The sequence below is a fragment of the Lygodium microphyllum genome, chromosome 13 (assembly GCF_053477565.2).
Source record: "Lygodium microphyllum isolate KBCC chromosome 13, Lygodium_microphyllum_v1.1.10, whole genome shotgun sequence".
NCBI lineage: Eukaryota > Viridiplantae > Streptophyta > Polypodiopsida > Schizaeales > Lygodiaceae > Lygodium > Lygodium microphyllum.
Genome location: NC_141147.1, coordinates 49,954,840 through 50,026,928, shown reverse-complemented (window position 1 = coordinate 50,026,928; position 72,089 = coordinate 49,954,840).

Genomic DNA, 72,089 nt, shown 5'->3' with positions numbered 1-72,089 from the left:
ATCTTCGTACTCTATTATTCCTTTTCGGATAATACCTTATGGGGTTAACCTTGCCTCATGAAATCATTACGAGAAGGATGTTGCCTAACATGCGGCACACGCTTATTTCTACCATGTCTAGGACGAAAGATAATGTACTTATAAATCCCATTTCCTTGCCTAGGATTAGACTCGTTACTTTGATAATGTACCAAAACTACATGCAACTAGCCTTCTACTCGTTCAAATTCATGACATAATTCAACCTTGCCTAATGTTTCAAGAGATGCTTTATCACATGTATTTCTTTCCAATTTCCGTATGCATTAAAATTAAGCGTAAAAATGCAATTCCTTTTATGAGCTAAGCGCGTCTAATCATGCGAGAATAACTCGAAAGAACCTGGACTTGTGGGCTCGGGGAGATGTCCACTTGTACATTCGGAGATGAGCCTTCCGCGGTCGCACCTTGTGATATTTTTGGGGCCATCGTAGTCGTAAATTCGACTTCCGATTTTCCTTTGTGGTCTACGGAGTGACGGCCCTCGGAATGCGGCCTTCCGACCTCTGCCTTTATCCTTGTATGCGGGAGATTTCCTTTTCGGGATGGTGCTTGCGGCAAAGGCTTTAGGAGTCTTTCAAGAAAAATCGAATTGGCACGGAATTTAATCTCGGACGGCTTGCGGCTTTAAAATCTTCTTGCGAAAGCCTTTTCGATGGGTCTTGCGGGGGTCTTTATGGCTTCACCGTCCCCTCTTCAAAGTCCCGGGAAGGGTATGAAGAGGTCTTCTTAGTAATGTGGTGGGAAGGGACCTTAACGAGGCCCACTCCTTAGAAGCTTCTAAAGAAGCTTCTAAGAAGCTTCTGTAGCTTCAACAAAAACACGTGGGGGGGGGGGTCGTGATCCACGTGGCGGGGCAGCCTGAGCTGGCCGGCGGACAGGGCGGCAGCGACTGGCGGACTGGACTGGCGGTGGCTATGGCAGCTGGCGGCAGCGCGACGGCTCCTGAACGATGGCGGCCCTTCCTCCCTTCACGTCGGCACGGCGACCTCTTCCTCCTCTAGCTCTCTCCCTCCCACAGCTTCTCCCTCCAGCACACCCCCTTGATGGGGGTGTTTATATAGGCATGGGGGTGGGGAAGAGGGCCTCCACACACATGGAGGACTCCCCTCATGCAGTCCCCACTTCACTCCATCTTGGCCATCCCCCCTCCACACTCCCTCTCCTCTAGCCATGCATCGGCTGGGGGAAGGGATAATAGTAAAAAAATTTGCCTTAATTTATCCTATTGCCCTTCCCATGCGGTCGTTCCCTTGCGGTTATACGGTCTTCAACCCCGGCTTTTAATTATCGACGTGGAGACCTCGTGAATGGTATGGTTTAAGTTACTAATAACTTGCGAAGTAGGGAATACCTTTGCACAGGGTTTACACCGCGTGCGGACAGTTAATATTTACGGTACGGAGTGTGCGGAAATATTACATTCTCTCCCCCTTAGAAGAATCGAGATGTCCTCATCTCGAGATAAACTGGGAATATTGAAGATTGAGAGAGCTTTCGTCCATCCAGGTAGCATCCTCTTCGGGGTAATCTTTCCACTGGACGAGGCATTCTCTCAAGGTTCTAGATCTCAACTGTCTCTCCCTAACATCTAAAATCTTTTCCGGCCGTAGTTCAAGGATTCCTTGACTAGGCATTACAACTTGTTGGTCATCAAGTACATGATTTGGGTTGGGTACATACTTTTTCAAGAGACTATTATGGAATACATTGTGAACTTTTAGGTTATCAGGAAGTTGCAATTTATAAGCATTGGGTCCTAGGCATTTGAGGATTTTATATGGTCCACAATACCTTGGACTTAGCTTCTTGCATTTACCTAGAGATAAAGAACTCTTTTTCGGCCGTACACGAATGAAGACCATGTCTCCTTCTCCGAAGATCCGCTCTTGGCGCTTCAAATCTGCATATGCCTTTTGTCTATCTTTGGCTGCTTGTATGTCTTGTCTTATTGACCTTATTTGGTCATCCATGTCCTCCAACATTTGTCTTGAAGCTTCCACTCTTAGGGTAGGATCTGAAAAATTTAGAGGACTTTGACAATCATGACCATACAATGCCTGAAAAGGAGTCATTTGAATGCTCTGCTGATAAGAAGCATTGTAAGCAAATTCTACTAACGACAAATATTGAATCCATCTCTTTGGCTCTCGACAGCAGTAAGCCCTAAGCATATCCTCAATGATTTGATTTACTCGCTCTGTTTGTCCATCTGTTTGGGGATGGTAGGCAGTGCTAAAACAGAGTTGAGTCCCAATAGCTTCAAAGATAGCTCTCCAGAAGAAGTGAAAAGAGAATCTCGATCACTAATGATCCTTCTAGGTAACCCATGTAGCTTGAATATTTCTTTGATAAACACTCTTGCAATATCGGAAGCTTTATAGTTTGTCTTTACTGGAATCAGGTGTGCAACCTTAGTAAGCATGTCAACTACAACCATAATGGAGTTGTATCCTCCTTGGACTTGGGGTAAGCCCGCCACAAAATCCATACTGATGAATTCCCATTTCATTTGGGGAATGTCAAGGGGTTGTAATTTCCCTGGCATCATGACATGTTCAGCCTTGATACGTTGGCAAGACAAACATTCGGTGACATATTTGAGGACGTCACCTTTGAGCCTCTCCCAATAATAGCTCTTCTTGACTGCATTAAGAGTTTTTGCATAGCTAGGATGTCCGGCGAAAGGGGAATCATGAGCTTCCCACAATATCTTCTGCTTAAGTGACTGGCTTGCTGGTATACATAGCCTTGTTCTATAGTAAATAAGTCCATTGTCAATAGAAAATTCATGATACTTTGCTTGCAACTTCGGATTCTGGTCCTTGGCAGATATTTCTTTTATCATTGCTTGGTAAGCTAAGTCATGGCATGCTTCCTCTCTAGCTAATTCGAGTATAGGGTTGCTTGGCATAGATACCTTTGTAGCCAGAGATCTGGCCGTTGATGGATTCTGCAAGATTAGGGAGTTTAGGAATGCCTTGCAACTGAGTGCATCGGCAACCACATTCTCTTTCCCTGGTCGATACTTGATTTCAAAATCATATTCCTCCAATACTTCAATCCATCGACGTTGCCTCATGTTGAGCTCGTTCTGGGTAAAAAATCCATTTGAGACTCTTATGATCGGTTACTAGAGTGAACTTGTTACCCAACAGATAGTATCTCCAAAGCTTTAGAGCATGGATGACAGCTAATAACTCCAGATCATGAGTGGCATAATTCTTTTCGTGACTTTTCAATTTCCTTGAAGAATACGCTACTGGATGACCTTCCTGCATAAGAACACACCCCAAGGCAAGAATGCTGGCATCGGTTACTACCTCAAATTCCTTATTGAGATCAGGAAGTTTCAGAATAGGTGCTGATACCAAACATTGCTTCAATTGGTCGAAGTTATTTTGCTCGGGAGTTGACCATGTAATAGAAGTCTGCTTCTTTAGTAAGTCGGTAAGAGGTGCTGCAATCAAAGCATAGTTTTTGATAAAGATCCTATACCATCCTGTCAAGCCAAGAAAACTACGTATCTCTTTGACCGATACTGGTATTGGCCATTCAAGCACATCTCTGACTTTGGCCGGATCCACTGATATTCCTTTTGATGATACTATGAATCCTAGATATTCAATCTAACGTTTGAAGAATGCACACTTCTTCATTTTTGCATACAGCTTATGAGACCTCATTGTCTCCAAAACAATCCGTAGTTGAGGTTCATGATCTTTTTCCTGTTTAGAATAGACTAAAATGTCGTCGAAGAAGACAAGCACGAAATCATCAAGATATGGCCTAAAAATATCCTGCATTAACCTATTGAAAGTGGCAGGTGCATTTGTAAGTCCGAATGACATAACCAAGAATTCAAAGTGCCCATATCTTGTATTGAAGGCCGTTTTTGGAATATCCTCATCCTTGATCCTGATTTGATAGTAGCCTGATCTGAGATCAATTTTTGGAGAAGATCTTTGCACCTTGAAGGCGATCAAGAAGCTCATCTATTCTAGGAATAGGGTACTTGTTCTTGACTGTTGATTGATTCAACCCACGGTAATCAATACATAGTCGAAGTGTCCCATCTTTCTTTTTCTGAAATAGGACTGGAGCTCCCCATGGTGAATTGCTAGGCCGGATGTAGCCTTGGTTTAATAATTGTTTGAGTTGTTCCTTCAACTCGATAGCTTCCGGAATGGACATTCTATAAGGTCTCTTTGCAATTGGCGCAGCTCCTATTACTAGCTTGATCTCATGATCTACTTCTCTTTGAAGTGGGCGTTTTTGTTAACTCTTCAGAAACTACGTCCACGTATTCCTTCAGCCAAGTGACCAATTCACTTTACTTCTTTATCAATATTCATAGTCAAGACAATCGGGAAAAAGTTTTATTCCATTCATATCAGCATAGCCCTTTCGGGGCACAATTATTTCTTGGGCCGATGGAACAAGTTAATACATTAATTCGAGGAGAATAAGATATTATTGCATTCAGCTACAGGAACTGAGTAGTAGTACGGATTGGGGTCATCGATTTTCAGGAGTCGATAGATCATCGGAAGATTAGGGTATCTTTTCCTTTGATATCCATTCTTCTCATGACGTCCCAAAACCTTGATTCGGTCGGCAGGGATTCTTTGAATCACTTCTCCGTATACATACTTATTCTGGTTAACCCTTCGACCTCCGACCTGTAGGGTCGCGTTTGCGTGAGCCTCAATAAAGACGAACAGCTTTACGATCTTCAAATCCTCCATCCACTTGATTCTCTTCAAGTTAATTTGAAGGTACGCAGGTTGATAGGCAGTTATGTAATAGATCCCTATAACACCCATCCATCTCCATTCCACGTACACAGGTGATGGATTGTAAATGCGGTCTAGGATGTTCATCATCTCAATTCTCTGCCTATAATGCGGAGAATGCATTGCAGACATAAACATGATCCGGAACACCAAAAACTTGTTCCACGCCTCATAATTTTGCAAGACAGTATTGAAGATGAGAAAATGTTTGGACAGGAACAATTTCTTTACTTCATTTTTAATGAATTTTTTATGAAAACAATTCCATTGTAAGTCGGCTCTGATACCAACTGTAACGTGTCCGCTAGAATCATTCCGGACACGTCTTAGCAGTCCATCGGGAACGATGTCTAGAAAGCTCCGCCCGGCACTCCCATGGAATGTTACGGGTTTAGCAATCTAGGTCTTCCCGAGTCTGCCACGTAGCGGAAGTATCCTGGCCGTTCCCACTTAGGATCGACCTGAATTTGGGTTTCCCTGTTTGGTCATTAGCTATCAACAACTAGCGTCGGACCCGAGCGAACTACTTTACGCAGAAGCGCCTGGACCAAAGCGGATTCGCGCTGCACTTGGTTCAAGGAGAATGGGAAACGAGAGGGATGCAAGGCTCGACCTCTCTGCCATAAGGCATAGTCCCATTCCGTTCCCCTAAAACAGCGTGAATCGGGTAATGGTTAATTCTAAGTCATCGTTCTCGTTACTTGTTTCGGTGATGACGGTCATCCTCTGTTCGTTGAAGACTTTGAGAAAAGTTCCCGACTAACCGGGACCACCCATCCATAGGACGGACCCATGGTCCATCCTCCGCACTTTCCTCGGTTTGTTTTAGTTATGTAATTACCTACCACATTAGTTTGACATATACAAACAGCTTCTTTGATTAACCCTGTTATGCACCGGTTCCTTCACGTAATCTTATCACAGAACATAAAGAAAACAATGCCAAACAACTTCTTTATTATCATTTTATCCTTTTATCTTTGAAATACAAGGAGTTCCCGCCCGTAGGCATATTCATAATCCGCCCGAAGGCTATCCAGTAATCCACCAGGGATCACTAATCCAAGTTTCCGCCGGTAGACTAGTATGCGGGCCTCGAGATCCAATCCCGAGTCACGTTAGTCTCTTGTGCAGGGCCTGGAAGGCGAGGGATTTAAAGCCAGAGCCCCCCCTGGCACCCAAGCGTCCTCGTGCTCCAAGCAGAACTCAACGAAGAGACCTCTCACGGCGGGTTCGGTCCACGTTCCCGGCGCGGTTAACAACCCCCTTGGTTAGGGTCAGGCAGGCAGTCAGGGGTAACTGAAGCTGCCTCTCCCTTCAGGCTTCAACTTGAAGTATTTAGATATCTTTTCATCCTTTAGTTCATTGAGCAAACAATGCAAACAGTCCTTTCTAAACTGTTACAAGCACAATCAATTTCAATGGTCGTTTAGCTGGCAAACTGTTAAGGAGTGACTCCTTTTCTCCGAATGCAACCCGCATTCGATCCGGAATCAATTGCAACTTGGCAAGATTCCTATCATTCTTGGGTTAGGGTCATACCCTACCAATGCTTAAGGTTTTGTTGTGGCAGGATCCAGCGACCATGTCGCTTTAGTTTATTGTCTGGTCCTTTGCAAATACCTAACTTTCCTTTCCCTGGGCAATTATTCCCCAAGGAAAGTGAGTAACAGGATGATTACTCATCCTCTTGTAAGTTAAATTCCTTCAATAACTTGCCAACCTCATTTCGAGAGATGACAAAACTCTCTTGTGGACAAATCTCAAGTCTATACAATGTTGCAGCTTTTTGCACATGTATTGCATCTAATTTCACGGGATCATTCCACCCATTGCTTAGCGTTTTCCGGTCACGGAATTTACCTCCAGCCGAGTAACAGGGTTTTAGGGTATCCTCCAAACCATTCCTAGTTATGTTGGCCCATGGTACTAAAGATAAGCAACTCCGTCGGCGTTTCATCACTTTGAACGAATGATCCTTAGGATAAAACCTTAGATCATTTCATGTATGAAAATCCAATTGATTCGACATTTCATGAACGTGGGTAAGATCTTTAGATTCGTGGGTTTTGTCTTGGCAACCAGTGTAATGCTAGGTCGAATTATTATTGCACTAACCCTAGTTAACACTTGGGATACTTATCATATCGACTCAATCATGCCCATATGAATCCTTGTGGTTTAGTCAATTCAATTATGCTTGTCTTGCGACAAGGATGATCCTTCTAAAGTAATAACTAAATCTAACGGAGGACAATAGTTATAACTCCACCAATTCGCTTAAACATGCGGTTTATTGTATTTACGCAACACATGGTCCATGATAACTTTATCCTTCTCTGGTGCACGATAATCTGGGTACTAACTTTTCCTAGGACTACTAGGTCTTACATCAATAGTCATACCTACAACCTTGTTGTCTACACTTTGGCATCTTATGCTTTGACTCCTAAATGCAGCTCTTAATGAATGTCATTTTTCGCATGACGATTACGCAATACACAACATTCTCCTAGCTACGAAGTAGTCAATGAAACTCATCCAAAGCTAGTGTTAACTTATTCCATCTTACATGCTATTTACAAGTTCATAAGATCATCTTCGTACTCTATTATTCCTTTTCGGATAATACCTTATGGGGTTAACCTTGCCTCATGAAATCATTACGAGAAGGATGTTTCCTAACATGCGGCACACGCTTATTTGTACCATGTCTAGGACGAAAGATAATGTACTTATAAATCCCATTTCCTTGCCTAGGATTAGACTCGTTACTTTGATAATGTACCAAAACTACATGCAACTAGCCTTCTACTCGTTCAAATTCATGACATAATTCAACCTTGCCTAATGTTTCAAGAGATGCTTTATCACATGTATTTCTTTCCAATTTCCGTATGCATTAAAATTAAGCGTAAAAATGCAATTCCTTTTATGAGCTAAGCGCGTCTAATCATGCGAGAATAACTCGAAAGAACCTGGACTTGTGGGCTCGGGGAGATGTCCACTTGTACATTCGGAGATGAGCCTTCCGCGGTCGCACCTTGTGATATTTTTGGGGCCATCGTAGTCGTAAATTCGACTTCCGATTTGCCTTTGTGGTCTACGGAGTGACGGCCCTCGGAATGCGGCCTTCCGACCTCTGCCTTTATCCTTGTATGCAGGAGATTTCCTTTTCGGGATGGTGCTTGCAGCAAAGGCTTTAGGAGTCTTTCAAGAAAACTCGAATCGGCACGGAATTTAATCTCGGACCGCTTGCGGCTTTAAAATCTTCTTGCGAAAGCCTTTTCGATGGGTCTTGCGGGGGTCTTTATGGCTTCACCGTCCCCTCTTCAAAGTCCTGGGAAGGGTATGAAGAGGTCTTCTTAGTAATGTGGTGGGAAGGGACCTTAAGGAGGCCCCCTCCTTAGAAGCTTCTAAAGAAGCTTCTAAGAAGCTTCTGTAGCTTCAACAGAAACACGTGGGGGGGGGGGGGTCGTGATCCACGTGGCGGGGCAGCCTGAGCTGGCCGGCAGACAAGGCAGCACCGACTGGCGGACTGGACTGGCGGTGGCTATGGCAGCTGGCGGCAGCGCGACGGCTCCTGAACGATGGCGGCCCTTCCTCCCTTCACGTCGGCACGGCGACCTCTTCCTCCTCTAGCTCTCTCCCTCCCACAGCTTCTCCCTCTCTCTCCCTCCAGCACACCCCCTTGATGGGGGTGTTTATATAGGCATGGGGGTGGGGAAGAGGGCCTCCACACACGTGGAGGACTCCCTTCATGCAGTCCCCACTTCACTCCATCTTGGCCATCCCCCCTCCACACTCCCTCTCCTCCAGCCATGCATCGGCTGGGGGAAGGGATAATAGTAAAAAAATTTGCCTTAATTTATCCTATTGCCCTTCCCATGCGGTCGTTCCCTTGCGGTTATACGGTCTTCAACCCCGGCTTTTAATTATCGACGTGGAGACCTCGTGAATGGTATGGTTTAAGTTACTAATAACTTGCGAAGTAGGGAATACCTTTGCACAGGGTTTACACCGCGTGCGGACAGTTAATATTTACGGTACGGAGTGTGCGGAAATATTACAAAGAGAAGAAGAAGAAGGCTCTTGTTAGCCACACACCAAAGAATGAGCTTCTATTCACTTTTTGAACTTTATATACAAACCCTAAAATCCCATGGGCACCCATCTCCTGTTTTACATGACCGGCCATTGTGGCAAGGTCTTTTTTCCATTTCCCTCTTCTAGCCTTATGCCTCTAGCCTATGCCCGTCTAATATTTTACAATTGGCACATGAGGGAGCCTGGCACTCTTTTACAAGATTTTTCCAAGTTTCTTGAGGTGCCTTTCATTTAAAATTGCGCCTTTGGTCTCGGATTAGCTTCTAGAGGTCACCTGTGTGTCTTTGCTCTTCTTCCATGCTTTTTCCACTTTTTCCTTCATTTCCTGCCATTTTCCGCCATTTTGACTTGGGGTTAATATTACCCCCCTCCGAGACGGGTGCCAGTCCCATGGCACTTCTGTGTTGTTGTAGGGTGGTAAGCACTTGGGCAATGATGGTGTAAAGGGAAGGGCCATACCACATGTAGATTTAGGTGCATGTGGAAGCTGACATTTGTCGGGGAAGCTGGATGGATAGCGAGTGGTTGACAGGGGCCTCCGAAGTTGGTGGGTTGCCGCTTGTGTGATGCCTGAAAGGAGAAGGTGCGGTGCTCTTCCTAAGGGGAGTGTCTACCTTACTGTTGTAGTGCAATGTGCTCATGCTAGTGGAATGGGGAGGTGGGTCTAACCACAAGTGAGCCTAGGTGATGTCCCACACTTGAGGACCCCATTTGTGTTAAGGGAGGTGCGGTGCAAGTGACTTAGGGTGACAGGTCTAACCATAGGTGAGTGTTAGCTCCCTAGGTATGTCCTGCCCTTGATGTGCCCTAAGCATGAAGTGGGGAAGCAAAAAGGGCTATGGGGTTAGGAGCAAAGCTAGCCGACCGAAGCCACCGAGCACACCTAACTTGAGAACCCCTAGGTGCAGTGATAGTGCTCTATGTGGTGTTTGAGTGCTTCTGCTCAAGTGAGTACTTGTGTGCTTTTCCTTTCATGTTATTCTTTTATTTGCTTTGACCCTTTTTTTTTTTGGAATGATAGCTAGGCCTAATTGTCTTCGTTTAAATGAGGAGGGGAAGGGGGCCGGATGGATTTGCTCAAAAACTAGTGGCTTTGCATGTAAACTTTCAGATTCATGCGAACATGAAGAGAAGTGGTGGAGAGAAAAGGGTGATTGCACCTAGTGAATTGGCTATCATTCATATCTTCTAGGAGGGCTAGGCAAAAAGAGGGGAGAAGACTAGCCCTCATCATAAGACGAGCCATGGCGCAGCTGTCAATAGCATTAGGGTCAAAGAAGAGGGGAGGTAGGCTGCGCTCTTGTGGAGTCGGGTCCTGCTTAAGGAGTAGCTTAAGTAACCTAAGATAATTACAGGTTGTTACAAAGGCAGGGTCAGGGCATGAGGAGAAATCCGCAAGAAAGTGTATCATAGAATCATCTAGGCTTTCGGAGGTAAAGAGAAGGGCATGCTTGAAGGACTCTACATTAGAGTTATAAATAATAGGGAAGTCGTACCGCCCGTGGAGAGTGGCATCAAAATCCACCCCTACCCTTCGAGGGTATGCCATGTAGGTAGGGTTGTTCCACTAGAATGCCACGGTGTTACAAAACGCCATCCAGGCGAGTATACTGATGTCGCATACTCGCCTCCTCCACAGGGGTTGGCTTTTGTAGCCCTATACAGTGTGTGGGACTTCAAAAAATTTGTTCTGCCAGTAATGAGCCGCTTCTATGCCCTAGGAGGTCGGGGTTTTTTCTCGCTCTTCCGTCCATCTTTGTCCCAACCGACCACCGATCGCGATCACCTCATCCATCACCTTGAGCGGCAAGACCCTCCGCAGACTATTGGGTAGGAGAAAACTAAAGGTGAATGGATCCTTTCCTTGTTCTTGTATCTCCCACAGCACCAGTTTTGCGTGGAATCCCGCGGGGATGTCATCAGGGCAAGGTGGGAGGGGTGCGAACGGCAGCATGGTTGGTTTGGCTCTTAGCTGTTTCCTGGCTTTCTCTACAAGCTTTCTGCGTCTTTCCCTAGATGCGGCTTGTCTTTCAGCACATGGGTCCTCCTGTGGGGGCTTTTGAGACTGTGGCGAGGGGGGTTGTGGGACTATATCCTCCTTGAATCGATTCATTCGATCTCAAGTTCTGCTTCCTCCCCCTGCTATTCTCCCTGTGGTGCTTCTTCTTTGAATCCAAGGGCGTCGATTTCCTGGGGGGTTAGGCCGGCCAGCAATAGGTATTTTTGTTGCTCGTCCAAGCTTAGCCTAACCTCCGCAGGTTCGGGTGGCATCTGCAATCCAGCATGTAAGGCTCTGCGTGCGATGCTGAGCTTTCTTTGTGCCACCTCCAATGACTCTCCTTGCTTTAGGATTAGTATCAAAAGTTTTTGCTCTTGGTCCTGCAATTATGTCTTGTTTTCTCTCCTCATCTCTGGCATTCATCTCAGCCACAAGCGCATCAACCTGAGCAGATTTCGTGATGAGCTCCTGGTACTGCACTATTAGGAGTTTGTGCTCTCTTTGCATCTTCACTAGCTCTTGTGTTTCGTTCTCAAGCTGTTGTCTCTAGTGCTCCTCCCTGTCATCCTTGGCCTTGACTACTTGTTTGAGATCTGTGATCTCCCTTTGCTGCATGGCTATCATCCTTGTTTTATCCAGCTGGAAGGTGGTTACTGATTCCTTCTCAATTGCCAACTCAGCTATGGCTATCCTGTGTTCCTCCTTAGCTTTCTCCAATGGGGAGAGAAGCTCGGCTACGTACTCGTTGTAGTTAGCCGATGGCGTCATCGTTGTGTGGATGGGTGAGGTTGAGGCTTCTACCTTCTGCCATTTAGGATCTTGTCTGGATTCCGCATCAGTAGCTGGCCTCTTTTGTCATGTGGCTGTGGTTTCTGTGCTTTGTTCCTGGCCCATCTCTTTGTTGATGAAGTATTGCATCCACGCCATGAAGTCTGACACGTCGGCACTGATCAGGATGCTAGGGGTGATGGTGGTGGGTTCAGTGGAAGGCATCAGGAGGGTAGGAATTGGATGAATCGGGGCCTTGCCCTTGCCCTCAATAATTGGAGGTGGCACGAACTTTGGTACCTATGTGCTAGACCCTGGCCCTTCTTCTCTATGCGGGCTCAAGTTCCCCAATTCATGTGCTGCGCTTTGTTGCTTGATGAACCGGCGTGTGGCTTCTACCACGTCCTCTTCCTCCTTCCTTCTTAGTTCTTCCTCTTCCTCATCCGCCTTTCTTCTCCTTTTCTCCTCCGCTTTTCTCTGCTCTTCCTTCTTTTTCTCTTTTTCTTCTTTTTCCTTTCTTTTCTTCTCCTCTACTTCCTGTTTTGATGCCTTCTTTGCTTTCTATAATTCTTCTTTTTCCTTCTCTTTGTCCTACCTCTTCTTCCTCTCTCTCTCCTTGGCCTCTTTTAGGGACTCTTTCCTTGCCCTTTCCAAGTCTTCTCTCTCCTTCTTTCTGCCTTTGTCATCCTTCTTCTTTCACTGCGTTGTCTTCTTCTTGCGCTTCTTGGTTTTCTTTTTGCTTGTCTGTCCTTCCCCTTCTTCCTCTGTCTCAGCTCCATCGGTGGACCTATCCTTGTCCTAGTGAGGAGGCAAGCTTTCTGGCGTTTCTCCTTCTCCTTCTTCTGCATCCTGTGCTTCCTTCACTGCCTTCTGGATGAGCGCAGTCAAGACACCTCCATACTCGATAAAAGAGGCTTTGGAGGAGGCTTTCTTTCTGTCTGTAGCTTTAGAGGCTAGAGATTCTCCTCCTGCTGGCACACTTCCCAAGGCCAATGCTTTGGCTGCCTGGTCGATCTTTTTTCGCACATACTCATTCTAGTCCACTTCATCTAGGGTATGGGCTGCTACATTCTCCAGCAGAGGTATGCTAATTCGATGTATCAATGAGTTGTAGCGCTGGCTGGAGAAGAGCACATGTATCGGCTTTGCCTGCATCCTGGCTTCTGCATCGGGGATATCCTGGATGCTTATGCCGTCATTTGTGAGCACATCTTCCCTCTTCATTTTAAGCATGGCATAAACATCTCTTTTCTGTTTCCTCTCCGTCTTTGGTTCCAACCCCAAAGCCTTCTTCACCAAGGCTGGGTCTAAGCGGACCTGTACCTGCTTTGCATTTTCTCCTCTGCCCACCGTCACAGTGCTACATTCTTGATCTAGGTTGTACGTTCTGAGGAACTCCATGCACTTTAGGTGGTCCGGCTCCTGCGAGAACTTTTCAAGATACTTTGTGAGGTTGCATTGTTCAACCTCCCTCCTAGCTGTTTCCTCCTTGGCCACCACAACTTCTATGTTGTGGATGGTTCAAAACTTCAGCTGGCTGAAGGTGCGGTTCTCTAGGTAGATGTGGTATTGCTCTCTTTCCTCGTCCATGAACGGGAGTCGGTGGGCACGGTCTTGCTACGACATTTTATGTTCCTACCATAAATCGTAACTTTCATTAGTGCTTTCCACATATTAATTCGTTGATTGTTGGAAAAGAAAAACTCTATGCTTTTTGAATGAATTCATTAAGAAGCAATGTAGATTTTCCTTTTTAGACTTGGACTTTTTGCCCTTTACTTCAAAGTTTTCATGCCCATTTTCCTACCCTATCCATTTTTTCATAATACATGTTTATGTTTTTCACTGATTTTACTTTGATTTATCCCCTTTGATTCATTTCTCATCTGATTCATTTCACTTTACCCCCTCCCCTTCCATCTTGAGAAGAATCCTTCCTATTATTGAGGGTCAAAAGGTCAAGGACTTTCGACATGTGGGTGTGGGAGTTACTTGTAAAGGAGCCAAGTATAGAAATTTGGATTGTATTCTAATTGAGCTGCGCTGTCCAAATCAAAGGGTCAAATTTCCACTTGCGTGATGTATGTGAGAACATGCGTGAGGAAGTCACCCAAGTTGACACGGCTATCAATGTGTAGCTCTTCCTCGGTCAACAAGCGATCGAGGTAGGGGTATCCTTTGAGGTGTTCTTCCATGGGTTGGCCCCAAAGAGTAGCTAACACTCTATATGAGGTGGGCGCGACATAAGTGGGATCATACTCTATTGTTTTGATGGCGTGGTGTTGCTTAGCATTGGTCATTATGCGACATCCATCAACTTCTCATTGCAACCTAAGAGCGTACCACTGCCTCAAGAAGGGTGATCCAGTATCAGCGAGTTGTGATAACTCTGTTATTTTTTGGTCAGTGATAGCATAAGTGGTTCGTAGATAGTATGACGTGATAAGGCGCTGTTTGATGGCTTGCTCCTTGGAGATTTCGCTGTTAATCAACTCAGCAGCGGAGCGAGAAGCTTTTGTGAACGCAGATTCAAAGGTTTCCCAAGAGCAAGGCATATTTTACACTTCAGTTGCAAAGGGTTCTTCTAATAGACCTAAGTCCAAGAGGTCGTGGCTTAGCGCGAGTGACACAAAAGTGTCATCTAGTCTTTTAATATAATCCACCATGTCATCCTCGGTGTCCTCAGCGAGGTCAGCAACTAGCATTAAAAAGAATTTTCATTCATAGGAGGGCGTAAGGCCGACAAGTGGTTGAGGTTTGACAGAACAAGAGCTTTTGACAACGAAGATGGGCGGTTGGGAGGGTTCGTGAGTTTGTGGTTGGGCCGCTTGGAGGTTGAGTGGATTAGGAGCAGCCACAATGGATGGGTTGCTGCATTTAGTTTGGAGTTGGGGATGCAGATTGACTTTAGCGGGTGATGACTCTTGTGACGGAGCCTGCGGTTTGGGCCGGTAGGTTTGTGGGACTCTCTTGGACCTAGGCGTGGATGAGGTGGATGGTTGTGGTTCAGGAAAGCACTACGACTTGTGGTTTTGAGGGTTGATGGAACACGGTTTGATCAAGCTTGAGAGCGGTGTATGAATGGTGCCCTTAGCCCTGTCTTCCTTAGGGATCCACAGCCAGGTATTTCCATCGTAGTAGCCTTGCACACGTAAGAGGGCTTTCGGGACCTATCTTTGCTTGATCATGCGACGCTTTCTGTGACTGCATCTTGGCCCCTTAGGTTTAGAGTTTTTGGTCATATGAGGATAGGGGCGTCGACTCCTAGGCGACGGTTGCGGCTACTTAGGCTTCCATTGAGATCTAGGCTGTTGAGCTTTATGTTTTGCTACTGTGGGCTGTGAGTCTTGAATTCTGGGAGGTGGCGGCCATGCACTACGCCCCTCCTTAGATTTGGTTATGGAGAATCCTATCGGGGGCTTTGCGGATGGTGATGAAGTCGCGCAGCCCTTGTTGCTGAAAGCTGTGACAATGCGAATGTTGCCTATTGCGAGGTAGATGCACTACGACTCATAATCAACATTGCAGTGAGTCTATTTTTTGAAAGTGCACCCTAGCAGCGACTCCGTGCCTGCATCTTTAGCATTTGGCAATACGTAAAAAATCATTGCGAGAGTCTCAGACTCGATAGAAACGGCTACTTTGCACTTGCCGAGGAGTGCGTAGGATAGGACATTGAAGTCTGCTTCCTCATCGATCAAAGCGTTGAAAGCGCAGGTTTGCTTTGCAGTGACCATTATATGGAGGTATGCGGGATCTACGGCTTCTTCATCCTCGGCATCCATCTCAATGATTGTGGCCACTCGTACTTTGACAGGCGGTTCTAACATCGGGGGCTCATGCCAAGGATGGGTTGGAGGGTAGTACTTCTTGACACGACAGCCATTGAAGAAGCCTATTCCCTCACCGTCTAAGGTTTCGAGTTCGATATTGCCTGTGCGGCTGATCGCACGAAATTTGAAGGGGCCAAGACCTTGAAATTTCATTTTCTGTTTATGTCCCTTAACGGAGTAGAGCACCACTAAGTCGCCCTATTCAAAGTCGCGCTGCTTGACATGCTTGTCAAACCAACTCTTGCGATGGGCCTTCTCACATATAAGTGCATGGGTGGCTAGAAGACGGATCTCTAATAGGCGTTCGAGCTCCACCACGCGTTGTGTCCATGCCTCCTTCCCTTCCCATTGTTTTTGAAGGGCTATTCTCAGGCTAGGAATAAAGAATTCTAAGGGTAGGATTGCTTCTGTTCCATAGGTCAGCCTGAACAGGGTTTGACAAACAGCCGTTTTATAATCCGTACGGTAAGCCCACAAAGCTTCCATAAGCTTGTTGTCCCAGTCACTACGTGAGGCTGAGACTACTTTGGTCAGGACATTGACGAGAATCTTATTTGTGGATTCTGCCTGACCGTTTGCCTAAGGGTAGTATGGCGATGATTTGCGATGGGAAATGAGAAAGGTGGACAGGAGATGCGCTATCACTTCATTGATGAAGTGCGTGCCTTGATCACTAACCAGTTCGATGGGGTAGCTGAATTGCGAGATCACTTACTCCCATAGGAACTTGGCAGTCATATTAGTGTCGTTTTTACGTGTGGCTCTTGCCTTTGCCCATTTCGTGAGGTAATCCATGGTCACAATGATGTACTTGGCTTGTGAGTACTACGCCGCAGGACTGATGGGTCCTATGAAGTCAATTCCCCATTTTTCGAAGGGTTGTCGAGCAATAATTGGGGTCAACTCCATCTAATCCTTGCGAATTGGAACTTTTGTCTGCTGGCACTCATCACAATGCTTGACGAATCGCATGGCATCGCGGAAATGCGTGGGCCACCATAGTTGAGACTGCAGCACCTTCCGTGCTGTCATGTCTTTGCTAAAGTGTCCTCCCACAATGTCGTTGTGCGCCTCCGAGAGCAGATCGTGCATCTCATGCTCACATATGTATCTAGGCAGCAATCCGTCTTGCCCCAGCCTATAGAGTTGGCTTGCAATGAGCTGATAGGGCTAGATCTTAAGGATCAAGTGCCTAAGTCGGGCTTTTTCTATTAGTCGCTCAGGTAGTCGGTGGTCAAGTACTTGGACTATGTCATCCACCCAATATGGCGTTAGATCAGCCTAAAATAAATCTCTCTCACTGGACAGGTGGAATAGATGGGCGTCGGGTAATTCATCAACGATGCCTTATCCAGCGGCTTCTCCTGTGGAAACGCATGACATATGGTCAGTCATGTAGTGCTGTTTTCCTTTTCGCACAACCACGGGGAAATCGAATTCCAAGAGCAGAAGGAGCCATTGAGCTATACGTCTTGTACCACAAGGTTTTTTTATTAGGTAGAGCAGGGCTTGATGGTCCACAAAAAAGATGAAGGGTGTGGCCAATAGATAATGCCAGAATTTCTTCACAGTGAACACCATGGCTAATCCCTCTCTTTCTGTTGTCGAGTAGTTCATTTCAATCTCAATGAGTTGTCTGCTAGCAAAGCTCACTAGATAATCTAAGTTGTGCTCACCAGATTGGCACAACACTGCCCCCATGGCAAACTTAGAAGCATCGATGTGCACGTGGAAGGTAATGGTCCAATCTGGGGCTTGTAGAATTGGTGTTGTGGTTAGAGCCTTTTTCAATTCTTCGTACACTCGTTGGCATGCCTTGGTCCACTCGAAGACAATCAGCAGCTTGTACAATGGTCTGGCGATCAACGCATAGTTCATTACAAACCACCGATAGTACCCCATATGGCCTAAGAAGCATTGAACTCCCTTGTAATTAATTGGGGGTGGAAGGTCAACAATAACCCTGACTTTCAAGAAGTCAATGGCAATGCCATTCTTCGACACCACGTGCCCTAAGATGCATCCGTGCTTTACCCAAAACTGGAACTTTAAGGGGTTCAAGGAGAGATGATATAAGCGACACTATTCAAATATTGCACGGAGTTTGTCTAAGTGTTTGATCCAGGTCGAATGGACACACAGGTCATCGACAAAGACTTCTAACTCCTTACGAAGCATGTCCTTAAAGATGGTACACATGAGGCATTGAAAAATGGTAGGGGCGTTAGTGAACCCCAAGGGCATGACTATGTAAGCAAAGATGCCCCACTCAGTGGCAAAGGCGGTCTTGTGCATGTCTGCAGGATGCACTTGCACCTAGTTGTACCCTAAGAAGCCGTCCAGAAAACTGTAGGCTTCCTTGCCTGCCACCCTCTCAAGCATGTGCTCGATGTACAGCAATGGATAGTTGTCCCTCTTGGTAGCAGCGTTCACCTTCTTATAATTGACACACACTCGGATTTTTACATTCTTTTTCATCATGATGACTATGGGTGATACCGAGTCTATGTGTTCAATTTCGTAAATGAATCCTCCTCTCATCAGCTTGTCAATTTTCTCCTTGACAGCATGACCGTGTTTTGGATTCATAGGGTACGATCGCTGCTTGACCGGCGTTGCGTCTGGCGTCATGGGTATGTTGTGAGTCACGATACTTGGATCTACCCCCTTAAGCTCTTCCAAGGACCAGGCAAATACATCTATGTACTCTCGCAAGAGAGCGACAAGACTAGTTTATTCTTCCTCACTCGAGTTGTCGGCAATGAAGACTGGTCAGTTGTTTTCCCTTCCTAGGCCAAATTCACCTCCTTCACTTTGGCTAGTCCCTCGATCGGTTCGTTAGTTTGTCCTTGATATTTGACTCCCTAACAGAACCACTACCCTATCCCCTTTTTTGAATTTCCTGAAGCGCTTAGGGAAGTCCTGCAGTTTTCGTTGTTCTTCTATTCGAGTATCCTTGGGTTGTTCCACCTTTTCCTGCCTTAACCGTCTGTGCCTCAGGTGGATGGGTAGGTCCCCCTTCGTGTGTCTACTCGTGGGCGGCCTAGGGATTTTTGGATCACTGTCCGAACTAGCCTCTGACTCAGAGTTGAACTCCCCGTCTTCGCTAGAAGAGGTAGCCTCCCTTGGTGGACGTAGTTCAGATGGTGATTCTATCCTAAGGACTAGTGTTGCCCCTGGCTAGGCTAAGCCTGCTTATTCAAGGTCTATGGCTCCTACATGTTCCAACCAGGTGCAGTCACATTCCATGCGCATGACCCCTCACTCTATCCTAAAGATATTTCTTTTCTGCGGCTTGGAGTCCGCTCGTATTTGCTCTATTTCTTGTCCTTCCGTGTTGTATTCTACGGTATCTACTTTACCCTCAGTTCCATCACTGAAGGATTGGTAGTCTTTGTATTCGTCATTAGAATCCCCTTCATCAAACTGCTCATCATCTCCTATAGCTTGGTACATCTCTTGTCGTTGGTCAAGGAGTAGGGCCCAGTTATACATGAGGTTTAGGTCATGCACTGTGGTCCACTGCCACTTGGATTCACCTAAGAGATCCTGGAGTGGTTTGAAGTTTGCAACTGCATTGCTAGCTAGCTTGTCTATCAAGCATTCTAGCATCTCCTAGAGTTCCCTTTTGTTGGTTGGGACTTGGAAGTTGACAATCTTAAGCTTTCCCTAAAGGGTTCCTACCATCATGCAGACTGGTATGGAGAGTGCGTGGCTAGGCTTGCCGATCGTTTTGATGGCTTGCTCATACGTCTCCTGATCTGAGAATGGCAGGTCGATTGTAGCAAGAACGTGCATCCAATACTGCTCATCCTCTAGGCATGGGATATACTTGGTCAAGGGCCCATAGGACTCCTTGACCCGAGTGTTACCCTTGAGCATAGCAGAGATGGCGTCTAGGTCGACTGGTGAGGTCTTCCAAGTATCCATCTCTATCCTTACGGCATCCGTTCTATTGCCAAGGAAGATCAAGCCGTTACCCCAATCTTCGATGACTCTAGCATTGCGCATCTAGGGTCGGCCTAATAGAATATCGTAGTCCACTCCCTTCATGACTATAAAGTCAACAGAGAACTAGACGCCTGCAATCTTCAGTGGCCAATTCGAATTAATGTATCAACTTGCTCTACTGTCCCAAAATATATTATACTTTGAAAGGCCTATGCCCATATGAATGGAATAAGACTTCTTTTTATCAATGATTGTCTTGATTATAAGTATTGGTAAAAAGTTAAGTTATTGGGTCTCTTGGCTGAAAGCTGAATTGGGCATGAAATGTAATGTAATAGTAACGATTAGCGAGTTGTTAACGCTAAGAATCCTCTACTCAGGCGCAACCCAGGTATAGGTTCCCAATCTGACCCCTACATCAAGTACGACTGTGATTGAAGAGAAGAAGTTTCTTCTCAAGCAGATCAAGCCACTAGAATTTGACGGGAAAGGAAGGACTATCCAAGCTAATGCTGAGATTTAGATAGAGACCATGGAAGATTACTTTGAAGCGGCCGGTACCGCATATGCCAACCAGGAAAACTGCTAAGGTGGAATTCTTTCTGGGAGGAAAGTTGACTTCCATTAGATTCAGAGTCATGAACCCAGGTATCTGAGAGCGGAATTTTGGTTTCGAGAAGTGCTTAAAAATAGCTAAAAATTATGAATATCAAGGGAAAAATATTCAACGTCACAGGCGGCGGCTCGATCTAGGATGATTTTAAGTGCCAAAGTGCATTAAAGGCGCCCGAGCGACACTTGTTGATTCTTCATAATTTTTCAGATAGTCGTGCGGGTTGGCACGAGCTACTCGCCAATGTGGGATGCCGAGCTGGACGCCCAGGATTTTTCAAAGCTCAATTCTGAGTCCGGACGAGAAAATGGCTAAGAATTGGTCAAGATTTGAAGAGGTGGACATGAGTTGGGCCAAATGGTAAGTGACCCTTGGGGTCTTGGGAGGAATTTTATGCCACACAAAATCGTGGAATGAAGAAGGAGGCAAAAAAAAACATGAAGAAGAAGAAGAGAAGATGCGCCCGAAAAATGCGCCATGTGGGAGGATGAGGGAGATGGGGGGCTGCAAGCAACCCACCCAACTGATCATTGGCCTTGTCTTCCTTCTCCCTGCAAGTCATATCACCGCCTCTCACCCGTCAAATGGTGGCCTGAATGCTGAGATAGAAATCTAGTCTTTCTCTCCCCTCCCTCTCTCTCCCCTAAAGGCAGATTCATGTGGTGAAGAGGAAGAAGAAGAATGGATGATGGATGCTTGTCCAATGAAAACCGGATTGCTCCATGGTGTAAGAAGATTGAAGATTGCTGATTGTGGACTATCATGAGCATTAATGGTGGCTGGAAATCAGTCCCGAGATATGGCAAATAAAAACCCGCAAACCGCAAAGAACGGTAATCTCATTTTTACAAAGGAAAATGGTGTTTTTATGCAATTTGCTTCATGAATTCTTGTTCCCATGAGATGATTATGCATTATAATGTGGTCTTCAATGTCTTTCAATTGTTTATGCTTAGAAAATCAGAAAATCATAAGTGTTGTGGATGAAATTAGTAGTGAAAAAACCCGTAAATATGTAAAATATGGGGAAATTGGGTGTTTTTGAGATATCAATGGAAAATATCATAAGACACACCAACTAAACTTGTCTTTTTGCTGCAAATGAACCTAAGGGCCACAGCCCATAACTCATTTTGAGTTTTCAGTCATTAATTATTGCAAAAAATACAAGGAAAATAGGAAAAATAAGAAAAAAATAGGGGAAAAATGGATTTTGAGTGCCAAAAATTAAGGAAAAATAAGATTCATGTTTGTGGATGTATGGGGGATCTGAAGTATGAGTTTTAGCCTTAGATCAGCCCTACCTTTATGTTCTAGTGAGTTTTTATGGCTTTTATGCAAAAAAAATGGAGAAAATGAACCCTAAACCTATGCACCATGCACAACTTAAATGGGTGAGAGGGGTTGGAGTGTATAAAAAGCGTGTAAATGTTAAATGAAATGAGGAAAAGCTTGCTGTTTTTTATGCATATCATATAGATCAGTTGATAAATAAAAAATAAGGACCTAGTAGCACGAGGGTTTCTCGGTGCTAGGTTCATGCAACGCTGCATACGAGTAATAGTCAAATTCATTGAAATAATACTTTTGCACTAAGAACCAATGTTGATTTTCTTAATTGTTTGAGCATGTAGACATTCACAATTTGCATGAAGCATGAAATTTAAAATGTATCAAATAATACCCCCTGGATGCATAGCAATTGTTTTTTAGAGGAATATGACCAACGTTGAGTGAGTAAGGTTGTCCAAGTTGTAGGCTAGGCATTGGGTCTAGGGGAAAGAAAGTGAGGAAGCATGGTATATCTCTTGGAAATACGTGGATCATAAAAGAGAGAAGTTTGTGTTCGCATGTGTTATATATGTTTAGCGACGCATCGAGGGGCCAATCCCCAAGGTGTAGGAGAGTCGCAGTGAGGTAGCGGCATTCAGCCGTTGGAGGACCTCCTATGTTTGCGCTTCGTGCTATTCGGCAATGTGCTGGGACTCCCTTTGAGGAGTGTTAATTGGGTTAGAGTTGGATTATAAAACGTAGTACAAACGCAATATGTTTAGGAAGATGATGTTTGTGTCATCCACGCTCCTGGCCGCGAGGCTGTGGGGTTGTTGAGCGCATGATAGATGTCCGGCTAGTGCATGAGCCAGTGCCGGCCCGTTTTAGGTCCCATCAGTGGTGCGTCTACTGGGAGCCGCTTAGAAGTGGCGGTCCTCGAATCCTGATTGTCTAGGGACCAATTAGCAGTTTATGCCAAAGGATACTGAGATTGATCTGTTATTTATCGATAAGCATCGTCTAGCAGAAATCCAAAAGCAAGAGAGAGACGAAAGAGCTAGGCGACGTGCTGAAATTTTTAGGAGATATTTCCCTAAGCGTAGCGGTACTGAACCCTTACGAGGGAGTGGATCTAGTGGTCTTGGTGCCACAAGCAATAAGTTAGGAGAAGGTGGAAGCTCTAGTGCTCCCCTTGCTTCCATAAGCTAGTCTACATCAAGTGCGGGTGGTGTAACCCCACCGTCCCCTATTCCTAGTGCCAATCCAATTCTCGTCATGGCACAGCCTATTGCAATTTCTGCAGGAACGATAGATTTTCTGGCTCTAGGTTACCTGCTACCCATTTTTAATGGGCTAGTTGAGGAAGATGTGGAACTCCATATCAAGGAGTTCCAAAAGCTGATGTTCAACTGTCGTATCCAAGAAGAAGGACATTTAATGATGTTCTTCAACATGACTCTCAAAGGAAGAGCTGCCATATGGTATCATGGTTTAGAAGTCGGAACCATATTGAATATTGATGCATTTTATGGAGCTTTTCGAAGGGAGTTTGCCCCTGAAAGGGGTGGGCAATATTGGTTGTGTGTACTCAACGTAACCCGCCAAGAACCACACGAGGATATTCATGCTTATGCGAAGAAAATAAAATAGGTTTTTCGTAAGTTGGACACCTCTATTCCTATCCCCGCAGCTACCCAATTGCAATATTTTCTGCATGGTTTGGACTTTAATATCCAGTTGCAGTTGAGTATGTCCCCTTGGGGGATATAGATACTGCCATTACATGCGCACAAGAGGTGAAATCCCGACAACAAGTAGCCTATGCTTCTCGAGGCAATTTGAATATGGGTCTAGCATTGGGAAACAATATGGCGATGGCCAATGGCAGTGGTAGCCAAGGGATAGCGATGGCTAATCCTAATGGGAGAGGGAACATGATGCAGAATGTGCCTTTATTACCAGCTCCCCCTAGCATGTCGATGCCTACGGGCAGTCAAATGGCTTAGCCTATGCAGTATGAAGATGATGATACCCCTATCCTCATTCCTTGCAGCCATTTTTCATGCAGTCATTGGGCTAGAGCAACCACTGAGACGGTGGTAAGGATTGGAGAAAAATAGATTCCTTTGGTCGCTTTAGTCGATCATGGTTCCGAGATTAATCTTATTGCTCGAGGTGTTTATGAGAGTGGCAAGTGGCCTATGGATGCAGAGCATGGCTGGCGCATGAGAGCAGCCAATAATACTTCTGGTGATATGTATGCTGCTTGTCCGAGCATTAGAATTTCTATTGGTAATGTTGAAGAGGATTATCATTGCCTTGTTCAAGATTCTTGCTCTTATCTGATTATTCTTGGACAGCCTTTCATTACAGAAGCAAGAATGGAGATGAAAGTGATGGATGATGTATCAGCCTATGCACTGATACACAGTAAAGATGGTATGCGAGCTGTTCAATTTATGACTGTTGGAGTAAATCATCCGAGAAACAGGGACTCCTTGCGTGAGGCACCACTACCTGCGAAGGAGTTGGATTTTCATTAGGTATCGCTGTCTTGCGAGACGCCAGTGGTATGGAGCGGAGAAAAGAGGAGATCTCGCCTCTTGACAGCCAGTCTTTCTCCACTAATTTTGTTGGTTTTTCTTCAGATAGTTCAGTGAGTTATCAGAAAATTTCAGATTTGTCTAGAGCTGCCAGGCAGTAGATTGGTCGTAAGGAGAAAGAGTTGAAGACTACAAGTATTTTGCAAGCAGACGAGAATGTGGATGGGCTGTATGAAGGAATGTCTTATGCAGATACATTGTCTGAGATGGAAAATATGCTGAAAAGTGATGTATGTAAGGGTTCAAGGATTATACATGTGCAAACCTCGGATATGTATCAGTAAATTTCCGATTCTATGCTGAAAACAGAGATAGAGGCTGAGAAAACTCAGCAAACTGAATCTATGGCTGATCTTGATCAGCTTTCAGAGTTGCAGAGGGCTGAAACCTTTCAGCCAACAGAGTTAAATGTTGGAAATATTCAGCATATAGAGAATGAGGCTACATCATGGCAATCCATAGAGCAGAGGGCTGAAACCATTCAGCCAACAGAGTTTAATGCTAAAGAATTTCAGCATACAGAGTTTCAAACTGCACCCATGCAGTCCATAGAGCAAAGGGCTGAAATCTTTTGGCCAACAGAGTTGAGAGTTGCTGAAAATTTGCAGAAATTGTAGCAAAGAAAAGAGTGCTTGAGTGATGCCAAGGTTGACAGGAAGTATAAAACAGTTGATAAGAAGGTTAAACCGATTGCAGGGCCGCTTCCTCCTGATAGTGATGAGCATATAGAAAAAGCTATGAAGCAGCCTATGTTGAGAGATCCTGCAAATATTGGACATAATTTTACAGCTGAAACTCTTGCAGAATTGAAGATTGGGAATGATGATTTCTTGCTTCTAGTGGAAAAAGAATGTTTTAGAGAGATGCTTGGACGACATGGTAAGGCATTTGCTTTCTTTCCTCATGAAATTGGCTGCATTAGTCCCGAATTGGTTGCGCCTATGGTCATCTTCACTGTTCCTCATGTGCCATGGAATATACGTCCTATACTTGTGCCTAGAGCACACTTGCCAAAGCTGATAGAGTTGTTGAATGAGAAGATTAAGATGGGGATTTTGGAGCCCTCTTCTGTGCCCTATTCTAACAGGTGGTTTACTGTACCAAAGAAGAATGGAACCTTGAGATTTATTCAGGATATGCAGCCCATGAATAGAGTGACAAGCAGGAATGTGGGAATAGGTCCAGTTGTGGATGAGCTTGCTGAGGCTTTTGCAGGATGAGCCATCTATTCCCTAGGTGACTTGTATTCTGGTTATGACCAGTTTCAGCTTGCCTTGGAAAGCAGGGATATTACCAATATGCGGACACCTATTGGTCTTGTGAGGATGTGTATCTTGCCTCAAGGTGCCACCAACTCAGTTGCTCATATGATGAATGCTATGCATAGAGTTCTAGGAGACTATATTCCACAGTATACCATTCCTTTCCTAGATGATGTGCCTATTAAGGGTTGTGCAAAATAAGAAAAGAATGAGAGTCTTGATTTGCAAGGATATAGACAGTTTGTGGCTGAACACTTGGTTGCTTGTGAGCAAATATTGACACGATTAGAGGAGGTGAATTTCACTCTTTCAGGGCTAAGATCTGTCTTTGGTGTTAATGAAGTCATCATAGTTGGGCATATGGTTGGTTATTATGGCAGGAAGCCTTCACCTGCAAAGGTGGATGCCATAAGCAGGATTGCAGAGTATTGCTCGACTACTTTAGAAGTGTGGAGATTTGTGGGAGCTTGTGTATTTTACATGATTTGGATTCCTCATTTTGCTCACATAGCAGATGTTCTCTATCAGCTGCTTCGAAAGGGGCAGAAGTTTCATTGGGATGAGAAGCCTCCACTAGTTGGCTAGGGAATATTCCCTTTACTGTCAGGAGTTAAAAGGGGTACTCGGACCCCAAAATAGAGGCCCCTTTTAACTCCCAGTCCGAGAGTCCCTTTTAACTCCCTTACCCCACAACTCAATGCAATGTGCCTCGAGTTGCTACCACCTTAACTACTCAGTCTAACCCACCTTTTTGCCATCCGGTCACATAGAGCTCATCTGATATACAAGTTAGGACTCAACCAATGTCTGGGCTCACATTTGCCTTTTCCTCATAATGGGGGCCTTACAGCTTTGATAATCATGGATCATTGGTGGAACCTTATGAGGGTGGGACATTGAGCATATCTAACAATAAATATGTGATTTATTTAGAGTAGTCTATGGCCTCAAGAGGCTCTTGATTGTGAGGCTATGAGGGTGCTTTAGTGAGCATAGGAGCCTCGGCTAGAGCCCTAAAGCTAGTGTCGGGTCCATTTTGTCTCAATAGGTGGTGCATTTGTCCAGAGGTGCTAGTAAGTGGTGATTTTTGAATCTTGGTTAATAGGAATGAATTGTTCAATGTATGTCAAAGAGCATTGAAATAGATCCATTATTTTTTCATAGACACCATCAAGCCAAGATTCAACAAGAAGAAAGAGTTGAAAGGGCTAGACGGTGAACTGAGATCATTAAGAGACATTCTCCTAAGTGTAATACTTTGATATCCTTGAGAAAGAGAGCTCTTGTTGACCCAATTAATATCCCACTCTATCTATTAGTAGAGGGAGGAGAAAGCTCCAACATTTCCCTTTCTCCAAAAAGTCAATCTACTTCGAGTGAGAGTGTAACCCCTTCAGTATAAATCCCTAGAGCAAACTTGGACTTCATGATAGTGCAACCCATTGCAATACCTACAGGAATGCTGGATTTGCCAACCTTAGGTTTCCCTCTATCCATCTTTAATGGGTTGGGAGGTCACTACAAGGATATGAGGGTATAACGACGGCCATTTGCGAGGAGAAATAGCGGCGTCACTATTAGCATCACATTTGTGACGCTAATAGCGACGCAAATAGTGACGGTACTCATACGAAAAAAACGCGGACTGAAACCCGAGCGCGTCATTTTGCTTGCATTCACGAAAGAGAAAGCGAAAGGGAGAGTGAGAGGGAGAGAAAATATCTTGCATTTGAGAGGGAGAGAAAGAGAGAAAGAGGGAGAAACAAGGCTTCTCACCGCCGCCGCTGCCGCCATTCACAAAGAAGAGGAGGAGGTGTACGGAGGGCGAAGAGGAGTCACCGTCACAAAGAGGAGCCGCCAAACCTTTCTTCGAGCCTTTACAGTGAGTGCATTTTCCATTCTTGCTTCGCTTTTGTGTTTTCTCTCTCTCTTTTACTTGTTGTTGGTATAATTCGTGTGTATTGAGAGAGGGAGAGGAAATGAGAGAGGGAGAGGAAGAGGGAGGGAGAGGAAACGAGAGAGGAAGAGGGAGAGGGAGAGGAAATGAGAGAGTGAGAGGGAGAGGGAGGGGGAGGGAGAGAGGGAAACATTAAACATAATAGAAAAAGAGAGAAAGAGAGAGAGAGGGATAGGGAGGGAGAGAGAAAGAGTGGGGGAGGGAGAGGAAATGAGAGAGGGAGAGGGGGAGGGAGACATTAAACATAATAGCGAAATAAGAGAGGAAGAGGGAGAGGGAGAGGGAGAGGGAGGGAAACATTAAACATAATAGGGAAAGAGAGAAAGAGAGGGAGAGGGAGAGGGAGGGAGAGGAATTGAGAGAGGGAGAGGGAGAGGGAGGGAGAGGAAATGAGAGAGGGAGAGGAAGCAAACACATTAAACATACAAGGGAAAGAGAGAAAGAGAGGGAGAGGGAGAGGGAGGGAGAGGAAATGAGAGAGGGAGAGGAAGATAGAAAAGAAAATGAGAGAGGGAGAGGAGAGAGAAAAAACATTAAACATAATAGGGAAAGAGAGAAACAGCGGGAGAGGGTGAGGGAGGGAGAGTAGAGAGAAAAAGAAATGAGAGAGGGGGAGGAGAGAGAAAAAACATTAAACATAATAGGGAAAGAGAGAAAGAGAGGGAAAGGAAGAGGAAGAGAGAAAAGGGAATGAGAGAGGGAGACGAGAGAGAAAAAACATTAAATATAATAGGGAAAGAGAGAAAGAGAGGGAGAGGGTGAGGGAGGGTGAGGAAATGAGAGAGGGAGAGGAAGAGAGCAAAAGGAAATGAGAATGGGAGAGGAGAGAGAAAAAATTTGAGAGAAGGAGAGGAGAGAGAAAGAGAGAAAAAACATTAAACATAATAGGGAAAGAGAGAAAGAGAGAGAGAGGGTGATGGAGGGAGAAGAAATGAGAGAGGGAGAGGAAGAGAGCAAAAGGAAATGAGAGAGGAAGAGGAGAGAGAAAAAAATGAGAGAAGGAAAGGAGAGAGAAACGACATTAAACATAATAGGGAAATAGAGAAAGAGAGGGAGAGGGTGAGGGTGAGGGTGAGGGAGGGAGAGGAAATGAGAGAGGGAGAGGAAGAGAGAAAAGGAAATGAGAGAGGGAGAGGAGAGAGAAAAAATGAGAGAGAGAGAGGAGAGAGAAAAAACATTAAACTTGATAGGGAAAGATAGAAAGAGAGGGAGAGGGTGAGGGAGAGAGGAAATGAGAGAGGGAGAGGAAGAGAAAGAGAGAAAAGGAAATTAATTGTTGTTATTTGTTGTAGTAGTAGTATTAGTAGTAGTTTTTTTTCTTTTCTTGTTTATTGCTGTTTAGTTTTTTTTTTTTGTAGTAGTAGTTTTTTCTTCTTTTATTGTTTATTGTTGTTGTAGTAGTAGTAGTTGTTTTTTCTTCTTCTTCTTCTTTTCTTGTTTATTATACTAGTAGTGGTAGTGGTAGTGGTAGTGGTAGTGGTAGTAGTAGTCATGGTTGTAGTCATGGTCGTTCTTTTTTCTTCTTTTCAATGCTTTATTATAGTGGTAGCGGCAGTGGTAGTAGTCGTGGTCGTGGTTGTGGTCGTGGTCGTGTTGGTCATGGTCGTGGTAGTGGTCATGGTCTTCGTCATAGTCGTAGTCGTGATCGTTAAAGAAAATGAGAGAGGGGGAGGAAGAGAAAAAAGAAGAAGGAACGTGAGAGAGAGAGAATAAACATACAACATAATAAAGAAAGAGAAAAAGAGAGAGAGATGGAAGGAGAGGAGATAATAAATGGATAAAAAACAAAGAGAGAGTGGTGGCAAGGTCTGGTGTAACACCACGAGACGAGAAACACTCCGACATATATATGTATATTTGTGGATGGGTGGGTGGAGACTTTACATACGTTAATTTTTGTTGATTTACAAGAGAAGAAATCCCTTCTCAAACAATTTAAGAAACAAAAAAAAAAAGATAACAAAAATAAATTGTTTGTCATAACGTAGACAAAATGGAAAACAATGAAGGTTTTGTTGTTCAAGATTGCGAGGCATATCTTAATTAGCATGTCCCATGTCCTTGCTCTCAATGCAAGCTGGCAATTAGACGAAAATGTCAATTGTCTATAGAACACGTACGATGCTTTGGCGAGTTTCAATCTGAGATCATTGATTAGGCGATCTTGGATTTTCAGCAAAGGGTAAGAAAAGTTAATATCAATCATGCATTGTTCTTGCAAGCTAATTGAATATCATATACAAGAAGATTGGGTGTGGCTGGCAAATTTTCTATCCAAGGTGGTGATGCCTCATCCCAAGGAGGAGGAGGAGACAGGCAGCCTTCCAGACCTACTTACAATCTTGGAGCGTGAGATGAAGGCAATGATCGATGCATTGATTCCCGTGGATGTCGAGACTTCTGATCCACTAAGAGAGAAAGCATCCATACCATTATATTATGGGTGTCGAGTATCTCGCATGAAGACACTGCTTGCACTCCTAAGTGTGCAAGCAAAATACGAGTGGAGCGATGCGAGTGTGACCGAGTTGTTCAAGTACCTTGTACGTATGCTTCATTGATTTCTTTTCAACACTATCATTAAAGATATTTGTGCTTTTTCAAGGTGTTAATTGATTTTTTTCAGGTTACTAAAATATCATATATTACCACCTACAAATACTATGCCTGAGTCTCATGATGATGCATGACATGTTTTATGAAAGCTTGGCATGGACTACATCAGCATCCATACATATATCAACGATTGCATACTATTTTGAGGAGAATATGAGACTATGGAGACATGTCCAAAGTGTGGTGCTCAGGTATTGATAGGACTTTCAAGGGCAAAACATCCCTCAAAATGTTCTTATACACTTTCTGCTTATCCCCTGCATAAAGCACATGTTTCGTATGTCTTGCATGGCAAGCTGGACAACATGGCATACGGAGAATAGGTCCACAGATGGAGTTCAAGGAATATCAGCGGATTCATGTGCATGGAGCCACATTGACTCTACCTTCCCAGGCTTTGCCCGAGAGCCAAGGAATCTTCGTCTCAGTCTTGCAATGGATGGCGTGAACCCATTCGGTCTGCGCTCAACTTCTTACAATGTGTGGCCTATAGTCCTTGTCAACTACAATATCCCTCCATGGCTTTCTACGAAGAAAGGACATCTCATCCTTAGTTTATTCATCCCCGTCGGTTACAAAGTCAAAAATGTGGACGTGTGTCTTCATCCATTAGTCGATGAGCTTAAGATTTTGTGGGAGGAGGGGGTCACTGTGCAAGATATGAGCAAGCACGATGGTCAACGGTCCGCCAATATTCGAGCCATTCTCATGTGGACGATGCATGACTTTTTGGGATTCGGAGAGGGCTCAAGTAAATAGGCTTCCATTCTCATTGGTAATATCTATATTTTATCTCGTTCAAGTTTATATTCACTGGATAGAGGTGTTGGAATAGGTGTGGTTACCTCAGCTTATCATGCATGTCTATTGTGCGGGCCATAGTTAGACTCTCGAAGGTCACGAGCCATGAAGAAGATGGTATATCAAGGACACGCCGCTTTCTTGCCAGAGGGTCATGAACTCAGAGAAGGTTTTGTTAGACGACCTCCAACACGTATGAAGGCCGCAAGCTGGTACGAACTGAAAATGTTCCACACGGAGTCCATCCAAATGAAATGTGACACTTCTCAGTTTTCTACGAGTTGCCATATTGGACCCACTTATAGATCAACCACTTGTTGGATCCCATGCATATTTCAAGAATGTGGGCAGCTTGCGATGGGACCACATCACAGGAACGAGAGACACTATAGGGGCACTAATGGATTTGAAGGAGGTAGGCCAGATGGAGGCGCTTTGGCCGGAGTCGAGTGCTGATGGTCGCGTGCAGCTACCTTGTGCTCCTCGGGTTTTGTACACTAAAGAAGAGCGCATTGTGAAGCAAATAGTCAAGTCTATCCGTACTCCAACGGATATGATGCGTTCTCTCAGGTCTACATTTTCTAAAGACGACCAATTATTAGGGCTGAAATCCCATGACTGGCATAAGATATGTTAGGTTTGTACTATGAATGAATTATAATTGGCATGCACATTTTACTATCTGGAGTGTAGCCATTGTTCATAATGCTTTCTCATTTGTGACAGTTTGTATTACCGATCACGATCGTAGGATGTCTTACTCCAGAAATACACGGGGCCATTTACAAGTTGTCAACTTTAGTGCAATGGATCTCACAAAAGGAGATTAAGACATCCTCTTCTAAATCCGCAAGGCGGGGAGCAGTGGAGACGGTCTGTCTCTTTGAGAAATACCTGCCTACCAGTATGCTCATGATACAAATCCACCTTCTTGTGCATCTTGTAGACGAAGTGGAGATTGCTGGACCTATCCATACGCGATGGATGTTCTTCTTGGATCTCTTCATGAAAACCATGAAAAGCTTTGTGTGACAATGAGCTCGGTTAAAAGGTAGCATGGCTGAAGGTTGGTTGGAGTATAAAGCACTAGTGCATATTTCACAATGGCTACCAATGGTGGATCTAGACAACAAAATGCTATCGTCACTAAATGACAATGATAGACTGACCGGAGATGTGGTGGTTGGAAATGGGGTAGAAAAAAGAATGGATGTTGCAATGGAGAAGGTGAATCGCTTATGTATGTTGCACCATGCCCCTATGGAGATGCGGCTCACTAGGTACCAGCAAGCTAGATAAGATTGAGAGAAAGTGTAATTTGAATTTCGACGTAGTACGTGCCATTGACCGATTCGATATCCTGAGGGCATGGAGAAGATGACATGGTTCATGTCAATGCGATGGTTGCATGAAGCTTTTACCGCAACGTCTCCCGAAGGGGTGGAGGTCTCAATTGAAGAGTGGGAATTCTCGAGGGGATATAGTCCAAAGGTGATGATGTATTTAGGATTTGTTGTATCTATATTTTATATGCAACAAATAATTTGAGTGTTTAAATATACATGACAAAATATATAGTGCAACTTGGTCACACGGACGGAACTTTCGCGTGGAGCATATTGACAAAATGCGCTCCATAATGGGCTGCCGTATCATGGCAAGGTTCATGCAGGAGAGCCGACGATGAGCAACAGATCTAAACACGATTATAGATGAGATGGAGTATTTTGGAAACTTGCAAAGTATTGTTACGGTGGATTACCGTAGCTTCTCTATAATACTATTCGATGTACAGTGGTTCAAAGTGGTACTTGAAGAAAATGGAGCAACAGTTCGACGAGGTCCCTTTGGATTTCTTGAAATAGATTCCGAAAAAAACTGGACGGATTTTCGCGACAACTTTGTGTTGCCGGGCCATTGTGAACATGTGCATTAACTCATTTATTTGTTAATTGTATTACGACATAGTACATGTCACAATGGTTTAATCTCTCTTGTATGTGTTTGTGAATATGTAATCTTCTATCCAAACCCCCGACAACCTCGATGGTAGTATGTTATATCTTCAGCTCCCCGAAGTGTGAGAGTATATGATCAAAGCGATGTTCCAAGCATAGATGAGGACAATATGCAAATAGAGGGGTCGATATTGCAAGGGGTGGAGGCCACCAAAAGCTTGGAGCATGTAGAGGAGCCAACATCGGCTAACAATGATGGAAATACATGAGTCCAAGAAATCTCTAAAAGCAATGTAGACTCATCCTTTTGTGGTGACATGTCTATCGACCTTCCAGTGTATGCGGAGTCGTGTCAAGAGATTGATATGGGACCATAGGATACTGATGCCAGGAGACATATTTCACGGTAAAATTCCGTGCCACGGTGGAGTCCGTGAGGTTTTACGGTGGATTCCGTAAACTTTGATGACTGGGGCTCATACACAAAGTGGATTCTTTGTGCGAGAAGTTGATGGTGACGCCTATTCTTTTCGGGCGTTTCATTTATTTAGTGTGTACATGGGTGATTCCATAGTGAGTGATTCCACAAAATGCATATTAAATTAATAAACATTTATGAGTTTAGAGTGCGCACTCGTAATAAATTAAGGTTAGGATTGATTTCTAACCAGTTGATTTATTTATGTAGCTGAAGACTGCTAGCTATTCACTTTTGTCGGTTTAATTGTATTATTTTACTAACGATTGTGAATGTGTCAGTTGATGTATAGAGATAGCAGCAGTGGGCAGAGGAAAGCATTACAGGATAGCGAGTATTCGATTTATCATTTATATTTTGATGGGCGCATACCTTAGGCATGGTGCCTATATTTTGTCGCGCCTATTTATTGAGGCGTTGGATATTTATTTATTATTTTATATGCGCATGGACGCACGATTATGTTATTTGTACTTGGACATTGTATTGGGTATGCCAGACTCTTTGGGCACTACCCGTTAGCTTTATTCCTATTTTGTGCTAAAGCAAACTCAAAAGTTAAAAGCTTGCTATTTTGTAATTTGGGCTATTATTTGAGCTTGAAGATGATCAATACATGAAATACATGCTTTGTGGAGCGCTCACACAAGGCATGGGGGGAGATTGCACCCAATTGGTCTCTTGTCCATGTCGTTCATGCTTTTTACCTTGAATTTTGTGCAAAAAGTAGAGTTCTTTTGTTCTTGGGGATCTTGCGGCATTCACTATGCAAGCGTACAACATTTGATCTGCGCACCAGTGGTATCAGAGCGAAGCTGAGATTAAGAGCTTCCAATCGCTACCCATCTTGTGCGAAGGCGGAGCTCCTAGAAAGATCGAGCTCTACGGTCAATCTCATCGTGAATGGTCGATACGGGAGGATTCCTGGCGATCAAGAACCTCTATTTCCATCATCAGATCACAAAGGACCGGCCTGCAGCAGTGGAGGACCACTCCTACATCCTCATATACAAGTCGTCAGGAACCAGAGATAAGTCTCAATTTCCATTAGACATAAAAGCTTAAAACTAAAGCTTTATAAGCTTAAAGAAGCTTTAAGCTTCTAAAGTTTATCGCGAGGTATCAGAGGAGGTCCGTGATTTTCGTCGCACTGAAAAAAAAACGCCCCCCCTAAATTTCACCGTTTTGATTCACTTAAAGCTCTAAGCTAAGTCTCCAAACCTCCAAATCACATAAGCTTCACAAACTCAGCAAGTACTGCAAGTCTTCCAAGTTCAAGTTTTGCAAGTCTGATAAAGCAACCAAGTTCTGCAAGTCCTGAAACTCTGCAAGTCACATAAGTTTGCAACTCTGCAAGTCAGACAAGTCATCTGAAGTCAAAACTGACTTCTGTTCAAAACTCATAGAAGGGCTGTTCCTGCGCAGAAACTCCGAACTGCAAAGTTATTCATTGGAAGGTATTCTTCGCATACGCAGGTTTGCTGAACCATTTTCAGCACACGCAGAAGATTAAAACATAGATTTTTCAAAGATTGCAAATCCCGCAATAGTCAAAGATGAAGATTGTGAAAGCCATACCCAAAAATATATAAGCCTTGTATACCCGATCTTGAGCTACGCTCATCCCGCTAACTTGATTTTGAGAGTGAGAGGTCTTTTGAGTTTTGCAGGATGACGGAACCATATATGGATGATTTAATTGCTGAAGGCGACCTACCTGAACCTACGATGGAGCAAAAGCTGGACTTAATTATGATGTAGTTGGATGAAGAACGATGAGCTAGGCAAGCATTGCAAGTTCAATTGGCTAATTTACAAAAATCAACTACCGACAAAGAGGAACCTCAATCTGAAGACCTTATCCAACGTACCATCGACGCGACTCTCGAAGCTCAATCCATCCGCAAGGAAACAAAGATAAGTAAAATAAATTTCAAATTCCGTACTTTCAATGGCACTTGAGAGGGAAAATTTTTTCTTGCATTCATTAGTCAGTTTGATGACTACTTTCATGAGGAAACATATGCAGAAAAAGATAAAATCAAGTGTGTCACTAATCATTTAGTGGATAGAGCATCTCTTTGGTGGACCGTGGTTCGTAAAAGTATAGATTGTCCCACTACTTGGGAGAATTTCAAGAAGAAGTTTATGCAGAATTTCCTTCCTCCACAATTTCATGAAAAAGCCATAAAGCAATGGGACCTTCTTCAGCAATAGGATCGTGAGCCTATTCCTCAGTACACCGAACGCTTTTGGAATGCATTACTCCAGTTACGCATGCTTGAAGACGTACCTGAAGCGACACACAAGTGCAAGTATATGTTTGGATTACTTGGGCATTACTACGCTGAAGTTAATATGTTCAAGCCTGCAACTCTTGAAGACGCAATTTCATTAGCTCATGACACTGAAGACAGCTGCGAGGAAGAGACAAGCGTCCAGAGCAATTCCAAGCCAATGGTAACTATGAATCTAAGCAATTTAACTCGAATTTTAGAAGATTTAATCAAGATCATTTTCCTTCATCATCTTTCCGTAAGAATTGGGCAAAACCACCTGCTTTACCATCCAATATCAATCAAAACCCCAAGCCTATTCCACAGCCAAATCCTAATGTCCCTAGACTTCCCGCCATTGCAAACAATGTAACCAAAGCCAAACCTATAGTGTGTTATAAATGCCACCAACCTGGACATCTAGCAGCAAATTGCCATTCGAAGAAGCCACATGTCCATATCAACTACCTTGGAGCAATGGAAGATGACGAACATGAAGAAATCCCTGATTTCACGGAAGATGAGGACGACATTACCACTCCTTCGAATACTTTACCAGGTATGGCTTGGCGTCATCAGCATAACCCTGATATAGATTATTCTACACATTCAATTAATATTAAATTTTAAGGAAAACATATTACATTGTATGGTATGCATGCATCTAGTGCTTTTTCACTGCTTTCGCATACTCAAGCTAAACGTGCATTACACAAAAGTAGTAAATCTTATCTCATTTTGGTGAATGAACTGCACGTTAAAGAAAATCATATGCACCCTAGGCATAAAGAATTTCTTGCACACTTTAAAGACTGTTTTGCAGAAGATCTACCACCTGGTTTACCTCCTTCACGTCCAGAAGACCATAAAATAGATTTGATTCCTGGTACCCAACCACCTTGTAAAGCACCATATAGGCATAACCAGATAGAGCAAAAAGAATTTCAAAGTCAAGTTTAGGAATTACTAAATAGAGGATTGTTTTGACCTAGTAGTTCTCCATTTGGTGCATGTGTTCTGTTAGTAAAGAAAAAGAATAATACCTATCGTACGTGTATTGACAAAGCTGGAACTCTTGCCCTACGATTTCTTGAGGTGCCTTTTTGACACATATTTTACAACTCTAAGTGGTGCCAAGATAAATTGAAAGTACTCTTAAGGATTTACCTCTAAGCTGTTTGTAAAATGTAATAAATAAGTTCTTGGTGAGTTGATGCACATTCTCAAGGAGACTTGAATGAGATGAAAGTTCTTCATGAAGCTAGTGCGACAAAAGCATTTGAGATGGATCCATGGTCTACTAGTCCACATTTCAATCTTTTTCATGCATAATTATTGGTTCCAATCATGTTTAAGTATGGATTCATTGATATTATATGGTGTTTTCTAAGTCCCTATTTGAAAAAAAATACGAGTTTAATGTAACTCTGGGTGGCTTGGCATCGAGTGAGGTGTTGCTTGAAGCTATAAGGGTTGAAGGAGTCCATGTAAGTTGCTCTCTCATTAACAAATTTAGCTCTTAAAGGGTGTAGTTAGCCTCATCCTTACTTGCATGGGTATTGGCCAAATATTTATCACTTGTACGGATAAGATTCAAAGCTAGGTCCTTTACAATAGCTATTTATTAAATAAATGGAGGGTTCATGGAACACATATTTTACAGGTGGTTGCCAAAATGGGAAATTGAATGGACAAGGTCTCATGAATGAATAATGTCCAATCAATTATGTCAGTTGGTGGCACTAGGAATTGAGACTATATGGCAATTGTGGAGCAGTGTGTTCCTTCTACCTCTAGCCTTGTCATATCTCCCTGCCCCTGGTTGTTCTAGAATGCAACACTTCTCCTTATTGCAAAAACTCATTTGAACTTGATGACAGTATTCTACCATGTAGTAGTGTAACGTGTCCACGTGTTCCCTTGCAAGACACGCCTTAGCAGCCCATCGGGAAGAGGGTCTAGAAAGCGCCACCCGCCACTCCCATGGAATGTTACGAGGTTTGTGATCTAGGTCCTCCCGAGCCTGCCACGAGGCAGAAGCATTCCGATCGTTCCCACTTAAGACCGACCTGAATCAGGGTTTCCTCTAGTGGTCAAATTCCTAGAGAGTAACTAGTGTCGAACCTCAGGCGAACTACTTTACGCAGAAACGTCAGGGTTGAAGCGGATTCAAGCTTCACTTGGTTCAAGGAGAATGGAAAATGAGAAGAATGTAAAGCTCGACCTCTTTGCGCATAAGGCATAGTCCCATTCCATTCCACTAAAACAGCATAAATCGGGATTCTGGTAATCTGAACTCTACGTCACCGTTTCCTGCTGTTCATTCCCTTTGAGAAAAGTTTCCTGCTGTCGATTTCATTTGAGAAGAGTTCCCGACCAACTGGGACCACCCATCAGTAGGACGGGGACCCATGGCCACATCCACCGCACTTTTCTCAGGGTTGTTTTAATTGTCTAATTACCTACCACATTTAGTTGGACACACATAAAGCAGCTTCCTTAATTAGCCTCTTAGGCACCGGTTCCTTCACGTAATCTTAGCACTTGACATAGAAAAATAGTGTCAAACAAGTTCCTTTTCAACAGTTGATCTTATTTATCTTTGGAAAACATCATATAATCTAGCCCGTAGGCTAATCCATAATCCGCTCCAAGGCAATCCATAATCCGCCCAAAGGCTATGCATAATCCGCCCGAAGGCTATCCAGCAATCCACAAGGATTACTAATCCAAGATTCCGTCCGTAGACTAGTATGTGGGCCTCGAGATCCAATCCCAAGTCACATTCGCCTATTGTGCAGGGCTCGGAAGGCAAGGGATTTACGGCGAGAGCCCCCCTAGCACCCAAGCGTTCTCCTGCTCCAAGTAGTGCCCAATGGAGAGACCTCTAGCGGCGGGTTCGGTCCATGTTTCTGGCACGGCTAACAAGCCCCTTGGTTAGGGTCAGGCAGATAGTCAGGGGTAACTGATGTTGCATCTCCCTTTAGGCCTTCAACCTGAAGCATTAATTACCTTTCCATCTTTTAGTTCCTTGAGCAAACAATGAAAACAATGCTCCTAAACTATTACAAGCATAATCAATCCAATGGTCGTTTATTTGGCCAATTGCTAAGGAGTGAATCCTTCTCTCTAAACGCATCCAACATTCGATCTGGGATCAATTGTGACTTGGCAAGATCCCCAAGGATTTATTTGTTTACCCCTTTGTCCTTGGGTTAGAGTCATACCCTGTCAACCCAAATTAACCAACACCTTAGTGTTTCTTAAATTAAGACAGTAAATCTTGGCAACCATGTCACTCTAACTTAATTGATCCTTTGCTTACCAAGCAATAGATAACTTCCCTTATCATGGCAAATTACCCTAAGAAAGGTGATGTAATAGGATGATTACTCATCCTCTTGTAAGTTCTACTTGTGCTAGAACCTGCCAACCTCATTCCAAGGAATGGCAAATCTATCTTGTGATTAAACCATAAAGCCATGCGACATTGTAACTTGTTACGCAAGTGTCGCACCTAACTCATGGGATCATGTCACCCATTGAACGGCATTTCCTGGTCAAGGAGTTAAGTGTAGACAAGACGCAGGGTTTGGGGTGTCTTCTTACCAACCCAACCCTAATTGTACTAGGCCGTCCTAGTGTTTCCAAACTCAATCCGAGTTTTAGCATTAGGTCAAATGATCCTTAGGATAGAAACCTTAGATCGTTGTAACATGCAATCCTTCGATACAACATCATTAATGAAGTTCATGTGACATGCAACCTTCAATCTGTTTGACAAACATCTTTGCATGCAACATGCAATGTCCATGGTTTCATTTTCATGCCGTGCAATGGAAGCTAACAATTTCCACATGTGAGTCATAACAAAGGAAGTTATTGACTAAATGCAAGATACTCTTTTCCTTCACGGCCAATGCACTTAAAAATTTCCTCTTTAACCCTAGGCAATATGCATTTTAGACTTCCACTTTGAAAATGCATGACAAGGCAATCTGCGTGACTAAGTTCATAGGGCGAGTAAGTGATTTACATTTATAACTTTGGAGATGCAAATGATCCAATTGCATGATATGCACCAATCCTTATCCATCGTTTAAAGAGATACTTTCTCAAATGTACTTTTATCACTACTACATGAATTCACGATAAGCATAAAATGCATTCTCCCTATGGAATTAAGCATGCTTAAAGCATTTCTTTATGTGGAAATAAATTCGTGGAACCTGGGCTTGTGGACTTGTGGAGATGTCCACGTGTATGTTTGGGGAAGAGCCTCCCGCGGGTGCGCCTTGCGTCTTCTTGGGAGTCATCGTTGATGACTTGAACCCCACAATCTCTTACTTGATCTCCAAATTTCCTCCACTTTGGCAAAATGGCCTCCAAGCCCTCTTGCTTTCTCCCTTGTGTAGGAATTGGGACTTTACGAACCCGGTTTTAAAACCGAGGGAGGCATGTAGAAAGAAGGCTTATGGCCCTTATCCTTTAGAAGCTTCTTAAAGAAGCTTGATTTTTTTGAATAGAGTCGACATGGAAGGGTCCCAATGATTGGGAAGAGCAAAAGATTGCTGACTGGGGGAGGGGAGGGGTGATTATGACGATGGCAAGGGGTGATTATGGCAATAGCAGCAAGCGCTGCAGCAGGCAGCGGCGTCCCTCAGCTCGGCGGCGTTTGATCTCCCTCTCTGATCGTTCCTCTCCCTTCGATCCTCCACGGCAGCCTCCTTTCCTTTTAGTCCCTACTCTCCCTCTTCTCTCCTCAGCACGACTTGGTGGACATGCGACAACAATAGCAGAGTTGTTCCCTTCTTCCCTCTCCCTAGCTCGTGCCACAAGGGGTCACGTGTGAGATGATGACGGTAGCGAAAGAATCGTCTGATCCTCCTAAGCAAGCCCCCTGATAAGCTTTTCTATGTGCCGACACCCAACAAAGGCATTGATCTTCTTTATGAGAAGCACCAGGGCTTCACGGCAGTATGCCAATTGCCCCTTTGACAAGGTGATGTTGCCTCCTTCGTCCTCAATACGGCAGCCTCCCTTCCCTTTATCCACAGGGGAGTGTTTTTAAAGCCTTGGGGGGGGGGGGGGGGGGGGGGGGGGGAGGGAAGCCACCACGAGGATTATGCATGGCTCCCCCCTTCATGCAACCCACACCACTCTACCTTAGGCCATTTCTCCCCACAGTCCCTCTCCTCCAGCCATGCATCGGCTGGGGGAAGGGATAATTATAAAAAAAATTGACTTAAATTCCATCATTATCCCAATTTCCCCTTCAAAAGGGGTGTTTTTGTGCGGCTATGCGGTCTTGAACCCCTGGCCTCAATTGCTCAATGCGGAGGCCTCAATTTTGCACATGCGGGGTATGGATTAAGCTGCTAATAATTATGATGTGGGAGATAACCTTGCACAGGTTTTACGCAGCATGCGGGAAGTTAAGTTCAACATTATTTTTGAGCGGAAATATTACATTCTCTCCCCCTTGGAGGAATCGAGATGTCCTCATCTCTAGAAGAACTAGGGGTATTGTTGGTTGAGAGTGCTTTCATCCATCCAAGTGGCATCTTCCTCAGGATAATCTTTCCACTAGACGAGGCATTCTCTCAAGGTTCTAGATCTCAATTGTCTCTCCCTAACATCTAAGATCCTGTCAGGCCATAGCTCAAGGACTCCTTGGCTGGGCATTACAACTTGTTAGTCATCAAGTACATGGCTAGGATTAGGTTCATACTTCTTCAGTAGGTTGATATGAAATACATTATGAACCTTTAGGTTCTCAGGGAGTTGTAGCCTATAAGCATTGGGTCCTAGGCACTTGAGGATCTTGTAGGGTCCACAATACCTTAGAATTATCTTCTTACATTCACCTAAGGATAGGGAACTCTTCGTTGGGTGTACGCAAATGAAGACCATGTCTCCTTCAGCAAAGGTTCTATCTTGACGTTTCAAATCTGCGTATGCCTTCTGTCTATCATCCTTGGTGGCTTGGACGCCTTGTCTTATTGACTTCATTTGGTCATCCATATCTTCTAGCATCTACCTTAAAGCTTCAATCCTCAAGGTTGGATCCGAGAAGTTTAAAGGACTTTGATAGTCATGCTTATACAATGCTTGAAAAGGGGTCATCTGAATGCTTTGTTGGTAAGAAGCATTGTAGGCAAACTCAACCAGTGGGGGCGAGTATTGAATCCACCTTTTTGGTTCACGGCAGTAGTGTGCCCTTAGCATATCCTCAATGACTTGGTTGACTCGCTCTATTTGGCCATCGGTTTGGGGATGGTAAGCTGTACTAAAACAGAGCTGAGTCCCAATGGTTTCAAAGATAGCTCTCCAGAAGTGTGATGTGAAGAGAGAATCATGATCACTAATGATTCTTCCAGGTAACCCATGCAGTTTGAATATCTCCTTGATGAACAACCTTGCAATGTCAGAGGCTTTATAGTTTGTCTTAACAGGAATACGGTATGCAATCTTAGTGAGCATATCAACCATAACCATAATGGAGTTGTATCCTCCTTGGACCATTTCATTTGGGGAATGTCAAGTGGTTACAACTTTCTTGGCATTTTTACATATTCGGCCTTAATATGTTTACAAGACAAACACTCAGTGACATATTTGAGAACGTTACCTTTAAGCCTCTCCCAATAGTAGCTCTTTTTGACTGCATTGAGGGTCTTGGCATAGCCAGGATATCCTAAAAAAGGGGAATTATGAGCTTCCCAAAGTATCTTTTGCTTGAGTGACTGGCTTGCTGGTATACATAATCTCATTCTATAGTAGAAAAGTCCACTATTGATAGAGAATTCTTGATACTTAGCCTGTAGCTTCAGGTCTTGATCCTTGATAGGGATCTCCCTTAGCATCTTCTGATCGGTTGGATCATGGCAAGCTTCTTCTCTAGCTAGCTCAAGTATCGGGTTGTTTGGCATAGATACCTTTGTGGCTAGGGATCTAGCTATTGATGGATTTTGCAAGTTTAGAGAATTAAGGAATGCCTTGCAACTAAGTGCATTGGCAAACTACTTTTATGATCCGTCACTAGGGTAAACTTGTTACCCAGTAGGTAATGTCTCCAAAGCTTTGGAGCATGGATGACAGCTAACAACTCTATATCATGGGTAGCATAATTCTTCTCATGGCTCTTCAGTTTTCTTGAAGAGTATGCTACAGGATGACCTTCTTGCATAAGCACACATCCTAAGGCAAGCATGCTAGCATCAGTTACTACTTCAAACTCCTTACCAAGATTTGGAAGTTTCAAGATAGGTGCCAATACCAAACTTTGCTTTAGTCTATCAAAGCTAGATTGTTCGGTAGTTGACCATACAATCAATGTTTTCTTCTTCAGTAGATCGGTTAGCGGCGTTGCAATCAAAGCATAGTTTTTGATAAAGACCCTCTACCATATTGTCAATCCAAAAACGCTGTGTATTTCTTTGACAGCTATTGGTATTGGCCATTCCAAAACATCTATGACTTTGGCTGGATCCACTGAGATTACTTCTGCTGACACGATGAATCCGAGATATTCAATCTGACGTTTGAAGAATGCACACTTCTTCATCTTGGCATAAAGCTTGTGTGTCCTCATTGTCTCAAGGACAATCCAAAGTTGGAGTTCATGATCTTCTTCCTATTTGGAGTAGACTAAGGTATCATCGAAGAAGACGAGTACAAAGTGGTCAAGATACGGCCTAAAGATATCCTGCATGAACCTGTTGAAGATGCCAGGTGCATTTGTCAGCCCGAACGACATGACTAGGAACTCAAAGTGTCCATATCTTGTGTTGAATGTCATCTTTGGAATATCTTCTTTCTTGATCCTTATCTGATACTATCCTGACCTGAGATCAATCTTGGAGAAGATATTCGCATCTTGAAGATGGTCAAGAGGTTCATCTATTCTTGGAATAGGGTACTTGTTCTTAATGGTTGATTGATTCAACCCTCTGTAATCAATACACAACCGAAGCGTTCCATCTTTCTTCTTCTAGAATAGCAATGGAGCACCCCATGGTGAACTGCTAGGATAGATGTAGCCCTGATCTAACAGTTGCTTGAGTTGCTCCTTTAGCTCGATTGCTTCCGAGATGGACATTCTATAAGGCCTCTTTGCAATTGGTGCAGCTCCCTGCACTAGCTTGATCTCATGATCCACTTCCCTTTGAGATGGAAGTTCTGTTAGCTCTTCAGGAAATACGTCTACATACTCCTTTAGCCATGTAGGTTCTTCACTAGGCTCTTGATTCTGATCTAGCTTATTAAGCTTAATCAAGTAGATATGTAGTCCCTTTCTAACTCCCTTTATTATCTGAGATGCTTTGGCCAATTGAATTTTTAGCTTTCCAGCCTCTCCTTGAGTTGTGACCAATTCCCCTTCATAGTTTTGAAAGGAAATTTGTACCTTTCCACAATGAATCTGGGCGTCATTAGGTTTAAACCAATCCATCCCGAGCAAACACTCATGGATACCTAGGTTCATGACTCTGAATCTGACCGAAGTCGACTTTTTCTCCCAGTAAGAATTCCACATTACATTACATACCTACTTCAGCTTTTAGCCAAGTGACCAAATCATTTTACTGCTTTATCAATATTCACAGTCAAGACAATCATTGATAAAAAGAAGTCTTATTCCATTCATATGGGCATAGCCCTTTCGAAGTACAATTATTTATTGGGAAAATGGAACAAGTTGATACATTAATTCGAGGAGAATAAGATGTTGTTGCATTCAGCTACTTAAACTAAGTAATATTACGGATTTGGGTCATCGATTTTCAGGAATTGATAGGTCATTCGAAGATTAGGATATCTTTTCCTTTGATATCCGCTCTTCTCATGACATCTCAACACCTTGATTCTGTCAGCAAGGATTAGTCGAGTCACTTCCTTGTACACATACGTGTTCAGCTTGACCTTCCGACCTCTGACATGTAAGGTTGTGTTTACGTGAGCCTCAACAAAGATGAACCGCTTCACGATCTTGAGGTCCTCCAACCACTTGATTCTCTTTAGGTTGGTTCGAAGGTACAGAAATCGATGGGGAGATATGTAATAGATTCCTGAATCACCCATCCATCTCTGTTCCATGTACAAGGGTGATGGATTGTAGATGTGGTCTAGGATATTCATCATATCGAGCCTTCATCGATAATCTGAAGTAAGCATCGCGGTCATAAACATGACTTGGAACACCAAGAATCTATTTCATGCTTCATAACTCTGCAAGACAGCATTGATAAGTAATAAAATATTCTTTAGATCAATATTTGCTTTACTTCTTCTGATTAAGTTTTCTTATAAAGACAGATCCTTCGTTGGTTCATTTTGATACCAACTGTAATGTGTCAACCTATTCCCTTACAGGATACGTCTTAGCAGCCCATCCAGAAGAGGGTCTAGAAAGCGCCGCTCGACACTCCCATGGAATGCTACGGGGTTTGCGATCTAGGTCCTCCTAAGTCTGCCACGAGGCGGAAGCATTCCGGCTGTTCCCACTTAGGACCGACTTGAATCAGGGTTTCCTCCTGTGGTCAAATTCCTAGAGAGTAACTAGCGTCGAACCCGAGGTGAACTACTTTACGCAGAAACATCAGGGTCAAAGCAGATTCAAGCTACACTTGGTTCAAGGAGAATGGAAAACGAGAGGGATGTAAAGCTCGACCTCTTTGCGCATAAGACATAGTCCCCCATTCCGTTCCCCTAAAACAACATAAATCGGGATTCTGGTAACCTGAACTCTACGTCAATGTTGCCTGCTGTTCATTCCCTTCGAGAAAATTTTCTTGCTATCGATTTCATTTGAGAAAAGTTCCTGGCCAATGGGGACCACCCATCCGTAGGACGGACCCATGGCCATATCCACCGCACTTTCCTCAAGGTTGTTTTAGTTGTCTAATTACCTACCACATTTAGTTGGACATGCATAAAATAGCTTTCTTAATTAGCCAGTTAGGCACCGATTCCTTCACGTAATCTCAGCACTTGACATAGAAAAACAGTGTCAAACAAGTTTCTTTTCAATAATTGATCTTGTTTATCTTTGGAAAATATCATAAAATCCAGCCCGTAGGCTAATCCATAATCCGCCCAAAGGCAATCCGTAATCCGCCCGAAAGCTATCCATAATCCACTCGAAGGCTATCCAGCAATCCATAGGGAGGATTACTAATCCAAGATTCCGCCCATAGACTAGTATCCGGGCCTTGAGATCCAATTCCGAGTCACATTGGCCTCTTGTGCAGGGCCCGAAAGGCAAGGGATTTACGGCTAGAGCCCCCCTTGTCACCCAAGCATCCTCCTACTCCAATTAGTGGCCAACCGAGAGAGCTCCCGTGGTGGGTTAGGTCCATGTTCCTAGCGCGGCTAACAACCCGCTTGGTTAGGGTCAGGAAAACAGTTGGGGGTATTTGATGCTGCCTCTCCCTTCAGGCCTTCAACTTGAAGCATTAATGATATTTTCTCTTTTAGTTCCTTAACCAAACAATGCAAACAGTGCTCCTAAACTGTTACAAGCACAATCAATCCAGTGGTCGTTTATTTGGCCAACTGCTAAGGAGTGAATCCTTCTCTCCAAACACATCCAGAATTCGATCTGGCATCAATTGCGACTTGGCAAGATCCCCAAGGGTTTATTTTTTTACCCCTTTGTCCTTGGGTTAGGGTCATACCCTGTCAACCCAAATTAACCAACACCTTAGTGTTTCTTAAATTAAGACAGTAAATCCTGGCGACCATGTCCCTCTATCTTGATTGATCCTTTGCATACCAAGAAATACATAACTTCCCTTATCTTGGCAAATTACCCCAAGAAAGGTGATATAACAGGATAATTACTCATCCTCTTGCAAGTTATACTTGCGCTAGAACCTGCCAACCTCATTCCAAGGAATGGCAAATCTATCTTGTGATTAAACCACAAAGCTGTGCGACATTGCAACTTGTTGCACAAGTATCGCACCTAACTCGTGGGATCATGTTACCCATTGAATGGTGTTTCCTGGTCAAGGAATTATGTTTAGACAAGACACAGGGTTTGGGGTGTCTTCTTACAAACCTAACCCTAATTGTACTAGGCTGATGGTCCTAGGGTTTCCAAACCCAATCCGAGTTTTAGCATTAGGTCGAACAATCCTTAGGGTAGAAACCTTAGATCGTTGTTTGCATGGGTGTCCAATTGACCCCAACATTCTGTGAATGTGGGTAGGACCTTTGGGTTTGAGGGTTTCGACTTGGCATCCAAGTACGATACTTGGCTGCATTTCTAACATGCCAAGCCCTAGCTAGTACTTGAGGTGTTTATCGTATCAACTAGTTATGCCTATACGAATCCCTTGAGGGTTAGGTGATTTAGCTAAATTGGACTACTTGTCTTGCGACAAGGGCGATCCTTTCCTAGAGATGCTAACCCTATTCCAAAAGGTGTAAATATATGCTAGATACCACATTTCGTGCAAGTATATGATTTGTTACATCTATGCTCTATAAGGTATGCCATAACCCTTTACTTTTCCTACTAAAGTCACGACGAATGATAACTTGCATGAAACCTACTAGGGTTTACATCAAAGAATCATGCCTACAACCCTTTTGTCTAAGCTTTAGAATTTCATGATTTGATAAACCATGCAATCTTTTCCAAATGCAACTCGATGAAATGAAATTTACGCATGACGAATATGTAACATGTGATCCTTAGATACAACATCGTTAATGAAGTTCATGTGACATGCAACCTTCAATCTGTTCGACAAACATCTTTGCATGCAATGTGCAATGTCCATGGTTTCATTTTCATGCTGTGCAACGGAAGTTAATAATTTCCTCATCCGAGTCACAACAAAGGAAGTTATTGACTAAATGCAAGATATGTTGAGATATCGAGCTCCACTCGTGATATGCCAGGGTGACCGTTGTGCATTTATGTCACCGACGTGTTGCAGATGCGGTTGGTACACTGCCCATGAATAATAGCTACATGACAGCTATCCTTATCTACTCTAGTTCATGGCTCAGTTAGTATGCCACCTTAGTTAGTTGAGTTTGGTTTGAGACCCATATATAGGGTTCTTCTATTTCTTTGTATGTGAGTTATTTTTGGCTTACACAACTAAGAAGAGGAAAACTATTTTCAGCCTCCACCTTTGTGTGTATTCCCCCATTGTGCAAGCAAGAAAGCTACAAGTGAGACTCCTTCCTTCTCTCTCACAATCTTGTCATAGTATCAGAGCCTTGTTCGTGGTAAGGAGCTCAAGAAAGCAAGCCAAGCTTACGGTGTTCTGGTAAGAGGAGCAGTGTTGCTTTCATTTTCTGTTTTGGGAGCAGATCTTTGCAGGTAGCACAGCCGAGAAGTGCAAGAGTGCATTGTCTCAAGTTGAGATACCCTTCGCGGTGAAGCAAGAGGGCATTTCGGGGCCATTTCGGGGCCTCTTTTGGAGGCGGAAGTTTTCTGCATGCACTCAGGAAAATGCCAAGTTTTATGCTGTGCGACCACTGTTCTACAGATCGGTGAAAAGTTACCACAGAAATTGCATCATATGCTTGTGCGCAGAGACATTGGGAGTTACAGAATCATCCTTGTTGCCTGTTGATGCAAAATCGTCACTAAGAAGTGACTGTGTGGTCAAATACCACTTTTGTCAGTTTTGCAGATTAGCCCTTGTGAGGCTGAAGCTGTGTTCTTTGCAGTGACATAATTTTTTTTTGCAGTATTTTGTAATGGCGTCTGATTCTCTCTCACAGATTGTCACTGAAAAGCTTGATAATAATAACTTCTAAGCATGGAAGTTTAGAATGACGAATTTCCTTATGGGAAAAGGATACTGGGAATTTGCTGCAGGAAATGAAGAAGAACCAATTCTTCCTGATGTTCCCAATCAACAGCAAATGCAGGCATTTAAAGCATGGCATGAGAGAGCCAGGAAAGTTATATATTGGCTGTCTATCAGCATTTCAGACTCTATGATTGTGCATATTCAGGATGCAAGTACGCCAAAGGAGGCATGGGATACTTTGTCAAAACTCTATAGCACAAATACACAAGCCAGGAAAATGCAGCTCAAGCAAGAGTTGCATAATGTGCAAAGAGAAAATATGAGCATCAACGATTACCACATGAAGGTGAAGAAGATTGCACATGCACTTGCTTCCATTGGGTCACCAGTGGAAGATGATGATTTAGTTTCTGTGACCTTGAATGGTCTAGGAAAGGATTATGCACAGTTCCGAACATCCATTTCCGTCTGTGAAAGATTTCCTGATTTTGAGGAGTTGATTGCTCTTCTAATTTCTGAGGAGCAGAGAAATGGTGGTGCATCTTCTTTAGGAGGAACTTCAAAAGAAGCTGTCTTCTACTCAAATACTGGAAGAGGTAGAGGCAGAGGTAGAGGAGGCCGATTTGGAGGCCATGGTAGAAATCAAAATATGCAGCAAACTCAAGAAAACCAGTCCTATGCAGGAGGACGTGGTAACTCTAGAGGCAAGGGGAGCCAAAGAGGTCGTGGTGGATGGCAAAGAGGCCAAAATGCAAACAGCAATGTTGAATGCTACTACTGTGGTAAAATGGGTCATATGGCTAAAGACTGCTATAAAAAGTAGAATGACATCATGAATGGGAAATTGCAACAAGGGAATTATGCATCTTCTAGTAGACAGGGTGATGACAGAAATGAGCATTTGTTTATGGTGCAGCACATGAACAATTCTGTGACAAGTGCAGAAGAAAGCAATGATGTATGGTATGTTGACTCAGGTGCATCAAACCACATGACAGGTCATGCAGAATGGATGGAGGATACAAGGAAAATGGAAAAACCAAGATTTGTGGAGACCGGTGATGATACTGCACATCCTATTGTGCAGATTGGAAAAATTCCTTTGTCTATGCAGGATGGGAAAAAGAAATACCTGTGCGATGTATTTCATGTCCCGAATATCACCAAGAATCTGGTTTCTGTTGGTCAAATGGTTGAGCAGGGCTTGCAAGTCAGATTTAATCCTCATGGATGCTTTGTTGAGGATATGAAAAATAAAGGTTGCTTGATAGCAAAAGGAAAGAAGAAGGGCAGAATGTTTACATTGGATGCAGACATGCCTGAATTGAGTGCAGCAATGTTTGCACATGGGACCGGTGTAGTTGCAGATATTGATATCTGGCATAAACGCATTGGTCATGTTAATGTACAATGACTTAAATCAATGCTTGCCCAAAATATTGTTGCAGGATTGCCTAAATTCAAGGTTGCAGAAATGCATAAGGTATGTGAAACCTGTCAGTTTGGAAAACAGGCAAGGAAACCATTTCCTAGACATGTTCAAGAGAGTAAGAAGCCATTGGAATTAATCCACTCTTATGTGTGGATTTCTAAAGCTGCATCTCTTAGAGGTTGTCATTATTTTTTCACTTTTATTGATGACTATAGCAGAAAAGTTTGGGTGTATTTTATGAAGAAGAAAAGTGAAGTGTTTGGGCATTTCAAAACTCTTAAAGCTATGGTTGAAAAAGAAACAGGCCTGCAAATAAAATGCCTAAGGTCAGATGGAGGGGGAGAGTACCTCTCAAATGAGTTTGCAAGGTTCCTGCAGGAGCATGGCATAAAGCAGCAATATTCATGCAGTCATACCCCACAACAAAATGGAATTGCAGAAAGGAAAAACATGCATATTGGAGAGGTATCTCGTGCCATGCTCAATGAAAAAGACTTGCCAGATTTTTACTGGGCTGAAGCAGTTGCTACAGCAGTATACATAATGTTGAGAATCAACAATCACACTCAACAAAACAGCCTCTTTGTATGGAGCTTCAGGGTCAAGGATATGCAGGCTAACCTATCCCATATGCACAATGGTGCCTACTGCAGTTTCCTACTTTCCTATAAAGCATTGTACTTACTTCCTTTTCTTAATGCAATGATAGTACTCTTTTCTTTTCAGTGAAGTGTCAGTGTCATTGTCCACATATATAAGATTGTGTTTATGAGTCCAAGTCTTAATCTTGGGACCTAATTCACTTGTGTAACAAACAGTGTCTTTTCCATTATGAGTCCACACTTCTCCTTCCATCCTCCATAGCTTCCATCTTTGCCATGCTCTAGATCCCGCATTTCTCACATGGTATCAGAGCCCACTTGGGCATGGCATTGCTTCTCCAGCCTCTCTTGATTCTTCTCAACCTCAATCTAGCTCAATGTCAGCTCATGACTTCATCTCCCAACTCTACTCTCACTGAAGCTTCCATGGCAACCATAGCCAACAGCACCCTGTCAGATTGAGCTGCTTATATCTCACTCCACAGGTCAAATCTCTTGGAGCTTCCTTCTGGAAAAGTATTCTCCAACTCATAAAGCTTCCTTGTATCACATCAATCCAGGACATTTGACCATCTGGAGCTCAGCATTGTGAAAATTCTCAATCTCTGCTCTGTGTCTGCCATAGCCAAATAGAACCTACCTCACTTGGAGCTTCAATAACTTCTCAACCAGGCCATTTGAGCTCTTGATTTCTTCTAGGGAGTTGTTCCTCTACTCAAGGCGCTTCATCCTGGCATGTAAATTGACGACATTGCTGCGCCCTGACCCTGGCATTAAAGAAATCGTGGAAACCTATCCTGAACTGTGCCGAATCTGTTCGTGCCCTCTGCGTGCTTCATACAGCCAGCGATTTTGACGATTATCATGCGGTTTGATAGCCCATGAAGTCAGCTTCCTAGGCGTGTAAAAATTTTTGAAAATGATCAAGTATAGTTCCTGCAATGTTGAAAAAACCAGGCCCCTGTCTCAGAAACCCTAATTCTACCATAGCCAAAATTTCTCAAGCTTTTTTTCCTCAGTTTTTCTTTCTCCTGACACTCAACCCAAGCCTCTCTCACTCTAATCCATTGACCCAGCATCAAATCAAGGAGGGGAAGGACCTGAGAAGATTGAAGAACGACCGAACAATCCCGAACAAGAAGAATCAAGAATCAAGCTCAACATCAACACTGACATAGTGTGTTTTCACACTGTCACTAACTGTGTCTCTTGACACACTACATTCTGCTCTTCTACTGATAAAATCTCAGAATTCTGGTGTTGATTTGCTACTGATCTTGCAACCTCAACATGGGAAAAGACTCTCCAAATGCTCGATTCAAAGGAGTCGGGTTTCACACCTGGCAAACCCGCATCAAGCTCGTCTTGATGAAAAAGGGTCTCTGGGCCATCACAAATGGCAAAGAGAAGAAACCTCAGGACGCGGACCTTGCAACTACTTGGCAAAAGAATGATGACAGAGCCCAAGCCATTATCAAACTGGAGCTAGGCGACTATTATATCCACCATGTGGATAACTGTGAGACCTCACAGGATACATGGAAAAGACTTGACACCCTGTTCGGTGCACAATCTAAATCATCAAAGTATGGTCTCCTGATTGAGTTCTTCAGGCTTGAAATGAAGTCCAGCACATCACTTGCCACACATCTCAATTACATAGAAGGACTCCTAACCCAACTTGCAGGAATCAACATTAAAATGGATGAAGATGTTTGCATTGGTGTTCTACTTAAGAGTTTGCCTTCTGAATATAATAATGTATCAACAACTTTAATCAACATGACAAATCCTGAACTTGTTGATATCTAGGCATCTTTGTTAGAAGAAGAAAAGAAACTTAAAAGCAAAGAAGAGCCCAGCACTTCAAAGGATGAACAAATGTTATATGTAAACAATAGATACAAAGGTAAAAAGGAATTGCTCTTCTGTGACTTCTGCAAAAGGATGGACACATTGAGAAGTTCTGTCATGCTAGGAAGAGGTCCCAAAAGGCCTATCTTGCAGCTGTAAAAGAAGAAGAAGACCATGGACCAAAAGATGAAGATGAAGATGAAGATGAAGACCACCACGATCGGAAGGACAAGACTCATCAGTCCTTCTACTCTCATAACTCTGATAGACTGTTTTAAAAGCCTTGTATTTCCTTGCCCTAATGCTTCCTGCCATAAGTTTTGTAAACTCCTCATGTAACTTGGCATTACAGTCCCTGTACACTTTATGAGGGCCCTGTTACAGCCTCTGGATGTCCATCATGTTTTGGTGCCCACACTTAGCCTTTTCTGCGACAGCCTTTGGTGTCTACCATGTTTGTGGTGTGCCCACACTTTGCAGGTGGTTCTCATTACAGCCTCTACACACTTGTGCCTTTCTAGTTGTGATTGAGGAGGGATGTTGAGAATCAACAATCACACTCAACAAAACAGTCTCTTTGTATGGAGCTTCAGGGTTAAGGATATGTAGGCTAACCTATCCCATATGCACAATGGTGCCTACTGCAGTTTCCTACTTTCCTATAAAGCATTGTACTTGCTTCCTTTTCTTAATGCAATGATAGTACTCTTTTCTTTTCAGTGAAGTGTCAGTGTCATTGTCCACATACACAAGATTGTGTTTATGAGTCCAAGTCTCAATCTTGGAACCTAATTCACTTGTGTAACAAACAGTGTCTTTTTCATTATGAGTCCACACTTCTCCTTCCATTCTCCATAGCTTCTGTCTTTGCCATGCTCTAGATCCCGCATTTCTCACACATAATGAACAGGACTCCCACTGCAGCAATACATGGGATGACTCCAGAGGAGAGGTATACTGGTAGGAAACCAGATATTTCTCATTTGAAGATTTTTGGTTGCATTACCTATGTTCATGTGCAAGATGAGTTGAGATCCAAGTTGGATCCAAAAGCTGAGAAGTGCATCTTTATTGGTTACTCTCTACAGCAGAAAGGGTATAGATGCTATAACCCTTCTACTCGTAAGTTTACAGTGAGCAGAGATGTTGTTTTTGATGAGATGAGTAGCTGGTATAAACCAGTAAATCTGATTGATGATGTAGATGCACAAAGTGGTAATGCTGCACAGAATTCACAGCAGTAGTCACAAAATATTAGTGGACCTGGAGTGTCCTCTAGCAGTGGTTCACATTCTTCACCATGGACAGGCAGATTGAGATTAGGAGAATCTTCTCAAAGCAATGTAGATAGTGGTATGCAGGTATCACAAAAAGGAAAAGAGAAGGTAGATCAGCCCATGTTTGATGTGAATGCAGGTCACTCTTATGTGGATGGTGAATCCAGTGGCTCAGAACAGAGCATTGATGATGAGTTGGATATTCCTTCTATTGTTATGCCTGGAGTAAGGAAGACCAGGGATGTTTCAAGAGCACCTGGGAGTGAGCCTACTTTGCGCAGGTCTACTAGAGCTAGGTATCCTGTGGATAGGCTAAAATATGATGGATTTACAGCCATTCACTATGTATATATGGTCAAAGTGATACGGGAACCAGAACCCACTTCTTTTGAGCAAGCCATGGGAAAAGAAAAATGGGAGAAAGCCATGGATGAAGAAATGGATGCCTTGGAAGCAAATGCTACATGGGAATTGGTACCTTTTCCTAAAGGTAAGAATGCAATTGGCTATAAGTGGGTTTATAAGGTGAAGCACAATGCAGATGGTTCTATGAATAGATACAAAGCAAGATTAGTAGTCAAGGGGTATGCACAAACATATGGTATTGATTATGAAGAAACATTTAGTCCGGTTGCAAGGATGGCAACCGTAAGAGCAGTCATTGCTATGGCTGCATCAAAGGAATGGTCTTTACATCAGATGGATGTAAAGAATGCCTTCTTGCATGGTGATTTGCAAGAAGAGGTATATATGGAGCAGCCACCAGGTTATGTGCATGCTGTTCATCCTGAGTTTGTTTGCAGGTTGAAAAAAGCATTGTATGGCTTGAAGCAAGCACCTAGAGCATGGTCTGACAAGATAGGACAGTATCTTGTCACTATTGGCTTTCAAATTTCCAAGGCAGACTTCTCACTTTATGTGAGAAAAATAGAGAAAGGTATTATGCTACTTTTCATTTATGTTGATGATTTGATTATGACAGGTGACAGTGATGAAGATATCCTTCATGTGAAAATGCTATTGAAGCAGAAGTTTGAGATGAAGGATTTGGGAGAGCTGCGTTATTTCTTGGGCATTGAGGTGATTAGATTACCAAGTGGGATACAGCTCTTGCAGAGCAGTATGGATTGGACATGCTGTCCAAATATGGGATGACAAGCTGTAAGCCTATTTCAGTTCCTTTGGAGTAGAATGTGAAGTTGAGCACAGATGCAGGTGAGCTTTTGGAAGACCCTACTATGTACAGACGCATAGTAGGAAGCTTGATTTATATGACTATTACCAGGCCAGATTTGAGCTATGCTGTTGGACTGGTAAGTCAGTTTATGCAGGCTCCAAGGAAACCGCATTTGGATGCGGCTAGACGCATACTCAGGTATGTGAAGTCCACATTGCAGTATGGACTACTTTATGAGACTGGGGTTCAGATACAGTTGCATGGATACACTGATGCTGATTGGGCTGGTAGTATTTCTGATAGACGATCTACCAGTGGATATGTGTTCTCTTTTGGGAGTGCTGCAGTCACTTGGAGCAGGAAGAAACAGCCTACAGTTGCCTTGTCGAGCACAGAGGCTGAGTATAGGGGCGCAACAATGGCTGCATGTGAGGTAGCTTGGTTGCATAAGCTACTTTATGATATGCATCAGCCTACTAGTTGTCATTTATTGTGACAACATGAGTAGTATACATTTGGCAAATAACCCAGTCTATCATGCTAGAACAAAGCATATTGAGGTGCATTATCACTATGTGCGGGAGAGGGTTTTACTAGGTCTTATTGATCTAGTTTATGTCAGCACAGAGGATTAGGTAGCTGACATATTTACGAAGGCATTGGGCGCAGAGAAGCTGTGCAAGTTCAGAGACCTGCTTGGTGTGCAGGAATTGGGATTGAGCTCGAGGGGGAGTGTTGAGATATCGAGCTCCACTCGTGATATGCCAGGGTGACCGTTGTGCATTTATGTCACCGACTTGTCAGTTGCAGATGCGGTTGGTACACCGCCCATGAATAATAGTTACATGACAGCTATCCTTATCTACTCTAGTTCGTGGCTCAGTTAGTATGCCACCTTAGTTAGTTGAGTTTGGTTTGAGACCCATATATAGGGTTCTTCTATTTCTTTGTATGTGAGTTCTTTTTGGCTTACACAACTAAGAAGAGGAAAACTGTTTTCAGCCTCCACCTTTGTGTGTATTCCCCCATTGTGCAAGCAAGAAAGCTACAAGTGAGACTCCTTCCTTCTCTCCCACAATCTTGTCAAGATACTCTTTTCCTTCACGGCCAATGCACTTAACAATTTCCTCTTTAACCCTTGGCAATATGCGTTTTAGACTTCCACTTTGAAAATGCATGATAAGGCAATTTGCGACTAAGTTCATAGGGCGAGTAAGTGATTTACATTCATAACTTTGGAGATGCAAAAGATCCAATTCTCATGATATGCGCCAATCCTTATCCATTGTTTACAAAGATACTTTCTCAAATGTACTTTTATCACTACTACATGAATTAACGATAAGTGTAAAATGCATTCTCCCTATGGAATTAAGAATGCTTAAAGCATTTCTTTATGTGGAAATAAATTCGTGGAACCTGGGCTTGTGGACTCATGGAGATGTCCACGTGTATGTTTGGGGAAGAGCCTCTCACGGGTGTGCCTTGCATCTTCTTGGGAGCCATCGTTGATGACTTGAATTCCGCGATCTCTTACTCGATCTCTGAATTTCCTCCACTTTGGCAAAACGGCCTCCAAGCCAGCTTGCTTTCTCCCTTGTGGAGGAATTGGGGCTTTACGAACCCGGTTTCAAAACCAAGGGAGGCATGTAGAAACAAGGCTTATGGGCCTTATCCTTTAAAGAAGCTTCTAAGAAGCTTCTAATTTTTTTTAACAGAGTCGACGTGGAAGGGTCCTAATGATTGGGAAGAGGAAAAGATTGCTGATGGGGAGGGGTGATTATGATGATGGCAGGGGGTGATTATGGCGGTAGCAGCAGGCGACGCTGCAGGTGGCGGCGTCCCCCTCAGCCCGACGAATCTCCCTCTCTGATCATTTCTCTCCCTTCGATCCTCCAACATGGCAGCCTCCTTTCCTTTTAGTCCCTACTCTCCCTCTTCTCTCCTCAGCACGGCGCAGGTGGACAGGCAACGGCAGCAGCAGAGTCATTCACTTCTTCCCTCTCCCCAACTCGTGCCACAGGGGGGTCACGTGTGAGATGACGACGACAGCAGAAGAATCGTCTGATCCTCTGAGAAAGCCCCTTGATAAGCTCCGCTAGGCAGCACTGACGCCCAACGAAGGCATTGAGCTTCTTTGTGAGAAGCACCAAGGCTTCATGGCAGTATGCCAATTGCCCCTACGATAAGGTGATGTTGCCTCCTTCGTCCTCAATATGGCAGCATCCCTTCGCTTTGTCCACACGGGAGTGTTTTTATAGCCTTGGGGGGGGGGGGGGGGGGGGAGGGAAGCCACCACGTGGATTATGCATGGCTCCCCCCCTCATGCAACCCACATCACTCTACCTTAGGCCATTCCTCCCCACACTCCCTCTCCTCCAGCCATGCATTGGCTGGGGGAAGGGATAATTATAAAAAATTTTGACTTAAATTCCATCATTATCCCAATGGCCCCTTCAAAAGGGGTGTTCTTCCACGGCTATGCGGTCTTGAACCCTTGGCCTCAATTGCTCAATGTGGAGGCCTCATTTTTGTGCATGCCGGGTACGGATTAAGCCACCGATAATTACAATGTGGGAGATAACCTTGCACAAGTTTTACGCGGCATGCGGGGAGTCAAGTTCAACAATATTTTTGAGTGGAAATATTACAAGTAGAGCCTTGAGGTGAGTGATTTGTTACAAAGATTAGAGATGGTATCCACTTAAGAGTAAGCCACAAAAAACTCCAAAACTCCATTTTTTATCATTTTTGAAACTTGGTGGAGCTATGGCATGCATGAATAATGAGACTTGGAATGGCTATAAGCCAATGCTATGCCATGTAAGAGTTTTTTGTTATATGGTATATGCTTTAATGCAATAGCCACTTTGACAAAAGCTAGAATATATATGTGTCAAATGCACTTTCATTAGATATAGTGCAAAAAATAAAGGGTAATGTTTCTACCAACCCTCTATGAAAAAACCTTTGTGAGTAGAGATGTGTTCTTTACTGAGAATGTAGGTCAGCCCTTTATGAACTACAAAAATCAACCAATTGTGACTACCATGGACATGTTTGATGGTTTGTTACCTTTGTCTCAGCAAGGAGAGCACATGATTTAGCAGCATTTACATGTTTACTAGGAGGTTAATTTTCAATCCAATGATCAAGGCACTACCAAGGATGTAGTAGCTAATGAGAAGGCTTCTATATGGGAGACGAAAACAGTCCCTAGATGGTTGTTTGATACATTATGTGACAACAAATAGTCAACCGCTCCACTTTGCAATAGAATTAGGGAATTTGCTTGCCACACATAGATTTACTTTGTTGCGTAGGAAATTGTAGCTACTACTTGTAATGAAGAACCTATCTTTGGGGGATAACTCATTGAGTGAGCATTGGGTGCCATCTATGTAGTTGGAGTTGGACTCCACTGATAAGAATGGTGGATGGCAGTCATGTGACTCCCCTCCTAGCAAGTATGCTGTAGGCACAACGTAAAACACAAATTTGATGGTAGCTCTTGATAGCTATTATAATTAGTGGGTATCCATTACAAAGACTAGTTCTAATTGCCTACTCTAATACAAGAGGAACACTTACACCATGACATCATCAGCTTCTCTGTCTATTGCAATCATAGGGGACGTAAGTGAAAATATGATACATGCAGTTGTTTGTTATGCTTGAGCACTATAACAAGCAATAGCTAAGCTAGCCTCGGCTAGGACTTGTTAATCAATCTTAATCATGGTTTTGTAGTATCCTTATCGCATTCTTGTGCTTATATATCTTTATGTATTGTAGAGAGACATGCATGCCTTAACCATTGACAACTATGTGGAAATTCTTGACAATGATGAGCAAGCCCTTCTTTGAGCAATTGCCAAGCAACTCATTTCTAGCATTGGCATCGACATAAGTGGTAGAAAATCTCCAATTCTACATTGGGGTAATGTACATTTCGATGCTTCTATTTACCATTTCATTAGCCATTAGGAATCAACTTGAGTAAGAATATAGTATCACCATATTATGGCATCATATAGATTAATTAAATAATCCTTTTAAATAAAATTATATATGCACAATCTTTTTTGAAACATTGGAAAAAAAACCTATATAGGGAAAGATTATCTATTTAGGAACTTTTCCTTTACATATGAAAAAAAGCCTATACAGTGAATTTTTTTACCTAATCTATTATATGTGTATTATCTCCTATTTCAAATTAATTCAATAATCTCTATATAATTTTCTAGTTGGAATTTTGCTATCTAATTTCCTACTTAGAAATTCATATAAGTAGGAATATGCAAACTAAGAAAAATGCAATATTTTGAAGTCATAGAAAAATTAGAATCACAAAAGAAATTTCCTATATACAAAAATTGCTATATGTAGGGAGATTTCCCTATGTAGAAAACTGTAAGAAAATTTTCCCACATTGGAAAATTTTGCTACATATAGGAAAGAAAAAAAACAAGGGAATCCCTTATCAACTCCCTAGTTAAAATTACACATCAGTAAGAAAAATAAATAGTAGGAAAGATGAAACATTCCCTAGTTAGAGAAACTAGGGAATCGCATATAAAGTAGGGAATCACATAAGAAATTCCCTACATAGAAAAAATCCCTGATGTAGTGAATATTCCAAATTCCCTATGTAGGGAATTATCCCTATGGAAATTCCATATGCGTTTCCTAGATTCTTTAACTAGGAAATGTTCCATTTTCCCTATTATTTAGTTTCCCTACTTATATGTATTTTTAACTAGAATTTTGTTTTCCTATATAGAAAATGCTTAAAAGTTTCTTATGAGTGCTCCTAGAATAATTTGGCAAGACTACTTTCTAGCCCTACTAAACACCATGGAGGTGACCCTTGGAAGAATCATGGTCTCCCTTCAAAACCTCGAATAACAAATTCAAGTCGTAAATGAATGACAAGTGCAACTTCAAACAGAACAACCTATGCATCTAGGCCCTATGCTTAGATCCGAGACCTATAGCAGAACCACAAAGGAAGTGATTCGATGATTCCATGTGTTTATCAAACCCCAACAAGAGAACCCAAGATGAGCATGCCAGAGAAGTTCAATGGTGTCCATTCAAAGTTCAGGGGATTCTTGCAACAAGTAAAGATCTATATCCACATACAATCAAATAGGTATTTAGATGATGCTTCCAAGGTGGGATTTATTGAGACTTTGCTTTGTGGTCAAGATTTATCATGGTTCACCCCAATCTTGGAAAAGAATATGCCAGTACCTCATAACTATGAGGCATTTCTTCCGAAGCTCACTTCCACATTTGGATATGTAGACACTGGTCGAGTAGCAGAAACAAAACTTCAAAAGCTACCACAAGGTAATCACCCTACCTCTGCTCATGCATGCGAATTGAGGCAATTAATATGTGATCTCACTTGGCGAAAGGAGTATTTTATCAGCCAATCAAGATGGGGTCTTCGAGATGACATTAAGGACCTCATGCTACCTATGCATGAGGTACAAACACTCAATGATTATATCATGCAAGCCATGTAGTGTGATAATAGATTTTTTGAGAGGAAGCAAGAAAATTGAGAATAATTACGGCCTCACCTATGGAATCTATCCCTAATCAAAGACCTAATCAGAGAAGAAACCAAGCCCACCTGATGCAAATAGATAATATCAAATTCCTGCCCCCCTTGACCCCACAAGAAAATAAAATATGAAGAGAGAATCATCTATGTCTATATTGTGAAAACCCTAGACACATCGCCTTAAATTGCCCAAATAAGAGGGCAAAAACCTAGAGAGTTGCTACAACCCTCCTCCAATAGGAAAATGAGAATGTTTGATTGTAATCGAGACCATACAACTAGATCTTGATATAAGAAAGAATCTCTTGATCCCAGCCATACCCATGGAAACTGTCCTTGTCACTGTCCAAATGATCCTATTAAGAAACACCCTTTCTCTCAAACCCGTGGTCAACTCCGGGCCCTCCATATGTTTCATTGATGATAGCTTTATGAATAGATATCAAATTGTAGAACTCCAAAAGACCAATCTTGCAACAATGAAGTCATGGATGGAAGACCTATAGCAACTAGAGATATTACGAAGAAAACATGACCACTCATGTTAACTCATGGTGATCACAAATGCCATATATTCTTTCATGTCATATCCAGTCCCATAAATCTAATCATCCTTGGGATGCCTTGGCTAATGAAACACAATCCAAAAATCAATAGAATTAAGAAAAATATTAGATATCATGAAAATCAAGGAAAGTCAATATATCTATGAGCCAAAGTCTTCATGCACATAGTAAAGCAAGTACCAATGTAGATGATACATCATATACTAGCTCAAGAATCTAGTAAGGATGGGTCAGTCAAGCTACCAAGCAAGTATCAGGAATTCCAAGATGTCTTTGAAAAGAAGAATCTAGATCTCTTGCCCAAACACATACCATATGATTATGCTATAGAACTCTGTTAAGGGGGCTCAACCACCTTTTGGACCCATCTACAAGCTATCCCTTGATGAAGTAGCTGAACTACACAAGAGCATTGATGAGAAATTATCCAAGGGGCTCATTGGGTACTCAAAGTATCTTGTTGGAGCCCCAATTCTATTCCTGAAAAAGCAAGATAAGTCACTTTGAATGTGTGTGGATTATCGAGGACCTAACAAGATAATAGTTAAGAATTGATACCCTTTGCCATTGATACTAGATCTCTTGGAACACCTTGGAAAATTCAATATCTTCACAAAGATTAATCTAGGAGCAGCTTAAAATCTTGTCTGAATGAGAGAAGGAGAGGAATGGAAGACACCCTTTCACACAAGTAATAGTCACTTGGAGTATATTGTTATGTCACTCAGTCTCACCAATGCTCCTATAATGTTTCAACATATGATGCATGATATCTTCTGAGAGCATCTAGATGATTTTATAGTTTTGTACATGGACAATACCTTGATTTTGTCAAAAGATTAGAAGGAGCATGAGCACACGGGCGATTCACTAGTAGTAATAAGAAGACATCACCTGCGTGCAAGAAATATATGAAAATACCCCTTATCTACCCCCTATTTATGGGACCTTACCTTATAAAATGTACCTTCCTTCCCTTAAATAACCCCCTTCCTTTACACTCACGTGGTACCATACGGTAAACCCTAGTGGACCCTCCGAGCATGAGCACCATGTAAAATTAGTTGTAAAAAAGCTCAAAGAAAAAGGAATATATGTAAAACTTGAGAAGCGTTTTTTCCATAAGATAGAAGTGGAATTCTTGGGATACAATGTCTCCTAGAGAGGAATCTTCATGGATCTCAAGAAGATTGAGACTATTCTTGACTTTCACACATCCATATGTGTTCGCAATGTCCAATGTTTCCTTGGCTTTTCTAACTTCTATAAGATATTTACCAAGGATCTCTCAAAGATAGTCACACCACTCACCAGATTCACAAGAAAATCAAAGTTCCCATGGACCCTAGAAGTCGAGAAGTCATTCTAGACCTTGAAGACCGCTTTCATCACTGCCCCAATCCTAGTCAACCTAGATTCTACAAATCCCTTTTTCTTGGAGACCAATGCATTAGACGATGCCTTAAGAGCCATCTTGTCCCAACATGGAGATGATGGTCATATGAATCCATTCACATTTCAGTCAAGGAAGTTCTTCCCTTCAGAGATAAACTATGAGATCCATGAAAAGAAAGTCCTTGCCAGTATAGAAACTTACCAGTATAGATATCTTTGATACTTAGCATCATCCTTTAGAGGTGTATCCTAGAAAGTTATCGTCTATATAGATCACAAAAATCTAGAATACTTATGATAACCCACATCCTCAATTCAAGATAATCTTGTTGGAGTACGTTCTTATCTACATTTGACCTTGTCATCACCTATCACCCAAGACGCCAACAATGCCAACATTAGGAGAAATATGGACTCTCTTTTTTGCCCCTTAAGGGGTTTCTCTCACCTCTCTCTCTCTAAAAAAAGATTCCAAAATAATATTAGAATAAGAGATATTCTACAATCAATTAAATCTCATATTTGTTATTTCAATAGATTTCACCTATTATTTTATTCTCAAACTATAGGATAAGGTCACTTTTTCTCAAAATCCTCATAACTAAAAAAAATGCAAAGCTATTTTTTCTAAAAATGGAGCCAATCATTAATATACTACTCTTTAATGCCCTCATGACTTTTCAACATGAAAATATATTAGAATCATTCTCATTCTTGCTTCTTAAAAGGGTGGAAGTTAAAAAACTATATAAAATGACATACACATCATATTTTGAGATTAGTTTTTACCCAAATACACTTTTTTGGCTCAAGATTTTCCTTGTATTTTTTATTCTTTTTTGGATAAGTATATGCCTATTTCTGGGCATTTCTTCATTTCCTCTCAAAGCTCTAGTTTTGTCCAAAATTTTGTGTACTCTTCTCCTTTCCCTCCAAAATATGGTTTCTTGCACACGAACTATTCTGAAGCAACACTTAGTACTATCTACAACACTCTCTACCCTGCTACAAGCAATCTTAGGAGTGGTTCTGATAGCATTTGCTGAAATCAAATAATCTCTATCTACAACACTCTCTACCCTGCTACAAGAAATCTCCCTCTTCAATACTATGCTATAAGATATCTTCCTCTTCAACACTCTATACTATAAGCAATCAAGTGATAATGGAGGTATCTTTATTTTTTTAATCTCTACGATGTTATTATTCTTCATAGTAGTTGTTTAATCCTTAAGTGTCAATTCATAGAGAGAGAGAGAGGGGGGGAGAGAGACAGAGAGAGAGGGAAAGAGGGAGAAGGGTGAAAGAGAGAGGACTGTGTGAGATGAACTAAGAAAATAAGTGGTAGAGTGACAAAGAGTAAATTAGGATAGAAGATAAGATGATATTATTTTTCTCCACTAGCCAAGCTTTGGTATAAATGTGTTTAAATATCTTTGATCAATTCTTCTTGAGAGAGAGAGAGAGAGAGAGAGAGACAGAGAGAGAGAGAGAGAGGGAGAGATAATATTTTGGATAGAACAAAAGATAAGATTGGATGCTAATTAGAGGTAGATTAAAAGCTAAGATTACAAGTAGATTAGGGGTCTCCTAGGGTGACTGAAATCAAGAGAAAGTGACAAGATCCAACTAGGTTTAAAAAAACACAAATATAGTGAATCAAAGGGGTTTAATTGTGTGATTTGAATGTTAATCCAAGTTAAAATTGGCATATATTTTTCTTTACAAGATGCAGTGCAGGACATACCAGAGAAAGAGAGATATTCACTTTTAGTTGGAGGATGAATATACACCAATATTCAAAAGAACTGTAGAAAGGGATGATGCAATAAGATACATGATGCAACAAGAAAGAAATGCAGGGGAAAAAAATGTGGACCTCTAGGTTGATGGATGCATTTATCCACGAGATCTAGTCACTCAAAGGCCACCACAATTTGAAGGGCTTACATAATTTGTCAAGTTCATTTGTGAAGGCAATGAAGAATTGTATGGATACACATGTACGCTTGTCACACAAGGATTAGTAGGGGTTCATCAAGCCTTAACAAATATGGAGAGAAGATTATAAGGGAATATGCAGTCTTTGATAGAAAATGATAGATTATTGGCTGAGAAGGATAGAAAGAACCAGAGCCTACAATAAGCAATGTCCGTCATTGAAGATGCTATGCATGCTACGCACATGAAAAATATGGAGTTATAGTCTAAAGTTCTAGACTTGGAGAAGGAGAATCAAAACATAAAGAGGAAGCTCATAAAAACTTTGGAGATCGAACCCACTTTAAAAACCAAAGAAGCGTGTCGATGCATGTGGTACTTAAACCAATTCACCAATTAACCAAAGGAAGTAGACAATATCATAAACATATATATATTCAATCTACTACAATGAGAAATATATTTTTCATGCAGAGAATGATACTATTGCCAAAGTCCTAAGTGAGGATATGGTCAAAAATGCATTGGAAAATCATAAATTCAAGGACATTGTAGATGGTGTTGTAAGTGAACATCTGAGGGATGTGATCAACTTGTTTACTGCTACAGATGCTCAAGGATTATGTGACAAGGTGGGAATGAGTTCTAAATCATATAGTATGCTCTATCAACAATTGGATACAAGATTTAAGAAAGTCTTCAAAACTAAGTAAGTAATGCCTCTACCAAAACCATTTCACATGAAGAAGGCTCAAAAACAACTAAATGAGAAAATTTTAGAACTAATTGGTGAGCCAACGCATCTCGAAAATACACATATATTGAATTATCATTCTAGAGAAGTTGTATTTTTATTGAATACATCCAACAACTTTCTATTAGATATGTAGGGTTTAGATTGCCATGGTTAAGTTCCACAATATGTCTATGGAAGAATGTAGAGGCATGTCCTCAAATTTGATGAGAGTGAGATTATTAAGGGGAAAAAACTTGAACGTGTGAGTATAATACTTATGAATCGAGCATTGGATACCAACATCAATGAAAACCATCCTTTATACTTCACTATATAGTCAGAGAATGAATTATTGTGGTTTGCAACATTTGAAATACCAAAGGAGGACCATGAAGTACTGGAAGTTTTTTTAAACCTCATTAATATACCTTGTGTTATTCAAGAGAAAAATAATGGAGCAATTTTACACATCGAGGGGTTTGGGGACTATCAAGTTGGATGGCATCTTGCAGGTGATTTAAAAACATTGAAGTGTATGTTTGGTTTATCAAATGCAGCGAATGCAAAATTTCCATGTATATACTGCATGCAAACTAGGAAGAAAGGGAAAGATGGAAAGAAAGAATGGCTTGCCAAGGCAGGACAACAAGGTGCTCCAACACGTGATCAAAAAGTCATGAGAAATGGATTGCTAGTTCTAGTGTATCCAAACTAGCGCCCTATTTTGGAAATACCACTAACAAGGGTTCACTGTTGCACATTCCATTGTTTGGATAGAATAATTGAGAAGCTAGTATATGAATATATAAGATTTACATACAAGATGCAACATGTGTCAAAAGCTGATGCTACATGCCAAAAGGTAGAACAAATCCTCTCTGAAGTTGGATTGCAAGAGGGCCAAGTAGAAATAAAAAAGGACGATAAAAAATCAGGAAAGAGTGAAAATATCCCTTGTAAACCATGCTTTGGTAGACCCAAGGCTAGGAATTTTATATCTCCACCTTGAGATGAGAAAGGAAATATACTTTAAAACAACCAGAGAAGTATGAAGCATGGAAAAAGTTGCACCTTTCTGTTCTAGATTTGGAGCAATGGGGGACAAACAAGGATTGCAAATGCAAAAGTGTGGATACACCTAGATAGATTAGCAGCTCTCTTACAAAAGTGGAGGTTTAGGGATGGTGATGCCAATACATTTAAAGAGACAATTGCTAAATTTCATAAGTCCATGGTGGAGGCATGGACTACAAATAATATAAAACACTATATGGTCAGTATTGTCACCATTACAAAAAAAATCATCATTTTGAATTAGTTTGTTTTTGTAATCTCTCTTCTTGTGCAGCATATACTTAAAGCACATGGTTCATACTTTGCAGATCAAGGAAGTTTGACAGTATGATCAACTCAAGACATGGAATGATCTCATTGGCAAGCTCCCTATATTTTTAAAAAGGAAACTAATCATGGAGGTGGCATCAATGATTCCAATTCTAAGAGGAAATTATTACAATGGTGGTATAGGAGATTAGAGATATGATATGAGGAAAAAGAAAAGAAGTCCAAAATCTCTCAAGAAAAATTTATAAGTACGGCAATATATGAAGTGAGAAAAGCAAGATATGAAAACAACACAGCTAGACAACGCCACGCAAAATGGTTGGCAACCCAAGAGAGAGATGGCAAAAAATGGAGACCTAGATAAAGATAATACTTTTGATGCATTTAGAGTCTACGAGAGAGCATAGGTACCCAGGATATGACACATCAATACTCCTATCTTAAACATGAGATGTCTTGCAAATTTTGTTTAAAATTTTTAAGAATTGTCACTATGTTTTTCAAAGTCGATTTTGAACTATGTTTTTTAATTATGGAAAGTCGATTTTGAAATCCTAAGAAAAATTTATAAAAATTCCAAACCTTGAAACATTCATTGGCCTAGACAAAGAGGGGCATGCAGGGGGTGGTACGAGATAGAGAGAGGTAGGGATGGGTTGGAGAAATAGAATGAAATGATAATTTTGAAGTTCATTTACACGACATTAATTTTAAAATTTTGTACTTAAGTCAAGTCTCTCCTTTCAGTTTTTCCCATTACTCTTCACTCTACCATAACCATGGCACGTTCCAAGATTCCTATCAAGAAGGCACCTACAAGAGCAAGAGCTTAACACTCTTCTGAATCTAGTGAGCATATTATGAGTAACAAAATTCCCTTGGTGCCAACAATGGTGGCCCTACTGCAACTAATAATGGTGGCAGTACTATGTCCAACAATGATGGCCCTAGTGTAGTCAATAATTATGGCTCACCATTGTCCAGAAATGGTGGTCCAAATGCTCCAGTTTCTCCACCTCCCATGTAACGTGTCCACCGATTCACTCATAGGACACGTCTTAGCAGCCCATCGGGAGGAGAGCCCAAAAAGCGCCGCCCAGCACTCCCACAGAATATCATGGGGTTTGCGATCTAGGTCTTCCTGAGTCTGCTATGAAGCGTAAGCATTCTGACCGTTCCCACTTAGGACCGACCTGAATCATGGTTTCCCTAGTGGTCAAATTCCTAGAACGGTAGCTAGCGTCAAACCCCAGGCCAACTACTTTACGTCAAAACGTCAGGGTCGAAGCGGATTCATGCTGCACTTTGTTCAAGGAGAATGGGAAACGAGAGGGATGCGAAGCTTGATCTCTCTGCCCGTAAGGCATAGTCCCATTCCATTCCCCTAAAACAGGATAAATCGAGACTCTAGTATCTTAGATTCTACGTCATCGTTCCTTGCTATCAATTTCCTTCGAGAAAAGTTCCCGGCCAACCGGGACTACCCTTCCATACGATGGACCCATGGTCACATCCACCGCACTTTCCTCAGGGTTGCTTTAGTTGTCTGATTACCTACCACGTTTAGTTTGACAAACAAAAACAGCTTCCTTAATTAGCCAATTAATCACCGGTTCCTTCACGTAATCTTAGCACTAACATAGAAAAACAATGTCAAGCAAGTTCCTTTTCAACAATTGATCTTATTTATCAGTCTTTGGAATACATCATATAATCCAGCCCAAAGTCTAATCCATAAATCCGCCCGAAGGCAATTCCATAATCTACCCGAAGGCTATTCGAGCAATCCTCAGGGATCGCTATTCCAAGTTTCTGCCCATAGACTAGTATGTGGGCCTCAAGATCCAATCTCGAGTCACGTCGACCTCTTGTGCAGGACCCAGAGGCAAGGGATTTACGGCCAGAGCCCCCCTTAGCACCCAAGCATCCTCCTGCTCCAAGTAGCACCCACGGAGAGACCTCTCACGGTAGCTGGTTCGGTCCACGTACCCGGTGCGGCTTACAACCCCCTTGGTTAGGATCAGGCAGACATCTGGGGGTAACTAATTTTGCCTCTCCCTCCAGGCTTTCAACCTGAAGCATTAGTTATTTTTCCAGCATTAGATTCCTTGAGCAAAGAAGTACAAACAGTGCTCCTAACTGTATAAACACAATCAATCCAGTGGTCGTTTGTTTGGCCAACTGCTAAGGTGTGAATCATTCTCTCCGAATGCATCCATCATTCGATCCAGGGTCAATTGTGATTTGGCAAGACCCCCAAGGGTTTTGTTGTTTGTTTACCCCTTTTATCCTTGGGTTAGGGTTTATACCCTGTTAACCCAACTAACAAACACCTTAGGTTCCTGAAACTAAGACAGTAAATCCAAGCAACCTTGTTACTCTAACTTGATTTGTCAATTGCTTGCTAGGCAATTCATAGTTACCCTAACTTGGCAACTCAGTCTCATAGAAGGGTGATGTAACAGGATGGCTACTCATCCTCTTGCAAATTAAACTTGTATTCAGATCCTGCCAACCTTTTTCCAAGGAGTGGCAAATATTTCTTGTGATTTAAACACAAGGTCATGCGACATTACAACTTGTTGCATGAGACAAATGTCGCACCTAACTTGTGGGATCATTTCTCCCATCAAACGGCTTTCCTTGGTCACGAAATATGTTTGGTCAAGATGTAGGGTTTTGGGATGTCCTCTTTACTCAACCCAACCATAATCTTACTAGGCCGACAACGCTTTGCCCTAGGGTTTCTAAACTCAACCTAATCTTACTAGGCCGACAACATTTGGCTCTAAGGTTTCTAAACTCAATCAAAAGTCTAGTATTATGCCAATTTACCCTTAAGGTAAAAACCCTAGATTGTTCTTGCATTTAACTAACCCCTAACATTCTGTGAATGTGGGTAGGGTCTTTAGGATTGAAAATATTAAGTCGGTTTGCCGAGTGCGATACTAGGCAGAATTTTAACACGGCCTAGCTCTACCTAGCGCATTGAGGTGATCATCGCTTCAGTTACACATTTGCAAGTGAATTATCTAATCGATCTAATGGTCTTGCGACAAGAGGTGATCTCTTCTTAGAGATGCAAATACTTTTTCCTAGAAAGATGTAAATAATTCCAAAATGCAACATTCCATGCAAATATGCAGTTCATGGACTTTTTCCTTCTATGCAACTATGAGATTTACAATGACCATTTCTTTCCTTTGCCTAAACTATAAAGATTGACAATTTAGGGCTAACTCGTATAAACCTTACGTTGAATTTCAATAAGAACTATGCTCATAACCCTTCACTTAATGCATTGAATTCAAGCTTTAATATGAAATGCATCTTTTTCTAAAACAACTTTGATAAAAGAAGTTCATGCATGAGTGAATGTCATAGGAATATTTATTGACTTAATCCGTCCTACAACATTTAACCCAATCTAGGATGTAATTAACATCGCATGCAATATGCATGGTACTTTCATGCAATGCAACTACTTGGACAACATCCAATGGACGACAACAATTATCTCATACGAATCCACAACTAGAAAATTATTACCTAAATGCCTTATGCACTTTTCTTTTTCGCGAACAATCAAGGATGCATTTAAATGAATCCACCTTTTATGCAATATGTGATTGGGATTCCAACTTGGAAGTGCAAGCATTTTTCAAAGGCATGACATGCACTAACTTCGTAAACGAATGGATAATTGCGTTTAAAATTTCCAAATACATTTAACTCGACTACGTGTATTAAAGATATGCTTAAATGCATTCTTTCCATGCGAAATCAATTTCTAAGAACCTGGGCATTAAGGTTTGGGGTGTTATCCATACACGAACTTGGAGTAGAAGCTCCTTCGTGTGTGCCTCTTGCCATTTTCTTGGGAGCCATAGACGATGTAGATACTTTTTTCAGCAACTTTCCCTTGGTTTACTTCTGTGTATCGAACCCCTCTTTGCCCGAGATCTTCTATTTGGCACGGGACAGGGCCCAAGCAGATACGGTTTTAGGAAAACCAAGACGGTGTGGGTGAAAAGGGTATAAAGAAGCCTTGTTTGGAAGCTTCTGAATAGAAGCTTACGTGGAGAGAGAAAAAGATAATTGGATGGATGAGGACACCGATGACGAAGATGGTGATGATAATGATAATGGGGGAAATGGGATGGCGTAGGCGACAGCAGGCCAGCATGGCAGCAGGCGGCATGGAGGTGGATGGCGGTGGTCTGGTTCCACAGGCGGGCAGGACATCATCCTCTCTCTCTCCCTTTCTTCTTGCCTCCCTCCCAAGCTCGAGGGGGGAGGTCTTATAGGTAGGGGGGGGGGGGGGGGGGGGAGATAGCCACCCACGTGGCTTCACATGCCTCCTCCCTCCCTTATGCACTCCACCACTCTAACTTCACTCCCTCTCACACTCCTATCCCCTACCATGCATCGGCTAAGGGGGAGGGATTATTAATTTAAAAAAATTGCCTCAATTTTAACGATTATCCCCTTTTTCCCTCTAGAAGAGGTGTTCTTGTGCAGGCTTGCAGTCTTCAAGCCACGGCCTCTTTTGCACGTCACGGAGCTGGAACTTAACATTGCACGCGGAGGGAACTCTTAGCCACCAACATTAATTGACACAGGAGATTATTTTGCACTGCTTTTGCACAAGATGTTCGGGGTTTTTAAGGTTGATTAATATTTCAGGCGGAAATATTACATCCCACTATTGCTTCAGTTGGTAATACACATCCTCCAACACGTAAGAAGCGAAGATGGAGACTACACACAGCTTCACTACATGAGATAAGGAAATTCCAGAAGGGTGCCAACTTGATTATTCTTAAGGCACCATTCGCTAGGTTGGTGCAAGAAATACTGCAAGATATGTAGTTAGAACATCATCAGAAGTTTTTTTCAAGGAAGAAGGCAAGGAATGTGGGGTGATGGTCAAGCCAAGCCTTGCTTGCTCTCCAAGAAGCAATTGAAAGTTACTTGATTGATATAATGGGTGATTGTCAACGTTTAGCCATTCATGCCTGACGTATGACTATTAAGCCCATAGATATAGTTCTTGTTCGTAAGATCCACAACAACAAGGTTGCATTTAATCTTTGAGAAGCTACCTTATAGTTGGATCTATGTTTTTATCTCAGGTTTGGTTGTAGATTGTAAGAATCTTAGTTTTGGTTTATCTTTCCAGTAGACCTTCAAGTATTTGATAGCAATGGCCTACAAAATGGAACTAAATTTTTCCTAGCTCTAGTTGTACTTGGTGCAATGCACTATCTACCTTGTATTTCATGGTTTTCTAATACCAAATTTGGTATTTGATATTCTACTTGTTCATGATTTGTATTGTGCGTATTTAACACCATATTGGAAAATATGGGAATTTTCCAAAAGTTTGGGACACATGGTCAAATCTTCAGATTTTTCATAACGTGAACACTATAACTCCAAATCCAGCGCTCTATAGCTCAATAGATTCCATTTTTCAAGTGCTTTCCAATGATAGGTCACATCATATGGTTTTGAGAAACTTATGGGCATGCTATCCAGGTGCCACCTTTTTAGTATTCAAAAAATGGAAATTAGGAGATTCCCAAACTTGCTAATATTGTGTTATTTCCAAGTTTCTAATTTTGATAGTTTTGTTGAGGATAAATTTAATACACAATCATGCACACATCAGTGATTAGTTGTACATGGGCCAATGCACTATATCTTTACTATATTTAGCGGTTTGGCAACAATAAATCCAATATGCAATATTCCATTTGATCCATGACTTATTTTTAATGATTTTTAAAGTTTCCAATATTTCACATAGTTTGGTTGACAACACATTTAATATGCAGTTGCGCACACTCCGTGTCTTGGTGAGTTATTCTGTTATCAATGAAGTATAATCCAGTTAATGCATTTTCAAAAAATGATTGAACCATAAATTTTATAAATCAAAATGTGGTGAAACTTCACCCACATGCCAGGCATCATAAAAACTCATGAATATTAAAAAAGCGGCCCCATCAAAAGTCTCCAGGACACCTACTCCGAGGCTTGCATTGTTTGGGGATTCAAGGCCCCAAACATGAGC